At 34.3% G+C, this 72089-nt stretch overlaps 7 protein-coding genes and 2 pseudogenes across 7 annotated transcripts; 2 read left to right on the top strand and 7 right to left on the bottom strand.

Annotated features, from left to right (window-relative positions):
• Positions 1-5831: 5831 nt before the first annotated feature.
• On the bottom strand, positions 5832-8038 carry LOC118035882 (monolignol oxidoreductase AtBBE-like 15). The gene has a single exon (XM_073412396.1). It carries the CDS (start codon positions 7979-7981, stop codon positions 6332-6334), a length of 1650 nt encoding a protein of 549 aa, XP_073268497.1. The 5' UTR covers positions 7982-8038; the 3' UTR covers positions 5832-6331.
• A 5561-nt stretch (positions 8039-13599) lies between these two features.
• Positions 13600-16422, bottom strand: LOC118035888 (probable polygalacturonase At1g80170). Its single transcript, XM_035041552.2, has 9 exons — positions 16136-16422; positions 15802-15930; positions 15481-15651; positions 15373-15393; positions 15075-15282; positions 14857-14938; positions 14581-14689; positions 14359-14475; positions 13600-14231 (listed from the first exon to the last, which is right to left on the bottom strand). The coding sequence occupies exons 1-9, from the start codon at positions 16373-16375 to the stop codon at positions 13899-13901; spliced, it is 1410 nt and encodes a 469-aa protein (XP_034897443.1). The 5' UTR covers positions 16376-16422; the 3' UTR covers positions 13600-13898.
• A 9587-nt stretch (positions 16423-26009) lies between these two features.
• LOC118035890 (monolignol oxidoreductase AtBBE-like 15) lies at positions 26010-27935 on the bottom strand. The gene is given in 3 exon segments (XM_035041555.2): positions 26010-27699; positions 27804-27840; positions 27843-27935. Coding segments are annotated over 3 exon segments (1650 nt in total). The 3' UTR covers positions 26010-26179.
• A 12958-nt stretch (positions 27936-40893) lies between these two features.
• Positions 40894-42724, bottom strand: LOC118035880 (tetrahydroberberine oxidase-like; annotated as a pseudogene).
• A 1030-nt stretch (positions 42725-43754) lies between these two features.
• Positions 43755-44759, top strand: LOC118035909 (uncharacterized). The gene has a single exon (XM_035041583.1). It carries the CDS (start codon positions 43755-43757, stop codon positions 44757-44759), a length of 1005 nt encoding a protein of 334 aa, XP_034897474.1.
• Positions 44760-47943: 3184 nt separating this feature from the next.
• LOC118035878 (berberine bridge enzyme-like 1) lies at positions 47944-50740 on the bottom strand. Its single transcript, XM_073407101.1, has one exon. It carries the CDS (start codon positions 50619-50621, stop codon positions 49011-49013), a length of 1611 nt encoding a protein of 536 aa, XP_073263202.1. The 5' UTR covers positions 50622-50740; the 3' UTR covers positions 47944-49010.
• A 13505-nt stretch (positions 50741-64245) lies between these two features.
• Positions 64246-65902, bottom strand: LOC118035879 (tetrahydroberberine oxidase-like; annotated as a pseudogene).
• Positions 65903-66676: 774 nt separating this feature from the next.
• LOC118035908 (F-box protein At5g49610) lies at positions 66677-67681 on the top strand. Its single transcript, XM_035041582.2, has one exon. It carries the CDS (start codon positions 66677-66679, stop codon positions 67679-67681), a length of 1005 nt encoding a protein of 334 aa, XP_034897473.2.
• A 927-nt stretch (positions 67682-68608) lies between these two features.
• LOC118035877 (berberine bridge enzyme-like 1) lies at positions 68609-71674 on the bottom strand. The gene is made up of 2 exons (XM_035041539.2): positions 70001-71674; positions 68609-68843 (listed from the first exon to the last, which is right to left on the bottom strand). The coding sequence occupies exons 1-2, from the start codon at positions 71598-71600 to the stop codon at positions 68740-68742; spliced, it is 1704 nt and encodes a 567-aa protein (XP_034897430.2). The 5' UTR covers positions 71601-71674; the 3' UTR covers positions 68609-68739.
• Between the last annotated feature and the right edge of the window lie 415 nt (positions 71675-72089).

Genomic DNA, 72089 nt, shown 5'->3' with positions numbered 1-72089 from the left:
TGTTAAACGAGGAAATTGAAGTGGAAAATTTATATTGGTCATGTCAAATAATCAGAACAAGCTTTAATACCACTTGTTGGAAGAAAATTAGTGTAGTAGAAGCTTATGGACAATAATGGAAAATAGCAAAGCTAAAGAATAAAAAGAAAATTTGAGAGGAATAAATGTTTCATTAAGTGTTTTCTCTTCTATACACCTTTTCTCTCTTTTATACTTTTTCTCTATTACTCTAATTACAAGTCTATTTATTGGCCTCAAGTCCTAGATAATTAAGGACTTATACTAAGCAAAGAAAATCATATTTTGAACAAGAAAAGTAATTATATCAATCTAATCGGTCGACCGGTTCATTTAATTGAACCGATTGACTAGTTCCTTAGGTTTGTAGAAAAACCAAAAACAATGTTTACCTTCATCACTCCAAACACACAAGCACTTGTGCTTGCAAGAAGGAACCAAAAATGAAAAATAAAATGACATGGACATTTTTTTTATTTTTTGGATAGCTCAAAACAGCAAACATCTCGCAAGTGAAAATCAATCCAAGACAGGAAGAACCCTAGGAATGGAGAAAGAAAAGAAAATATAAATACACATAGACAAGGTAGGTCCTTCTATATTTGCAGACCAAACGGATCCAAAGCAGCAAGGCAGCAACCATGGGAAAATAGAGACAATTGACTTGGAAATACTAGGCGCAAGAGAGCGTCTACTAGACAACAAAGTTCAAATGGCAGCAGCATCTTGATAAGGCAAGCTTGAGCACTCAATAAAATCACCCATGATAGGCATGAGCCTCGCCCAATATCTCTCATGTAGGGAATTCCGACCAGTGATGTACTGATATTTGCTCTCGGGAGGGCAAGCACACTGACACAAAATTTAACGTGGTTCGGCAAACCGCCTACATCCACGGGAGAAGTCATTTGATTATATAGGGAGAGAACAAAATTTACAACAATAGAGGAGGAGGAATCATCTCCTCTTTGGCAACTCTCAACCTCACTCTATTTCTCTCTACTCAGTGCTGCAATGGCAGCTACTGCTGGCTGCCTTGGCAGCCCACTCTCTCCTACATTTCTCACATCTTTCTTTCTCTCAACTCTCTCATTTTGCTCTCTACACTTAGTGCCTATTTATAGCAGGAATGGTGGCTTCTCTTCTTCATTTTCCAGCAGCTGCAGCTGCAGTCAATGGTGGCTGCCATCTTCTTCAACAAAGGCTGCTGGTCAATGGTAATGTTAGGCACATTAAATGGCAACACACCTAACAAACCTAACAATCACCCCCTTTGACATTTATATGGGCAATTGTCCTCTTGCTTCTTCAGCACAATCTTGCATCCTGCAGCTCTTCCAAACTTACCATTCCGAGAGCGTCTGCAGCCAAGTTTACAGGTACTCGCCAAACCTTTCAATCACCAGAGTCAACCAAACACCCCTTTGCTCATTCCAAAGGATCACTTCAACCAGATGGTTTGTCACATCTCATCTGAAGAGTGTTTAACGTTTGTCTCTGGAACAACATTCCCCTTCAAGCATATCAACCATGCTTGGCCCGGAATGATTTATCAAGCCTTACATCAAGGCTTACAACACCCCCTCAAACTGATATTCCCAAGTGCGACAGTCATTGAGTATTTTAATGTGATCACGAGCTCCCCACTCTTCCAAGAGTCTACTCATCCAGGAGTTGCGTCTGCCCTCTGTTCCACCTTAGGAACCACGCCTTACTTCTCCATGAGTCACTCTTAGTCTCAAGAGTTCGGGTAGCTATCCACCTTTACTTATGGGGGCAGCCCATTACAGGTTGATCCATATCAATCTTCATACTCTGAGTATTACAATGTCATCTCCGAGCTCACCACCTTGACAAGAGTCAACTTGTTCCCGGAACCTGCGCATGCCCTCTGCTCATTCATAGCAGTCGCGTCTTAATGCTCCACAAGTCACCCACTTATTGTTCAAGGCAAATGTCTTCTAGCTCATTGATCTTTAGCATGGGGGCAATATCCATGAAAGTCAATCCTGCATTTGTCTTCATACTCATCATAGTCACTTCATTGGCTATACACTTGTCCACTCATATCTAGCCATCACATCGGCTTTGGGGCGTTCTGAATTAGGGCTTCTATCCAGGCCCTCACACCTTCTCCTCAGGTGTCTCCACTCGTCGTCATGTGGCGGTCTAAATCTAGGGCTTCTATTATGGCCCACACACCTTCTTCTGAGGTGTCTCCGCTCGTCGTCATGCGACGGTTTGAATCTGGGCTCACATCGTGGCCCACACCTTCCTCTGAGGTGTCTCCGCCCGTTGTCATGCGACAACCTGATCTTGGACTCATATCATGGTCCTCACACCTTCTGTCTAAGGTGTCTTCGCATGTCGTCATGAGACGGTCTGAACATGGACTCATATCATGGTCCTCACACCTTCTGTCTGAGGTGTCTCCGCCTGTCGTCATGAGACGGTCTGATCTTGGACTCATACCATGGTCCTCACACCTTCCATCCGAGGTGTTTCTGCTCGTCATGAGACAGCCTGAACATGGACTCATATCAAGGTCCTTACACCTTTCATCTGAGGTGTCTCCGCCTGTCATCATGAGACAACCTGATCTTGGACTCATATCATGGTCCTCACACCTTCTGTCTAAGGTGTCTTCGCCTGTCATCATGAGACGGTCTGATCTTGGACTCATACCATGGTCCTCACACCTTCTATCTGAGGTGTCTCTGCCTGTCGTCATGTGACAGTCTGAACCAAGTCTCTAATCTTAGCCCACACACCTTCCATCTGAGGTGTCTATACTCGTCATCATGAGACGGCCACATCCTCCTTCATAGGGGATGTTTCTAGTGGCTCCAAGATTCTCTACCACCATGTGGACTTGGGAGAGATCACTACCACTGATCACATAGAAAGAGAAAGTTGCGGTGCACTCTTCACAGTTTTCCATCTCATTTTCTATGTTTGGAGCTTCTATCCCTTTCTGCTTGACAGCTCCACCCACACCAACTCTCTTTGGTGTCTTCGCCTTTCATCATAGGCGTTCGCACCCCCTCAATTAGATGCTTCTGCAACAGCTCATCTTTCCATCCTTGCATGCACTGGAAAGGTCCTCGCTTGTTGCCTTCATCAAGAGCACAAAAGACTTCTTGTTGTACAACTTTTTCACATAGTCTCTGCTCTGAGCTTCATCTGGGAACTCTTCTTCTCCTTGCACCTATTGTCTCATAACAGTACCTCGTTGGATCCTCCGGGTACTCCTGCACAATCTCCGTGTGCTCTCGTGCAATTTCGGTTCTCCAGATTTCTCCCTATTCTTTGCTTTTATGTTTGACAGCAGCTCATCCTGTCACAACATTTATCCAAGTCAAAATAGGGTGCCAATCTTTATCCCTTGCTGTATTTCTCTTCCATTATCAGGGTCTTCATCAATTCTCCCTTCGAGAAATCACAGTCACTGAATCTAACTTCTTTTGGAGAAATCACCACTCCATCAGATCCTTGATCATACGGAACCCAATTGTTCCTTTGTGCCATCATCCTGCTAGTCTTCAACAGTTTCATTACAAACTGTTACATATACAAAAATAGTACTGTGTGGATGATCCTTCAACTAAGCAAGTTCCCAGGAAAGATTTGGAGGGGTCACAACGGTCCCGCTTAAAACCCAATCTCCTAGACAGAACTTCTTAGAACGTATCTATCCACCGTACTGCCTTTTTGTATATACAACCATTTGCTAGCTTTGTTGCGGCTTTCCTTTACAAGTGATCTGGGGTATCCCGGTTTTATACCTGACTTCTCAACATCTGGCGAGACTACCAGTGCTTAGATTCGACAAGATTGGTCTTCATCAGTTTTCACTCTACACCTCAAATCGTCCACATCTTGGGTGTCCTGAGTGTCCCAATTTTGCCTTCCATCAAGGCATTAAAATTTTCCCATTTAACAGTTCAGCACATGTAATTGGGTAAACATGTGCACCTTCTTCTTCTTCATCTCCATCGACCACCAGGATGACCTTCAGATGCCTCCTGATCGGGCAATCTCTCTTCAATAATTCACCACTGCCATTTTCGGTCTCGAATCTCAACGATCGGACCATACCATTGCATCCGGAATGATCAAATTAGCTGGAAACATGTCTTGAATCGTCCAAATCGCACTTCAGACGGCTAAGTTTTGATCAAAACAATTCTGGCCTGATCAACGGCTCAGATTCAATTTCAGATCCGGTTGCACGTAGGATCAGCTCCACTGGATCCTATCCCTCGGCTCGCGGCTCGGCTCAGCTCCAATTAGGCTCGGCTCACTCGGCTCGTCGTGGCTCGGCTCGCGGCTGATGACGTGGCAGGTGGGTCCCCCTATGCTGACATGGATGTTGACTAGTCAATTCCTTGCTGACTGTGTACTCTGATGTCATCCTTGTATCATGCTGATGTCATCCTTTGCATAGTACTGTTCATGGCACTGTCACTGTTCATGTCTTCTGTTCACATGGGTCGGGTCAACTGGTATTCGGGTCGGGTCAACTCATCCGGGTGAAGAAGACACGTGGGGCGCGTCTGCGCGCGTGGCCCGCCACCTCACCGGAGAGTGATGGAGAGTGCGGCCATGTCCGACGTTCGATTTTGACGCCGTTTTCACCAGTGGCTTCGTCTCGGCCTCCTCTACACAGTGGGATGGTCAAAACAACATTTTGACAACTTTCATTTTTGAGCAAAAAATCAAACACCACTTAAACCATATGCTCTGATACCAATTGTAGGGAATTCCGACCGGTGATGTACTGATATTTGCTCTCGGGAGGGCAAGCACACTGACACAAAATTTAACGTGGTTCGGCAAACCGCCTACATCCACGGGAGAAGTCATTTGATTATATAGGGAGAGAACAAAATTTACAACAATAGAGGAGGAGGAATCATCTCCTCTTTGGCAACTCTCAACCTCACTCTATTTCTCTCTACTCAGTGCTGCAATGGCAGCTACTGCTGGCTGCCTTGGCAGCTACTGCTGGCTGCCTTGGCAGCCCACTCTCTCCTACATTTCTCACATCTTTCTTTCTCTCAACTCTCTCATTTTGCTCTCTACACTTAGTGCCTATTTATAGCAGGAATGGTGGCTTCTCTTCTTCATTTTCCAGCAGCTGCAGCTGCAGTCAATGGTGGCTGCCATCTTCTTCAACAAAGGCTGCTGGTCAATGGTAATGTTAAGCACATTAAATGGCAACACACCTAACAAACCTAACATCTCACTCGTTTTAAATATAGAAAGGGACCTTCCATCCATAAAAATTTAATGAATAATAATTTTATGGTCAACCACTATTACCTCCATTATTACCCCAATAATGTGGTAGTATCTGAATTATTATGCTCATGGGCAATAAATATATTGAGATACCACAATCAATCAAGAAATATATAATTGTTTAATTTAAAGGGGTCATTATATAAAAGATTATTAAACATTAGAGATCCATTGTTAAAAATAAACTACTTGCACCTTTAGTTAGTGTTTAATTACAATTTTAAAATACAAGAAACAAAGACAACAGAGATAAAAAGAAAGAAAGAAATATAAGTTTTTTTTTTTATCTAATGTTTTGAAATAGTGAAAAATATTCACTTTAAAATTGTTCTAAAATTATATTTATTTTATATTTTTATTTTCATATCCTTAACTAAACATATTTATATCATTTTTATCCTTGGATATCAACCGAACACAACCCTAATTGATGTAGATTTTAAAAGAAAGGATTATACAAAAACATTAATTCATAATTTTATTACTAAATATTTTTTTTCAAGTAATTTAGTTTTTTGAAAAGATTTGCCATCCTTAAATAAATCTAAAAATCAACCTAAAAACCTAAAAATAAAAAAATAATAATAAAAATCAAAAAATAAAATTATTAAGTATGTTATATAATTTTTTAAAGTTTAGAAAAAATAAAAATAATATTTCTTAAAAACCTCCTCCATCACTGATTCTGCGTTGATTATTTCCTATGTGAGTAATTGGAATAGAAAGGGAGGATCAGTCTTTTGGAATACTCTGTTCATGTCTGAAGAAGTTATCAGACAGCCTTTGGAACAATGGAAAAATCTGCATTATTTCTGCTTATCAGTTACCAGAAGAGCAGTGGAGTGATCATGACAGCCTTTGGAATCTGATATAGAAACGGCAGAAGTGTGATTAATTTGCTGAAAACCTGTTGAATCATGGAAAAAGCGTAGGGGTGTTGTTTGCTATGTTATAATTCTGCATCATTATATCTTATTCAGTCACAATGGAGTCTCACATTTTTCGTTTATTATGTCTTCCATAAGCTTAAACACCATGAAACACACTTCAATCTCTCTTTCTCTGAGATGTGGCAAGGAGGAATACTCTGTTCATGTCTGAAGAAGTTATCAGGATCTACTCTGGTCTTCACTTGTACCAATCTGTAGAAGTTATCCTTGAAGTACTTGGTACCCCAAACACTTGCTTCTTCACAACTTGTGTTAGTCTTCTCGTTCATGCCCAGATCAAGATCCCTGTAATTTCCATACGCTTCCCTAGGATTCATGGAGACATAAGGTGCCATGTACTCATAAATCTTCCTAACCCAATCAATATTCTTTGCAGCATTCTCAGAAGGATCTTTCCAGCTGGTTGAGTAGTCGATCATGAACAGGTTGCCCTTTCTATGAGGGTAAGGAATCTGATATTCTGAGATTTTATTCATCATTCCACCATAAGGAATCAATACCATGGTAGGGTTCTCTTCTTCAAATAACCTTTCCCATAGCCCTTCAAGTGCGGTTTCAGGTATTGGTTCTTTGACAAAGTCTGACTTGCCTTTCAAGTAGCGTTTGAACAAATTATTCCGTTGAAGTAAAATTTCAGGAGTTGTATTGTTGGGAAAGAAAGACATATATAGCACTGAATTGATCCAGCTTGTTTCAATGCAATCCTGCTGTTGCAAGCCCAATTCAGGAAAGCTTTCTTGCATTACCTGTAGGAGTCTCTTGGTATCACCAAGAAACAACGCATCATAGGAAGTTGAAATAGTTTTTTTACATTTCTTACAAGCATTTTCCAATTGTACACTGACAGAGAGGAAGAGGTCATCGTCAAGTTTATCAGCCACTTGTTGCCATCTGTAGAGGAGGTTAGTCGCACCTTGTTCCAAAGTCTTGGCAACCCTAAAAACTGTCACAGTTGATGGAACAGGAACCAGTTTAACTTTCCAGGCAGAAATGATTCCAAAGCTGCCGCCTCCACCTCCTCTTATTGCCCAAAAAAGATCTTCTCCCATGACTTTCCGGTCAAACACTCTTCCCTGTGCGTCTATTATACGAGCATCGATGACATTATCCGCAGCAAGGCCATATTTTCTAAACATGGAGCCATATCCACCTCCTGTAATGTGTCCACCAACACCAACACTAGGACAAACACCAGCTGGGAAGCCATGTTTTTCACTTTTCTCTGAAATTCTATAGTAAAGCTCACCAATTGTAGCACCTGCCTGCACCCAAGCGCTATTACCATCAATGTCAATGCTGATAGAACGTAGCATGTCCAGGTCTACAACAATGAAAGGTGTGTCAATTTCAGAGACATAAGAGAGCCCCTCACGGTCATGGCCTCCACTGCGAACTCTGAGGTGAATTCCGAGCTGTTTTGAGCAAATAACAGCAGCTTGGATATGGGATTCCTCCACAGGTTTGAAAAGAAGTTCTGGTTTCGGAGTCAAAGGCAGCGTGAACCTGAGATTTTGTGCTGAAGATTGTAAAATAGAAGTGAATGAAGAATTGACTGGAGAGTACAGCAAAGTGGAGAATGGAAAGGATATGTCAGAATTTTTTTGGAGACATTGTAGAAAGCTATCCCGAATCGGAAGTGAAATTATCAGAGAAGGAGATAGAAGCAGGACTCCAAATATCCATAGAGATGCATAGCTTGAAAGAATCATTCTGCCAGTTACTTAGCACAGCCGGGATCGTTTGGCAAGGAAGATTTTGTATCCTTGGATTAATTTTTAACTGTTGCCGACACACAACCCCACCTTAAACGTCTACACTAAAGTTTGATGCACTGTGGTAATAAATAAATTCTGGATAATCTTTTTGGTTTTCACAAATCTGAATTCGTATCTTGACCTGTCTGCATATATCAAAGTCATATTCATAAGCAAATATTTTATTTTGGATTAAAACACGTTTCCACTAATATAGACGTTATGCATTAAACAAATATTTCGGGATCGTTTGGCAAGGAAGATTTTGTATCCTTGGATTTTTAACTGCTGCCGACACACAACCCCACCTTAAACGTGTATATATATTTATACACGAAAGTTTGATGCATTGTTGTAATAAGACAAATATTTCTTCTACTTTATTTTTTATTTTATTTTTCTTTTAGAGTACTCATGAAGATTATAATTAAATATAGTGGAAAAATTGTAAAGAACTCAATTCCTCGAAAAATCACTTTGTCCCTCAATTCATTTTGACAATAAGAACCTGAGATTTTGTGCTGAGTACAGAATAGTAGTGACTGAAGAATTGATTAGAGAGTACAACAAATTGGAAAACTAGTAGATCAATTGGTAATAGTTACTAAAGAGTTAACTAGAGAGAAAGAACATTTATGATTTGAATTCTATCACTTTTATTTACTATCCCACATGTATGAGTATCATCACTAGATACCTCGAGTTTACAGGCTCTCCCATATAGTTCGGCTCTTGGAAGTTGTCACCTAACTACATTAGAATCGTCATATATATAAACATGAGAAGAAGAAAGAAAATTCAGAATTTTCCAAGATGAAATTTAGAAAACTAAAAAAAAAAAAAAAAGAAGGAGAAACGAGACTAGAAAATCAAAAGAAAGAATCATTTTGCATGTTTTAGCTTCTTTACCGACCTTGATTTATTGGTTAGCGTTAGATTAGTGTCCTAAAATAAAAGAGATGAAGATAATAAAAATAAAATAGAAAAGACAAAGATAAAATTATATCTGATAATGATAAATAAGACAAAGTTAAAAAATAAAATATAAAAAATTATATTTTACTCTTAATATGATATAATATGATATGTTGGCTAGGATCACGGACTTGCATCTTGACTAGTATAATGGGATCGTTGCTCCTATAATCATGTCTAATCTATGTGCTACAAGTATGCATTATGATGTTCTTGTAATTATGTTTTCCTTTCTTGTAAAGCTCCCTCATTTTCTATATAAATATCTGTAAGGACTTGTAGAATAAACACAATAATATATAAGAAGTCTCTTTTGTTTTCTCTTTAGCATACATACTTTTCTTTTATAAACTATCTCGAGCATGATCAACACGGCATGTTTGATGTCTCTGTATTTTCTAGACACATTTTTTATTGTGAAATTATCCTGCATATTGAAAACACCTTGTTTGATTGCTCTATATTTCTAAGACACTGCTGCATATATTGGCGGGAAACCTATTAAATTTTTAATAAGAGTCATCATAACTCAAAAATTAAAGTTGTTAGATGAAATTTTGATAATTATTGACTACTTAATCATTAAAATATAATATCATGTTAAAGAACTATCTTAACTTAAACTTTAAATTATGAAGTGAAATTTCAAGTTAAAATCTATTAAGAAAAAAAACTCAAATGTATAGGGAAAACATCGTTCACCCATACCCATAAACATTGTGGCTTACTATAGTAATACACTTTTTATTTTTGTATTTTTGCTTCAATTATTGAATTTTCTTTCTTTTTAAATTACTTCTTAGATTGTCTGTTTATTGAGATTTGGAGTTGATAATTTATTTTATGTTAAAAAATATCTCAAAGCTAATGCTCAATTTTTTTTAAAAAAAGAGAATTTAATATTATTGTTTTATGTAAGTTAAGACCAAGAAAGCAAAATTGAAAACAAGACAAAAGAGTAGCCCTTTGTTGTTTTAAATAGATGTGATTTGACTTCTATTTTTTTTTCCTTTAGTCATCAAAATGTCTTTATTTTAATTTTGACCATTGATTTGTGTTGAATAGCATTTTTTTTATTAATAATTTATTTTGATATACTTTTTTATTTGTGCGCTCTACTGTATAAAATAATTATCTCAATATTGGATTGATGATTGATTTTGCAAGAAATTTTTTGGATTCTTCATTTTTTAAAAGATCAAGAGTAATTGAACTAAAATTGAACAATAGAAAAACATTGAAGCCCGGAGGGAAGAATGACATAAGCTACTCACTAAATCCGAGGAAAAAAGAGAGCAAATAGGATCGAAAGAGAAACGAAAGAAGAATGGGTTGCTATATTAGGTTAGTTAGGGATGAGGCCAAACAAATATCTCGATATTGGGTTAGTGCTCGATTTTTCAATCATATTTTTTTATTATCATATAGTTAAATAAACAATAGCTTTGAAGGGAAAAAAAAAAAAAAACCAAGTTATCAATCCTAGTGGGGTCCATAACCTAGTCAATGAGTTTAGTAACTTGATCCGGTTTGTGAGTTTAACGGGTTTATCAACCAAACCCTATATGGCTTTTTTTTCCTTTAATTTTTTAATTGATTTTTTTTTCAATCATGTATTTTTTTTTCTTTTGATTTGCTTTTTGTAGAATTACTATGGAATCCAAAAAACATCTCAGTATTGAGTTGGTTTTCAATTTTGATATCATATATTTTTTATTATATAATTAAATAAAAATAGTTTAAATTGTTAAACTTGAGAGAGTTCATGACTAGGGACATACATGAGTTGACTGAGGTTGATCCAATATTTTTTTTGTCATAACATTTTCTTTTTAAAAAAATTTCATCTTAATAAAAATATTTTAAAAAAAAAGTTGAGGCATGTTTTTACCTATCATCCAGGTTTTCTTTGGACCCTTGAAGTTGATATATTCATGTTCGGACAACTCCTACATGGTTTATTTTGAAACTCAAACTAGGTAAAGAACCAGATCTAGAGGTTTCAAGATTGACATGCTTCGTTAGATTTAATGACATTGCCAAAAAATTCTCTACAATTTTGACATTTGTTTTTTACATTTTAAAAAAAAATTGGTCTGACCTGCAATGGAGTGTGTGTTAATAAACTTGTTATAAGTAACTTTAAAATATGTGGGGTAACATAGTCTTTTCTTAGAAACACATCGGTTATTATCTAATTCTAACATTGTTTTGGAACAAGGTAATGCCTAAAATAATCTTAAGAGCAAAAAAAAAAAGAAATGGTGTCTAGGGGCTTTATTGATATTTCTGTTTTTTTTTTTTAAGTTTAACACAAGCTGTTTTTTGTGTTTTTTAGGTCTTTTTACAAAACTGATTCATTTTCAATTTCACTCTTCAATATTTGATTTTAAAAAAAATAGCCTTTATGTTTTTTTTTTTCTCTTTTCATAATATTGGGTTATCACAATTCTCTATACATGTTCACGAGGTTAGTAAAGTTACCTAGATTGGCTCAGATTTTTTTTTATTACTTTTTTTAAGATTGATTTTTTAAAAAGTTTTATTATTGAGCATTATTTTGTTGAGAGTTTTGTTTTGATTTTTTTTTTTTTTTTTGCTTTATATATCATTACTCACAGCCTCATGACCACAATTACTAGTTTTAAAGGTTAACATGTGTTGACTTTAGTTTTTTTTTTTTTTAGGTTCTTTTAAAAAAAAAATTTAATTTCATTCTTTAATATTTATTTTTTTACGAATTGATTTTCTTGCCCTTTGTTTTCACTTTTCTTTTTAAAAGGTTATCTCAATCTTGTATCCATGTCACGAGATTAACAGGTAATCCTACTTAACCCTAATCAATTTTTTGTTGCTTTTTTTTTTTATAAAAAAAAATTCATTTAACATTGAATTGTTAAATGGTTGTCAGTTATAGATTTATTTAGTTCATCCTTAAAGTTTTTATGGTTGAGAATTTTTTTTATATTAAAAAATACTTTGAAAAATCCAATGTATTAATTTTTTTTCAAGGGAAAAACAATTATCCATCCTAGGGGTGTTCAAAAAAACCGAGTAAACCGATAAAACCGACAAAAAATTAACCGAAAAAAAACCGAACTGAAAAATAAAAACCGATTAAACCGATTAGATTATGTAGAAAAAACCCCGGTTCGGTTCGATTTTCGGTTTTGTAGTGCAGAAACCGGGTTAACCGGACCGGACCGGTTCAAAAAAATGGTCCCTAAGCTAGGCTAGTATAAATAGAAAAAGTTGCACCAGCACATCCCTCTCTTCTCTCCAGTTTACTCTCCCCCACATACTTTCTAAACCCTAGCCGCCACCCATGTTTCACCATCTTCATCTCAGCACAACCCCCCATCTTCATCTCTCATCTCTCAACCTTTCTCACATCTCTCAACCGTTCTCACAGCCTCCCATCTTTATCTTCATCTCTCAACCTTTCTCACAGCCCCCCCTCCCCAGCCAACATCTTCATCTCTCGTCTCTCTCAACTTTTTAAGGCTTTAAGCACAACCCCCCCTCCTCCCACAAAGTAGATCTAGTGAACGAACCATCCTTATCTCTCATCTCTCTATTTTTTTGTTCTTTTCTTTAAGCATAGTCGACTAAGCTCATGGATTAACAACCAAACAGCAGCCCCCCTCTCTTCAATCTTTATCTTTTAATTTTTTTGTTTCTTTTTACTTTTTTTTTTAATTTCTGTAGATCTATTATGTATTCATTTCCTATATTTATTTACAAGGTTGTTGATTTGCTATAGTATGCTCATGTTGCGATTACTGTAATGGATGTTGTGAGAATTATTATTTACAATTTCTCTTTGGTTTTATCTATTTTTGGTGGGGTATTCTTCAGTGGCTGGCAATTTATGCACGATGTAATGCTTAACTGGAAGGCAGTTGGAATGGATCCTATACCCAGGTTTGAAAAAAATATCCATCTACGAGCAAGACTCCCTGTTAAGTGCTTCTAATGATATTCTTGAAACCTACAATTGTGTTGCTAATCTGTAATAGTTTTGTAATTCTCAAGTTGGCACGGCATTTTTTCATCATATATGAGCTTCTTCATTATATTAAGTTATGGCAAAAATCTGTAAATTCAAAGCTGTAAAAGCTCAATTTAATGTAAGCTTTAAAAAAATCCAAAAAAAATGGAATTAGGTTTCCCGGTTTTTTGCCAAAAAAACCGGATTTAACCGAACCGGGCCGGTTCGGTTTGAACCGGTTTTCGGTCCGGTTCGGTTAATATGTTACAAAATTACTATAATTCGGTTCGGTTGGTTTTTTGAGTCTAAACCGAACCGAACCGAACCGTGAACACCCCTAATCCATCCTATGATGAAGTGCTACTCAAATAGCCAGTATTCTATAACAAAATCATGGTTGTTTGTGGGATTTGGAAGGGCAATCATTTTGCTTGTCGGCGATTCTCTTCAGTATGTGCAGAGCTCTGAAGAGGGGATTGACATACGGTACAGGCTTTTGATTTGAAACCAACATGATCAATTTACAGTATTCAATCAATTCTTTATCCCTGTAAGAACTTGCTCAAGAGAAGACTGCACTGTAATACCAGTTTCTTTAAGCTATGAGAAATCACTAGAATTGTTCCACCTTCAAATTATGAAAAACATCCAAATAATACAGACACGTGTGATAAACAAAATATTTACAGAAGTACTATAATTTTAAAAATTTCCAACTGCATAATTGCTTTCTACTGCTGTTGGTCTGTAACTATGTATGGAATATCAGTAAATTCCCAAAATATTTAACAGGGGCACCTCAAACCTCCTCCAAGAAATCTCTACTTGTATACTATACTCTCCATTTACCCAGTTTAGTATATTACTTTAATTAATGAGGATATTTTAATTTCATTAGGGGGCAGGTCAAAGTTCAGTATGAACAATGTGGTCGCTGTTGGAATCTGCAAGCTCATCAATTTCTGTCTCCTCGTTGAGAATGTAGTTTTGGGAAAGTTCTGTCTCTTTGTCATGAGAAGTTAAGCAGTCGGCTGAAGGGTGAACGATGCCATATCCAAAACCTTCCGCCGAATTGCAGTAGGTCTCTACCGTGCTATCCTCCATCTCTAAGTCGACGTTACTCAGGACTATGTTGCTGCAAGGAACTGAGTCACTGCACGCAAATGTCATTGCTTTTTCACTCTTTGTAGTCCCACTAATATTGCGATACATGATCTCGCTAATTTTTACTGCTGATGTCTAACAAAAGAAAAGAACAGAATTTGATAGTTTTTCAGAATTCTGATAACATGACTAAGATGGTTATTAAGAGTAAAGTGTCCGATGTATCTAGTAAAAATAATGGAAATAAGCTTGGAATATGTACCTGGTTTTGGCAGGATGCTGGAGAATCGCAGTAGAATTGGTCGATAATGATGGGGTTATCGACATTGTCCATCCTTACATTTTCAAAACGTACCCCGCGGACAAAACCATTACCTCCCTGCAGCATATAAAGGATGTCAGCAGGGGATTTTAGATGCATAATCCATCAAACATTCCTCAAATATTGTATGAAAACAGTTATAACCATGTCCTCGAGTATTACCTGCCATGTCTTAATCCTGACGCCATTGGTTGTCTCCCTGATAAATGCAGTATCCAGGACCACCTTAGCGACTATGGCTGTTGAGTTGTCCTTTCCAAGACTTCCAATGCTGAGTGACAGAATTAAAAAAAGAAAAGAAAGGTTAATAATGAAAATTAAGAATTTCAGTCCCATCTCTTCTGTACTCAATTGTATAGAACAATGGTAAAATCTGGCCTATAATTTCTCTTTTTGTGGGATTTGGCATGATATCTAGAGTTTCATATTGAACTCAACCTGACTCCATGTCCAGGTCCACAATATATTCTCTTCATCTTAATACCGGAGCTACCGTTAACAATTGAGATGCAATCGTCACCTGAATATTCCATAGAATCAACAAAATATAAAACCAGTCAGCATGTTTACCAATTATACTCACGTCCCTATTCTAGTTCCGATTTTCTGTACTAACAAAAAATATAAGACGAAAAAAGGGGTTGAGGTCTGAAAACCTGTTCCAATTTTGCAGTCCTGGAGAACAACATTAGTTGATTGAGTAATATGGATTCCATCAGTGTTTGGACTGTCTCCGGGAGCTGAAACACTAACTTGAGATATTCGCACGGATGCTGACTTGGAAATCACAAAATGCATCTGCTGGCTGTTCTTTATAGTAAGACCTTTTACCTTCACTGATGAGCTTGAATCAATTGTTAATGCCTGCGAAGGCCTCATTTGTTTATATACCACATAATATCTGCAGTTGTTTTTGAAGGATGCATAATATAATTAAGGGGAAAATATCCTTACCGTCGGTGCTCCTCTGCAAGGCTGTGAAGAAATAAAATAAATATTAATGAAAGTTTTGTTTAATTCAAGCATGGAAAATACTATAGACTAAGATTTTTGAATAATCACATTGGTCTTGTTCTTTTTGCAAGATGACGCCCACCATTTGCTGCCTGAACCATCAATAACTCCATTCCCTTGGAAGAGGACTCCGTTCAGCTTAGAGAACTCAAGCCATTGTCGAGCAAGATCGGGGTCCCAGTTCTTAGGCTCACCAGGTGCTACAATTGTTCCATCTATCTGTAAAATCGTAATAACAAAGACATGTTAAACGTCAGATGATGACGACGCAATTGGTCCGAGAACATAAGTACTCATCTGCCAACACAGTACCGACAACAATTTATGAAATATAAATATACAACCTTTTGAAGCAACATAGCAAGTTACCTGGATGACCAATCTATCTTCACAAGGGCCTTTAAATCTTGTTGCATTAACTAAATAATGGCGATCGGAAGGAACCAAGAAAACTGCTTCTGGTGTAGCACAAGCATTTTCCCAAGCTTTCACAAAGGCCTGGCAATATCACAACAGAACATATAATCTGGTCAGGGCAATAGACTTATGTGTCAGTGATACCTATTTAGCTCAGGCCCAGAAGACATAAAATTTGGAGAATGTATGAGATTGAAAATGTGGACATAATATGGAAAGATCAATCACTAAAGTGTGTGAAATATGGAAAAGCTTTTGAAGTTATTCTAAGAATTCAAATATGCACCTGGGTGTCATCAGAAATTCCATCTCCAACTGCACCAAAGCTATCAACATTAACAAGAACCTTGCCACCACGTTCACTTGTCCAAGACGGGATATCGAAAAGTACCACATCATTTTCTTCATCTATCTCAAAGCTTTCAAGCTCCTCAAGAAGGGCAAAGTTGTTATACACCGTGTTTTCAGCAACTCCATTAGCCAATATGAGCAAACCAAGCAAGATAATGATGAATAATTTTTCCATGATTGTCTAATCTGAATGTTTTACTTGAATGATTGATTGATATAAATTGTTCCAAACATTGGATTTTAATTTATATTTGAAGATTAGGTTTGGAAATGAAGGTTTATGGGCCATATGGCTTGGCTTAAAAGTTCACGAAGGAGCAACGTTTTTTTACGAGCACTAAACTTAAAGAAAAAGTGAAATAAGAGTTCTTTGCTTTACTTTTCAACCAATAAACTCAAGTACACTTTCTGTTTTTGGCTTGTCTTAGTTTCCAAGCAGTAGTGACTGATGACTCCAAAGCTAGCTCCTCACCTCCTCTAATGGCCCAAAACAGAAATTTGTCTGTCATGATCACCTCTTCCATGAACATGATCACTTATATGAGCCTCGATGACATTTTTGCAGCAAGGCATTTATGCACCTTCAGTCCTATATATGTTAAAGTTCACTGATAATGGCCCCTGCCTTGGCTCCCATCATGCACCGCTTGGATCCCTTGGCTGAGAAGAGTCTGAGCAGATCTATGCTTGGATCCCATCATTAACAATTAGTCTGAGCAGTTCTCTTATACTGAAGCTATGATCTGTTGATGACCCTCTATTGAACTATGTTGAAATATTATGATTCTTTCCTCTTCCTTATGATTATTTCCCTTTCGGCAGGTTTTGTTATGCAGAATTCTTTCCTTTCTTAGTATTAATGTATATGGTAGGATAGATTAATTATAGGAACAATATTATTTCTTTTCTAATTATAGGAGTAATATTATAGGCAGAATAGATTGATTGTAGGATCTGATTTGTTGATCCAATACTATATATATTTATATGTATTCTTCATTTAACACAATAAAAATAAAAACTCTTCTTGATACTTTGAAACTTAATTTAAACTTGGTATCAGAACCTACCCGAAAGGTTATTCTTCTTCTTTCTTTTTCAAACACCACCATGAATAAACTAGATGTTGAAGCTTCTTGTAATGAACTTGATCCAATTATTATTCAATCGGAAGGATCCTTGTTTAATGGAGGGATTCTACTCAATAAAACAAACTATGATAGGTGGTCTCAAATCATTGAAATGCATATTACTGAGAAGGAGAAAGTCTCCTTCATTCGTGGTACACAGACACTTGCAGAGGAAGAAGAGGGATATGAAAAATGATACGCAGACAATTAAAAAGTCAAGAGATGGCTCTTGATATATATGTCCCTAGAAATAATGAAGAGATACCTGCGCTTACTTACTGCTCGTAATATTTGGAAAGCTCTCTCTAAAGCTTTCTATGATGGAACAGATAAGTTACAAGTCTTTGCCTTAAACAAAAAGGTGTTCTCTACCAAACAAAGGGGCAGAATGTTATTTGTGTATTATGGGGAACTGACTGCGATCTTTGGTGAATTAGATCACCATGATAAGGTGATCGTGGAGAGTGAGAAAGATGTTGAATCCTATAGAAAACTGGTCCAGTGGCAGAGGGTGCATATCTTTCTTGCTGAATTATATAATGACTTCAAACAAATCCATGGAGAAATTCTAAGAAGGGAACCAATTCATGAACTAGAAGAGTGTTAAGCATTAATCCGTCATGAATCCATTTAACATACAATGATGAAAGAAGAAACAAAACACTTTGAAACTTCAGCAATGGTAGCCCAAACCAATCTGAAAAGTATCAGCAAGAGAGAACAAGGTATAATCATCAGAAGAATGGGGCTGATAAATCTACATACAAATGCGCAAATGCTTTGAATTGGTGGGATATTCAGACTGGTGGGATCATAGCTACAATCCACGAAAGAAGAACCCAAAGATGACAACCCTTACTACAACAATTGTCGAAACTCATGGTGAAATTAATACTAATAAGAAGGTTTCATATGACAAGGATAAGTTTTTTAATGTTTTTGCACCTGTTTCTAATAGTGCATGGATAATTGATTATGGTGTATCTGATCACATGATATTTGATTCTAGTCAAGTATCATTAATAAAACCATCCTCCAAACAATTTGTCTCCACTGCCAATGGCACTTCAAATCCGGTTAAAGGGGAAGGATTAGTACCTCTCACTAATGACTTGAGTTTAGATTTTGTTTTAATTGTTCTCTCTTTAAATTATAATTTATTGTTTGTCTCCTAAATAACCACTGCCTTATTTTGTATTGTTATTTTTTAGCCTAGCTCTTGTGTGTTTAAGGACATCCGAACAATGCAGACGATTGGTTATGGTATTAAACGAGGGATGTTATACTACCTCAACTTGACGTCAAAAAGTTCAAATAAATTGCATCAAGCCTTGGCAGTAGATGGTTCTCATGGACAGAAGAAGTCATTAGACATTTGGTTATGGCACCAATGATTGGGGCATGTCTTGTTTGGTTACTTAAAAAAGCTATTTCCTAATTTATTTGCAAAATATAATACTTCGAGCTTTAAATGTGATGTTTGTGAACTTACAAAAAGCCATCGTGCTATATTTCCATTAAGTTTGAATAGAAGCTCAATTTCTTTTATGGTAATACATTCATATGTTTGGGGATCATCCAAGGTACCTACATTGAGTAGATCTTAGTGGTTTGTTGCCTTTATTGATGACTGTACAAGGGTGACTTAGGTGTGTTTGATGAAATCCAAAGGTGATGTAAATGTGTTATTTCAACAATTTCAAAAAATGAAGAGTGCTCAATCTAATGCAAAAATTCAGGTTCTTCGTAGTGACAATGGTGGAGAATACATAGGTTATGAACTTCAACAGTACTTAAGAACCCATGGAATCATTCACCAAACAACTTGTCCACATACACCACAATAGAATGGGGTAGCTGAAAGAAAAAATCATCACTTATTGGAGGTAGTTTGTGCTTCATTAATAAAAGCTCATATGCCATTATTCTATTAGGGAGAAGCTCTTACATCTGCAGCTTATTTGATCAATTGAATTCCCTTTAGCACTATTGCTTTCAAGACACCACCTGAAGCCCTCACAGAAGGTGTTATGTTTCCTGCAACCCCAAACTTACCTCCTCGTGTATTTGGATGTGCAGCATTTATCCATTTACATAATCATCAATGCAATAAGTTGCAACCTCGGGCATTGAGGTGTGTTTTTATTGGGTTTGCTACTCATTAGAAAGGTTATCGTTGTTATCATCCCCCAATTCAGAAAATATTTGTCACACTGGATGTGGTTTTTCATGAAGACTCAGTGTATTTTTCTAGGTCTGTACTTCAGGGGGAGTATTAAGATGAACTTCAGACTATAGATTATGAAGTCCATATACCTACACATGTTCTGCCTAATAACCAAGATGAGAGTAGTACAGTGGATACAAGTATGAATGTGGATCTATATAGAGATAATAATGATGAATGTTGTAATCAAGATATTGGTATCGTGGAGACTAATAGTGATGACTCACAAGTTGAGGTGATCAACTAAGAAAGGGATAAAAGTAACATACCAAACCAATTGTCTGCCGAGGTTTCTCCTATAATTGAGTCAGTTAAAACACTACCACGATGTCAAACCAGAGATATTCCTAAACCTATATATGAACCTGAACTTTCAAGTAGAGTCAAATACCCCATGAGTCATTATATGTCTAACCATCATTTAATTGAATCAAATATAACATTTATAAATCAATTATCTACTGTATTTATTCCTAACAGTGTGCAGGAAGCTTTAGTCGATCCAAGATGGAAAGCAACCATAGGAGCTGCTGAAAAATAAGACATGGGAGATGGTTGAATGTCCACTTGGAAAAAGGCTAGTTAGGTGCCGGTGGATCTTTACTATAAAGTACAAAGCAAATGATACACTCAAACCTATAGGATTGATTATACAAAGACATTTGCACTAGTAGCAAAAATCAACATAGTTCGGGTCTTATTATCCCTAGCCACGAACTTGGATTGGCCATTACAATAGTTTAATGTGAAAAACGCCTTCCTACATTGTGAGTTGTCCAAAAAAGTCTACATAGATCTTCCACTAGGATGTATGATACCAGAAATACACAGCCAAAAGATGTGCAAATTAAAGAAATCATTGCATGGATTGAAATAATGTCCAAGAGCAAGGTTTGGAAGATTCATAAAATCTATGATAGACTTTGGTTACCACCAAAGTAATTCAAATCACACATTATTCTTGAAGAGAAAGCTAGATAAGATCATGGCGCTAATTATATACGTAGATGACATGGTGGTTACAGGAAATGATCCCTAGAAGAGGAAGAATTTATAGAATTACTTGTCCAAAAAATTCAAAATGAAGGATCTTGGGCCCTTGAAATATTTCCTTGGAATCGAAGTGTCTAGATCTAGAAAGGGTATCTTCCTTTCCCAAAGGAAATATACCTTAGATTTACTACAAGAGACTAGTATATCAGTATGTCAACCAGCTAATAGACCAGTAGAAGAAGGCTTGAAATTATATGTTGATCCTAATCATATACCAAAGACTTGTAGGAAGATTGATGTACTTAGCGCATACAAGGTCAGATCTTGTATATGCACTGAGTATTAACAATCAATTTATGCATAATCCTGGAGCGCAACATATGAATGCAGTTATGCGACTTTTAAGGTATTTGAAGGTTGCTCCTGGAAAAGGAATATTATTCACAAAGAATACAGATTGTCAAAATATAGATATATATAATGATGTTGACTGGGCTGAATAAATAGATGACAAACAATCTACTTTAGGGTATTTTACCTCTATAGGTGGCAATCTTGTTACATGGAGAAGCAAAAAACAAAATGTAGTAGCATGTTCTAGCACAAAAATCTAAATACAAAGGTATGTCTCTTAGAATTTTTTAAGCATTATGGCTAAGACTTCTCTTAAGCGATTTGGGTTATCCTTCTAATTAAACAACCAATTCGATTATATTATGACAATAAAGCAGCATGTGACATTGCTCATAATCCAGTACTACATGATCGTACCAAGCATATGGAGGTAGACAGATTCTTCATCATAGAAAAGTTAAATAGGAAAATCATGGAGTTACCAAAAATTTGTATCGATGAGCAATTAGCTAATATCCTAACCAAGGCAGTTTCAAAGCAAGTATTCTCAAAGTTTCTAGACAAGTTGGGCATGTGGGATATCCATGCACCAACTTGAGGGGGAGTGTTGAAATATTATGATTCTTTCCTCTTCCTTATGATTCTTTCCTTTTCAGCAGGTTTTTTTTTTTTTTTGTCAGAATTCTTTCCTTTTTTAATATTAATGTATATGATAGGATAGATTAATTATAGGAATAGTATTATTTCTTTTCTAATTATAGGAGTAATATTATAGGTAGAATAGCTTGATTGTAAGATCTGATTTGTTGATCCAGTACTATATATATTTGCATGCATTCTTCATTCAACACAATAAAAATAAAAACTCTTCTTGATACTTTAAAACTTGATTTAAACTTGGTATCAGAGCCTACCCGAAAGGTTATTCTTCTTCTTTCTTTTTCAAACATCACCATGAATAGACCAGATGTTAAAGCTTCTTGTAATGAACTTGGTCCAATTATTATTCAATCAGAAGGATCCTCGTTTAATATAGGGATTCAACTAAATGAAACAAACAATGACATGTGGTCTCAAATCATTTAAATGCATATTGCTGAGAAGGAAAAAGTCTCTTTTATTCATGGTACACAGACACCTGCAGAGGAAGAAGAGGGATACGAAAAATGGTACGCAAACAATCAAAAAGTCAAAAGATGGCTCTTGATGTCTATATCCCCAGAAATAATAAAGAGATACCTACGCTTACCTACTACTCATAATATTTGGAAAGCTCTCTATAAAGCTTTCTATGATGGAACGGATGAGTTACAAGTCTTTGCCTTAAACAAGAAGGCATTCTCTACCAAACAAAAGGGCAGAACCTTGTCTGTGTATTATGGGGAACTGACTGGGATCTTTGGTGAATTAGATCATCATGATAAGGTGATTTTGGAGAGTGAGATAGATGTTGAATCCTATATAAAACTGGTCCAGTGGCAGAGGGTGCATATCTTTCTTGCTAGATTAGATGATGACTTCGAACAAATCCATGGAGAAATTCTAAGAAGAGAACCAATTCCTGAACTATAAGAGTATTATGCACTAATCCGCCGTGAACCCATTCAATGTACAATGATGGACAGAGAAACAAAACACTTTGAAACTTTAGCAATGGTGGCCCAAACCAATTTGAAAAGTATCAACTGGAGAGAACAAGGTATAATCATCAAAAGAATGGGGCTAATAAATCTACATACAATTGCACTCACTGTGTTCAACATGGTCATACTAAAAGCAAATGCTTTGAACTGGTGGGATATCTAGACTGTTGGGATCATAGTTGTTATCCACGAAAAAAAAAACCCAAAGATGACAACCCCTACTACAACAATTGTCAAAACACATGGTGAAATTAATATTGTTGGGAAGGCTTCATATGACAACAGTAAGTTTTTTAATGTTTTTGCACCTGTTTCTAATAGTGCATGGATAATTGATTATGGTGTATCTGACCACATGACATTTAATTATAGTCAAGTATCATTAATAAAACCATCCTCCAAACAATTTTTCTCCACTGCTAATGGCACTTCAAATCCGGTTAGAGGGAAAGGATCAGTACCTCTCACTACTGACTTGAGTTTAGATTTTGTTTTAATTGTTCCCTTTTTAAATTATAATTTAGTTTGTCTCCCAAATAACCACTGTTTTATTTTGTTTTGTCATTTTTTGAATTGGAAGTGACAGTAACAAAGAAGGAAATAGAAATAGAAGAACATAATTTGACATAAGGGAAGAACCTTAACAGACCATTTTCCTATTGCTTTAGCTTGTAAACTCTAATTATAATTGTTATTGATAAGCTTTTCTAATAACTAGGCTAGATTGGTATGGATAGTTAGTCCATCTTCAATTAGACCAAAGAAACATTTTTAATCTCAATGATGTTCAGAATCACTTAAAAAAATGAAAACAATTTTGTAATCTTTTGTTAGATTAGCTTCCGGAATGTCTTAGTCTCAAGCATTGTTTAGCCCCGGCTTGTAGCATAGGCCCAACACTTGACTCTCTAGGGTTTCTTTTTACTTAACTTCACAATATATTTTCATTTCATTAATGCATATTAATGTTCATGGTTGTGGTGTCTTGAATAGACTAAATAAAACATAACTTTAATGTTATAAAAATGAAATAACACTTTAATTTTTTTTTATTCAAGCAAATTGATAAGGTTGAATAAATTAGTGTTAGATTGTTTCGGTCTCAAGCATTATTGATTGTAGCATAGTCCCAACACTTGATCCCTTATGTTTTCTTTTACTTAACACAGGTTTGTTATCATGTATTTATACATTTTCATCTCATTAATGCATTTTTAAAGGTAATAAGATGAGGTGACCAATTTTTTAGTGGAGGATATGAATATCATTGTAGTGTTTTGAATAGGCTGAAAATAATACAACTTTAATGTTACAAAGATAAAATAACACTCTAACCTTTTTATGTAAGTGAAAAAACAATATTCATAATCGTATAAATACTTCTAAAAAACCACTAAGTAGAGGGTTCATAATTTTTCAATTCTCAAAAGAAAATTTCAATTTTACATTAAGCTATCACCTTTCTTAGTTATGAAAAATAGATCAAATAGCAAGAATACTTAATTAAATTTATTATTTAAATCATCCAAAAACCATTATTCTTAAGCATCTTGAATTTAAAATTATAATAATCATCGTATGTTTTTGGTATTGAATCAAGGTCATGATTGTGTATTCAATTTATTGATTCGATCTTATAGGAAAAAAAATATTAATTTGAAATTAATTGTTAGAATTTCTTATAAAGCAACATTTATGAATAAAAAGTTATAATTAACAAGAAAACAATTAATTTATAGGGATAAAGTCAGCATTGATACTTGATAAAGAATTTAAATTTTATGAGTATTGTCTATCATCTTTCTTGAAACATGATGATACTCTGATATTGTTTAAAAAAAAAAAAAATTCTAGTGTCCTTAACTATTCCTTGTTTTTTATTAAGAATAATTAAATATTCCTTGTGGAACACAATTCTCTTCCATAAGCTAAAAGGAAACAATAACCAAGCATGCAAAAAAAAAAAAATTACAGAACAGAAAACATTCAAATATCCCCTTGTGTTAATAATTTTATGGTTAAGAATTAATTTCTCTAAAATAAAGGATTGATTTGAGGTATGTAAACTGAAAGTGGGCTGAACCTACAAGACTAGATCACGAGGTCCAAGGTATGCAAACAGCTTCACTAGGCCTTGGATCTCAGTAGTCTGGGCTCCTTCATCAATCCAACGAGATTCTATATTAAGTATGATTGGTTTCTTTTAAAGAAAATGATCGATGTTTTGTTGGTTTCTTTTTGTGAAAAAAAAAAAAAAAATATATATATATATATATATATATATACAATAACACCATTGAATATGACATGCGTACATGTAACCTTGAGATCTTCGAGCCATCTTTTTTTTAGAGGGTGGACAAAGAGATATTTTTTTCTTCTTTTATATAAAGGTTTGATTTAAATAGTAAATGAGATGAATTAATTAAAATTAATTTCAATAATTATTTTTTAAAATTATTAAAATATATTTTTAAATAAAATAAGTTTTAACCAAGTCAATAAAATTATTAATGAAATTATCAAGTTATTTAGGTTAAACTGAGTTAACTCATATTAGATTTTAAAAAAACATTTATCAAGTTATTTAGATTTAACTAAATTAATTTTTATTTAATTATATTTTAAAATCCAACTCAACTCATATTGCTAGGTTTAATAAGATTGCTTACTCATATTAGATATTAAAAAACCAGTTATCAAGTTATTTAAATTTAACTAAATTAATTTTTATTTAATTATATTTTAAAATCCAACTCAACTCATATTGCTAGGTTTAATAAGATTGCTTTGAGAAAATGAATGAAAATGGATTAATTAAACCTCTATATAAGTTCACAAAATCCTATCACAAAGTCCCTGCTCACTACACATTGTTGGAGAGGCAGAGCTTTGAATTCTAGACAGCACACAAACTTCAGAGGTAGATTCTTCAGATTTGGATATTCAAGAGTGGCTAAAAAGTGAAAAAACAACGAAAATTTCTTTCGGAGAACAAATTTAGCCTCAAGAAATTAACCTGACCGATTTTCCAACAGTTCTAAATGTCAAGATCATGCTGAGATCATCTTCATATCACCACCATGTTATCTCTTACAGCAGCTGTTAATCTTGTGACTAATAAAGCCAAGAACAAATGGAACAATTGAAGGACATGAGACAACACGTCTAGAAATGTCCATCAATTTGTCTTGTCAACTAGTTAATCTTCTCATTACCAGTTAAAAATGTTGTCAAGTGAACTAATTATGTCTTGACATCATCAATCCTTCATTTTATTGAAATTTTAGTATCCTAATCTTGCTGGGTAAAATATCTGCTTACTTTCAGTGGTCAAGTCCATGCATCTCTAGCATGTCGCAATGAAAAGAGTGTTACAACACTATCTTGTGTTAATTTTGATTAGAAAAATGATAGAGATAGTATATGAAGATTTTGATACCATGCCAGAGATTCGACATCTTGAACACACAATAGCTAGTTTATTAGATCACTTTTTCTGTAAAACTTGCGAACAGGACATGTTTCTTTAATATTTCTGAACTCGACAAAACTAATAAAATCAAATTCAGTACAGTATTATTCTCATAAAGACACATATATGATGATGCTCCAACCAATTATGTCTCTAGCTAATGAATCCCATGATGTCCCCTTCCTTTTCTTTTTCTCGAGGAGACTGGAAGGGGTGGGATGCTCTGCTCATGCCTGAAGAAGTTGTCAGGATCAACCTTGGTCTTCACTTGTACCAGCCTGTTGAAGTTATCTTTGAAGTACTTGGCGCCCCAGGCACTGGCTTCAATAAAGCTTGTGTTGCTCTCCTTGTTAATCCCCAAATCAAGGTCCCTGTAATTGACATATGCTTGCCTTGGAAACATGGAAACATAAGGCGCCATGTAATTGTAAAGCCCCCTGATCCAATCTATATGCTTTGAAGCATCCTCTGCAGGATTTTGCCACATGGTCAAGTACTGAATTTTGAAAAGGATACCTTTTCTATGAGGGAAAGGAATTGATGACTCCGAAATTTCACTCATCATTCCACCATAAGGATTCCATATCATGAAAGGAGTCGCTTCTTCAAAATACCTCTCCCATATCCCCTCGAGTGCTGTTTCGGGTATGGGTTCTGTGACGAAATCTGACTTGGCTTTGAAGTAGTTCTTGAATGTTGACTTGCCTTGAAGCAAAACTTCAGGAGGAGTGTTGGCTGGGTAGCCTGCGATGTACAGCACAGATTTCAGCCAGGTGGTTTCGGTGCAGTCCTTCAGCGTCAAGCCCAATTCAGGGAAGCCTTGCTCCATGACATTGAGCAGTCTTTTGGCGTCACCTAGAAACAATGCATTATAGGAAGTTGTGACAGTTCTTTTCCCCTTCGTAGCACCATCAGCTGCTTGAATTATAACCCTGATGAAGAGATCCTCGTCAAGTTTATCAGCAACTTGCTGCCATCTGTAGAGAAGCTTCGTGCCTCCTTGTTCCAAGGTCTTAGTAACCGTAAAAACAGTCACAGTTGACGGAACAGGAACCAGTTTTACTTTCCAGGCAGTAATGATACCAAAGCTGGCTCCTCCACCGCCTCTAATTGCCCAAAAAAGATCCTCTCCCATGTCTCGTCTTTCAAGAACCCTGCCACTAGCATCGATTATCCGAGCATCGATAGCATTGTCAGCACCAAGGCCATACTTTCTCATCATGGAACCATAGGCACCTCCTGTAATGTGCCCACCAATGCCTAAACTGCTGCAAAGGCCACCTGGGAAGCCATGAGCTTCGCTTTTTTCTGCAATTCTGTAGTAAAGCTCACCGATCGTTGCTCCTGCCTGAACCCATGCACTGTTATCTTCAATGTCAACTTGGACAGCTCGAAGCTTGGCGAGGTCTACAACAATGAATGGTGTTTCAATTCCAGTGGCATAAGAGAGACCCTCATAGTCATGGCCTCCACTGCGGACTCTAAGGTGAATTCCAAGCTGCTTACAGCAAATAACAGATGCTTGGACATGGGCTTCATACAGAGGAGTGAAAATAAACTCAGGTTTTGGCACCGAAGGCAACAGGTACCTCAGGTTTTGAGCGGTAGATTCCAAAGCAGCATTGAATGAAGAGCTGTTGTCTGGGGTGTAGAAATCTGAGGCAGGAATGACAGATTCTGAATTTTGTGAGAGACACTGGACAAAACTATCTTTAATTGGAAGTGAAAATGTCAGTTCAGGAGATAGCAGCAGGACTACAAAGATTGAAAGAATGGAACACCTTGAAGGAACCATTTTCCCTGCTTCTGTTTTTTTTTTTGCTGTTTGGCAGCTGAACTCTAGCTAAGCCTGTGTTCCAAAACCAGGTCACAAGACTTCTCTTATAGAGGGTCTGCAGTGTTGATGACACCATGGTTGATCTAATCCTAACGTCACGTTAACGAAGCTTGCATTAGATGGTCAAGAGTCTATTAATTAAATCTAAGGTTCAACCCATTGTGTGTGGTCCCTTAAGTTTCCACAATTGATTAAATCAGTCCCTACTCTAGCTTTAGGCATGCCAACAGCCCTCAAAGTTTGAATCTATCTGGTCACAAGCAGCCCTGTCATCCTCTTGAATCCACGAATAGAAAGTGTGAAGGTTGTCTTGCTTAAAATTGAAGTATAGGGGTTATTCCAACAAATTTTCTAAACTTGAAGGACCAAGCAAATGAATTTACCTTAAGATTTAATGTGATGGAAATGAAACAGTTAATGTTCACGAGGATTTTTATGATATTGTCAAAAGTCTACCTAAATTAAAGGTGTTTGTGATATTTTCCGTTTTTGTTTTGAAACATTTATTGAGGTATAAGAAGTTAGGCAGCATGCATGTCAAAACAGATTTGACGGTATTAAGTTATATCTATCCGTACTTATATAATTGAGAGCATTTAAAAACACAATTATATCTATGTTTTTAGAAAATTTAAATTTTATTTTTATTAAAAATTAATTTTTTATATATTTTAGATCCTTTCAATATACTCATCTCAAATTAATTTTTTTAAAAAATAAAAAAATATATTTTAATATATTTCGATATAAAAAACATTTTAAAATATAATTATAATCACACTACCGAAATGTAAGCTAGGAATTTTTTTTATAAAACATGATGGTATAAATGCTGCAAATATAGTTGCTTTTCTAATTGATTGCTTAATATTAAGATTTTCTAATTGATAAATGACTAATTAAGATTACAAGATTAATGTGAATAAAATATCGTAGCCCATGTTTGATTTTAGTTTATGCTTCATCTTCTCAAAAAAGAGTCGAGTAATTTGATTAATTAGTCTTTATTTTTATTATTATATTAATTATTGGTATATTTACAAGTAGCTGTTATTTGTGAATACGTTCATAGTACAACAAATAGGCCTCCACTACTTTAGAATAACCATTTCTGATCATTTTAACCCAATTAACAAGTTAAAGTCAAAGAATTTGCTTCCAAGTCAAAGTAGAACCCCGTTAGTAAATTGTTCTTTTACCTATGCTATATTGGGTTTCATTTAGCTTCCACTATGCTTATATATATATATATATATATTGCTTCATAGTAAAAATTCAGATTCCCTCTTTTTTTATTAAACGAAATTTAAATTTTAAAAGGACAATACAGTGAAAGTAACAACAACAAAAAATCAACATATCATTTAATAAATTTTCTTGATGTAAAATTTTAAAAATGTTCTTAAGTGGAACTTTAGTGGATTGAATTAACAAAAACGTAAAAGATATAAGATTTTTACCGAAGATCAAAACACAAAATATTGTGGATTGAAATGTTTTTACTCCTCTCTGTGAAAACCAATGGTCTTGCTAATAGGGATAGTAAAAAAAAATTCACATGAATTATTTATCATTACCAAATTTAGATTTTTATTTATTTTCTCAGTACAATTAAAATTATTTCATACCCTTTAAAAGAAAAAATTAAAAATTAAATTGACGAGACCTTTTCAAGTTAATAAGGGACAATTTGGTATTTTGAAAAAAAATATGAAATATTAATTAATAAAAAAAAAGTGATTGGACATGCAACACGAGTCTACTAATTGCTTTCAGGATATTATTCGAATCATTTTAACAATCCCTCCATCCTAAAGCAACACATGTAATCAATGGATTTTTAGTTTGGCATCGAAGATTTTGTTTATCTCTTTTTTTCTTCTCCCTCTTAATCTCTACTCCTTACCCTTGCAAATTTTTAAGACAACCATTTAATTTGTTTTTTCTTTATATTTAATCATTATTCTTTTTATTATTATATGTTTTATTTGAAATAATTTGTATAATTGATTTTTTTTTATTTCATCCTCCTTCAACTTTTTTATTTATTATATTTTATCCTTATTCTTTTTTTTATTATTTTTTATATTTGAAATATTTTATAAAATTAAATTTATTTTTCAATTTCATCATCTTGTTCTTTTTATTGCTACTTTTTGATACTTATCTTGGTTTATTTTATTTATCAATTTCATCCTCATTATTTTGTTTCATTTAATTTTAATATCAAATTTAGTCAACACTTTTTTGATTGCTAATTTTTGGTTTTTTATTCTTTTCTTGATTTATTTTATTTTTCAATTTAACATCTATTTTTTTTTTGGATGTTTTGAAATCTTGCTTTGTGAATTTTTTACATGTTTTTTCTTCTATAGGTACAAACCAGTCTCATTACATAAGGATTTCTAAGATTAGCTTGATTTGACTTCAATTTTTTTAGGTTTTTTTTAAAAATTTGGCCTTTAACTTTGTGATTTTTATTCTTTACTTTCATTAGGTTATCATATTACATGTCACAAGTTAATCGAGTTAATTCGGGTATTTTAAAAAAATTAATTAAATATTTTATTTTTAAGTTTCACCTTTCATTACTTAGTTTGATTTCGAGTTGACTTTCATTGTTTTATTTAATTTTTTTTATACAAGGTTATCTTAACCTCACAACCAGGTCATAAATTGACTTGAGTCAATTTTTTTTTTTAATTTATCTTTTAATGTTCGACTTGCTGGTAATTGATTTTTTTTTTTTTATGAAGTTATTATATTCTCATTTAATATTTGTTTTGTTATCAAATATTGAAACTTTTTAAGAATATTTAGAGGGTATTTTTATATAAAGTTAGTAAGCTTTATTTTTTTTATTAGCCATTGTAGTTTTTTTATATATATATAATTCTATTATTAAATTAATAAAAATTATTGAACACATTAAATGAACTGAGTTCTATTTTTTTTTATTTTTTTTTTTCAAAACCACTATCATGGAGATATATATATATATATATTTTTTTTTTTTTTTTTTTTTTTTGTGCTAAGGAAATTGTAGCCCGACCCGTGCAGACAATTTATCAAGTTATGAACTAGGTAGAGAATGCAAAAGCAAGAAACAATATTTGTCCATGTCAAGATTTCTTCTTGAACTCCCGACCATCAATCATAATTAATTAATTAGGATCAATCAATCACAATCAATCATCAACTAGAATTCACCATGATTGATCGACTATGATTATCATGTGCAAGCTACTTGAATTATATTTTCATGTTCCTAGTTAAATTAGAATTTTATAGTAGAGTTAATAGAGTTTTAGTTTGATTTTTCATAATTAGAAGTCATAATTTTATTTGATTTAGATTTTTTCTGTTTATATTTATTTTATTAAAAAGAGTCAGTTTAAACTCCTATATAAGTATTATTTTATAAATAAAGAATAAAATAAATATGATTAACTTCAGAATTCATAATTTTTTTAATAAATATGTTTGAAGCTTGAAAAATTCTAGATCTATCTTTTAAATCTATCTTTTTAATTACACTATTTATTTTCCATCAACAAGTCTCAATCATTCATATTCTATACGTGTTATACCATGTTAAAGAGAAACATCACATGTGAGGAAATATCACACACGTCTTTTTAATGATGTGTATATCATCCATTCGTTAGGAAAAAAAAAATATATATTATAAAAAAATAAAACTATTATTACAATTCACAACAAAAAAAATCTTTTAATTTATAATAATTTTCCCATAACATTTAACTTTTATTATATTTACCTAGTTCAAATTAAGATCAGGTTCTTTGCTAATTGATCGTTGAGTAATTATATTTTCTATATTTTCTTGCACATTTCAACTAGTTAGTGCTTCAAGTTGTTTGAAACACGTTTTGTCTTTGAAGTACTAGAAGCAACTCATCCTGTTGTTGCTGTCAATCTTAAATATACGTGGCTTCAAGCAATGAGTTTTTTAATCCATACTCTTAATATTTGTGGTGGTCAAGAAATAGTGGAGTGAAGTGAGCTTCTTGTGTTAAATATAGAGTACTACAATATCTAATTAATTAAATAGTGGTCTAGAACTGAAAATTGTGTTAAATTCAATAAATTATACCCAAAAATTGCTTAAAAATCATTGATTTCTATTCTTTCATTACAACACTAGTAGTCCTAGAGAGAAAATCAAAGTTGAAATCTCAAAAAATCCAATATTTCCAAGTTGATTTTTTAAAAAAATTTCTCTTAATTCTAAAGTAAAATCGAGAAAACTCATTTTAAACATGCTAAAATCAACTCATTTTAATTTTCTTCAATAGTTTTAAGTCATATAGGAAATAAAATTGAGAAAACTCATTTTAAACCCTGCTAATTCTCAATATACAGATTATAATATATTTTTTCTTCCAATCAAAAGATCAAAGGAAAACTTTTTTTTTTTTTTTTTTTAAGATTGAATTGTTAATCATTTTACTTGGGTCATGAGACCTTTTTTTGTTGTGTGATTCAACTAATTTTTAAAATATTTTTCAAATTAATTTTGACTTTTAAAAATATTAAATTAATTTTTTTAGATGTTTTTTTAATTATTTTGATATACTAATGTTAAAAACAAATAAATAATATAAAAATATTATTTTAATATATTTTTAATTAAAAATACTTTTATAAATGTATTTTGCAGTGCATTGTTAAACATGTTAAAAAAAATAAAAAATTATTAAAAAAAATACGCAGAGTTGAAAAGAAAAAAAAATAGAAATATCATCGAAAAAGCAAGAAAGAGAAAAAAAGATGTTAATTAGTAAAGCTAACCATCACAGAAAAATGAAGTGGGGGCTAGCTGAACCCTGTGGGTCTGGTCCTATGATTGCATATTTATATATAATAAGAATATTTGATCTATAATAATTTCTTAGATTTTCGATAAGAGAAACTTTAATGAAAGTTACAGTTCTATACAATAATCAAAGCAAACAAAAATGAAAATTATACATGTTAAATTAGAGAAAAAACATAGATTAGAATTATAAATATTGGTAAGGTTTAAAATATATTTTTATTTTATATTTCTTTTATTAGTTTCTGGAAACAAAACTCTGCCACTAACGGGGCTCCATTATGTCCCACTAGTCTCGAAAACAAATGCCCATTTTCAAATAATTAAAGTGGATAAGACCATGATTCACGTGAATTTATTTTGGATGGGTTATAGTTTTTTTTAAAATGTTTTTTTATTTAAAAATATATTAAAATAATATTTTTTTATTTTTAAAAATTATTTTTGATATCAATATATTAAAATGATTTTAAAAAATAAAAAAATATTAATTTGAAGTAAAAAAATTGAATTTTTTTTAAAATATTTTTAAAATGCAAAAAAAATAATGCTAAAGAATGAATAAGCACATCACGGTACCTCTACTTTACATATTTAGTCAACTTCAAGCCTTTTTTTTTATCTTTTTAAAATCCATCCCTATAATTTCAATTAACGACTTCAGCCCTTGATCTAACTTTGTTAAAAGCATGTATTTTATTATTTTCGTGAGGTGCGCTGCGCTTAAATAAACATAAACATACATTTAATGGTGATACATATCTATAATTATAATTGAGATTTGAATTCCTTCTTCGTTATAAAGATGCCTAATAAATTAGGGATTAAATTGCATGGTTACAATACTTTTTTAAAGCATTGATTTGATTAATAATTAGATAATTACTTTTGTTAGTGTTGCATCTTGAAGACTTGAACTCTGGAAAAGATGGGTGAGAATAAATTTTAGAAAATTCCCCTTCTCCACCTTCAAAAGATATGATATAAAATTTTTATAGTGAGTTTGCCCATGCTAGGCATCACGTCAACCTTACGTAGTAAATAAAATTTTCTTTTTATTTTCTTTCATTTTTTTTATAGTAATATCATGATATAATCAAGTGGACTTAACAAGTAATTATCATCAGCTAGGTAATTTAATAATAAGAATTTGAAATTAAAGAATCTACTTTCCATGTGATTTTAAGTTTAAACCATGTAGTTATTAATATGGTGGCCACTAGAAACTTATATGTTTATTAATTTTAGAGTTTGTGAGATTAATCGAGGTATATACAAGCTAGTCCAGATATCTACATTAATAAATAATAATAATAATAATAATAATATATCATCGGCCTTTTCAGGAAAAAGTAGATATTATGCCTTTTCCCCCTGCAATTAATGTTAATATAACGCTGTAGGGTCAGAATAGGGGAGTAATTCCATGTCCATGACCCTTATTTAATGTATATGTAATCATAATTGAGTAACAAGCTTTTTGAGAATTGACTTGATAAAGTTATTGACTCGTAGTTAATTGTTTAATAGTAAGTACTGGTAAAGTTATTAAATTCAGCTTGATTTATAAATTGATATAAAACGTGTATTAGATTAAGCAGCTTAACTTGAATTGATATAAATAAACTCAAAATAATTTTATTTTAAGATTTTTTAAAGTAAAATTAATATTATTTTGATTTTTTTTATAATTTAAATAAAGTTTTATCCCAGTTGGTCAGGGTATAACCTAAGTTTAATAATCATTTAAATTACTAAATATTTTTTTTCTATATTCTAGTAAATTAAAAAAAAAAAAAAACCTACCTTCTAATATCTTATTTTATTACTTGAAAATATATCAAAATAATATATTTTTTTTTAATTATTTTTTATATTAGCATATCGAAATGATCTAAACAAATAAAATAAAATAAATTTTAAACAAAACAAATTTCAAAATTTATCCAATTTTACTTAGAACTCAATATCAAACTGGTGCTGAGCCCTTAAGTTGAATCGATTTCATTTTTCACATTTATGCACTTTAATTCATTAGTTTCTAGTCAACTGTGGGTCTGAATGTTCAAGCCACAATATGATGCCGTGGTGTGTGATCCATGTATTCCATTAATTCAGTGCCTCTAGTCAAGCGAAACATGTAAGATCACTTAATTTAAAAAATCTCGAATTTGAAACATTCAAGAGGGAAGGTCGAGGCTAAAAAATCAAACGGACCTTGATGTTTTATTCTGCTTTCAAACTTTTTGAATGATCGATTTTTCTTTGATAGAAAAGTCATTTTAAATGTTTTTTCTTTTAAATTTGAATTGTAATTTCCACCGTGGCTTGTACAAACCAGTTTTAAAGTATAGTAATTGTTGAGGTTTGAAGTATTTTTTGATCGAAAATATATCAAATAATATTTATTTTATTTTAAAAAAAGTTAATTTTAAATAAAGTTTTTTAAAAATATAATTTTACCTACATTTCTAAACACTTTGTTCTCCTTGTCATGTGAACAAGTAAACACAAAAGAGCAAAATGCTTTTTTGGGGTATTGAAGATTAGCTTGAAGAACAAGTTAATTAGAAATGGAAGCATCAATCAAGATGATAAAGACTTTACTCGAAAGTCGAAACCCTAGAGAATTGAAGCAAAGTCTAAAGTAGCAAAGATGTTCCACGTTCAAAGGAACGGGATCCTTAATTTGCCATCATCATCGTTAATTTGTTCAAATTTTTAACAACTTTCTCTTACTATAAAATTGTTAGCGCATGCATTCAAGAGAGCATTTTCGCCGCTTCATGCGCCAAGTTAATTTCCAGACCTTCTTCAACGTTCCCCTTCTGTGCTCAATCAATGCCATAACTTCGAGTTTTTTTTTTTCTCTTTTTCTTTTAGTAAAGTACAATGTATTTACTTTTCAATAACTATAAGTTTAAATTTTTTTAATATTATTAAATACTTACATGATCATTAACAAAAACTAATGATCCTCGTCAGACACATGCGGTCATAGAAGATGGATTTCCAAAACAAGAAAAATAAAATTGATCATTATTTAACTTTATGGAGTCGCCAAGCTTGGACTAATGGGTGTCAAATACCTCAAATCACATCACCTACCAGAAAGCATTATATTTGGTGAAAATGGTATGCATATAATGGCCCAATTCTACGTTTCACAATGCCCATGCGTACCACTTTCCTCTGTATTTAGTGGCCAATCTTCAAAATCCCTTTTACATTTTACACTAAAAAAGGTCTAGCATCTTGGTATATGCATTCATTCAACCACTGCCATTATTAATCTTGCGAGCACGTACGAATCAGATTTTTCCAAGGTCTCTTTAAACCATGGCCATTAGTTCGGACAACACAGGAGAAGTTGGATGGAGTGGTGGTGGTCGTGGATTATGAATTTTAGCTTAATTTTTTTTAAAATCTAAGTATTTAACACAATTTGATAAAAGATAAATAACTTTTAAAATTATAATTAGACTAAAAACATCTTTACTCACACCGTACTGCATTATAATATTAAATGAAACTAAGATCTTATTTATTTTTACATTTTAAAAAATGCTTTTAAAAAAAATTAATTATTTTTTTTATTTTTTCTTTACTTTAAATTAATATTCTTTGTGTTTTCAGATTATTTTGATATACTGATTTCAAAAAATTAATTTTTAAAAAATTAAAAAAATATATTATTTTAATACATTTTTAAATATAAATATTTTAAAAAAGCAATCATAATTATATTTTCACACAGCTCTATACAAGCATTGATAATTCAACTAGTATTTCTTAGTACTAAAAGATTCTATCCCATTAAGAAATCAAGTTTATACATCAATGTTTTCCTAGTAAGATGACACTGTCAAAGTATAGATAATGGTGCACTCAAAGGAGTTTTTCTCTTGGATTACGCTGGTTTTCATGGCTTCTAACCAAAAAAGAAACATTATGATAAGCAAGCATGGATGCTAATGACTTGCTGTCTGGACATTAATTTGATTCCCTTACATACAGATGCTGACAAGAAATTTGTTGATATAACTTGGAATCTTATTCACTGATCACCAAATAAATTATTACAGCTCCCACTATGAGATCATATGTAAATAATTAATTAACAATGTTGTCCTTGAGAGGTTGTGGCAGTTAAAAAATGATTTGGATAAACATAAAATAGTACAAAAGAAGTCTTCCATACATACTGGATAACGAAATTAATTGCTCAAAAAATATTTTATTATCTGAAGATGTGAGAATAACTTTTTATATCCGTTATTCTCTTCTGTATTATTAAAAAAAGATTTTAAATAAAACTGTAAATTAAATAGAAAAAAAATCTAAATTAAATAGGAAAACATGACCAATCCTAAATAGTAACTTCTAGATTTAATTTTAACGTCTTACTTAACTCTATTGGTTATAAAACTTAACCCCATATTTTTTTTTTGGTGCTAACAAACCTTAACCTCATATGTATTTGGATTTTCTAAAATCTCGTAGTAAAATTTTAGTTTGATATAATTTAACTTATGCGTTTAGAAGTCTCGTGCTCTGCTAACTATTAAATACTTTTGACACTAAAAGGAGGGTGCTCGGTTCAGCGGTAGCTGGTGGGTTTTTTTTTCAAACTCAATAATTTGCTATCGTTTGGTTATAAATAGCGGTTGCGGTTTGACTCATAAGACCCATTAAAAATGAGGTGTTTAATCATAAGTTTTTTTGATGAAGTAATTTTTTCAAGTTTCTCATCTTGTTGCGTTGTTTTTCAATGGAGAGTTGAACTCTACTGTTCATGTGAACAGTGGAGTCACTCTCTACTCTTCTGACTAGATCTGGTCTGGTATAAAGTTTGATAACGTATTATTTACAAAATTTGATTGTAATTTCAATTTTATTCTTGTCGGGTCCGATTCTAATTAAAAAAAATCAATTTTTATTTTTATTTTTAATTGTATTTTATTCAAAAAATTAGAAAGAGATCGATTGATGACATATCATTTGCAGAATTTGATCGCAATTCCAATTTTGTTCTTGTCGGGTCCGACCCCTGTTACAAAAAATTTATTTTTATTTTTATTTTTATTTTTATTTTTATTTTTAATTGTGTTTTATTCAAAAAATTATAAAGAAGATCACATGATGACGTAGCATTTGCAGAATTTGATCAAACAATAAAAAATATTTGATATCAATATTATTTATTTCATGATGTAATAGCAGTAGTTAAATCTACATTATTTAAATTAAAAACCATCAATATATATTCATTATTTTATAACTTCAATTTGAAAAGTATTTTTTAACCAAAAACATTAAATTATTTTTTGTTTAACTACAATTTCAATCACAGTTTTAATCAAACATATATTTTTTCAAACCAACCTCAACTAAAAATATTTTTTATAAAATAATTTTTTTCAAACCACAACCATAACAGCTACCACAAACCAATTTATAAACTGCAAAGTAACTAACCATTTATTATAAAATATGGAGAGAAAATTGGTTTGTTCCATGCGTGATCCTTTTGCCGTCAAATTTAAGAAACGGCCGTGAGTGAAAATGGAAGAAGCCGACTTTTCAAGACCTAGCTTGGAGCAATGAATGTCCTAGCATGAGAGTTAGGTCGTAGTTCAAAATACTTCAAACATCATTAGAACAAACAAGATTTATCACTATAAAATTAAGGAATAGTTTCAGTAACCGAACCAGTTCCCATGCCATGTCTGCAACTACAATGTCTAAGGAATTTAAGGATTTAATAAAGCACATAGCAGAGCTGTCTCTCACTATAGAGAATAGGAGCTAGCCCATACATTGTTAAAGATATTTACTTTGTAGCTTTTCTGGTTCGTTCATTCAAGCTGGCATCCTTTTTCCTTTTCAACTTTGAAATATAGTCTTAGGTGATGTCGGCTGAATTCTTGGAAAAGGAAGAAGCCTTGTATGGATGATTTTTCACCAATAATATCTTCCTTGTTTCTTCATATCTTTTTCCCCCTCGCAATTTCTTTGAAAATACTACTCTTATATTTCAAATCAATTAAGACATAGGGAAAATATTGTTAAGTCACTGTTCACATCACTTTAAATTACCCTAGTGATTTGTCTTCTTTTTTTCCCTAGTTTTTTTTTATTACACTTTTATAAGCCAAAATTAATGGCCAAATAAAACACATTTATTAAAAAAAAAAAGATTCAAAGATAGAGGACTAAGATGAAAAGAACAATAAAAATAGAAGTGTTTTCTAAACTTGGGACTAAACGTACATTTTGGTATTCCAACCTTTTCAATTATAAACTTTCAGTTCCTAATCATTTATAAAATTCATTTTTTATCCCAAACTTTATTTTTTTATTTTTTGGTTCTTGGTTAAAAGATAAGTGAGAAAGTGGTCACATTCTAATAGTAGATAGAAAAAGTCTTGGTTAAAACCGATTCAAGGTTATAAAAATTGATGGTTTGGTGTCAATAAGTTTTTTTTAACAAAAAAAGTTTATACATGATTTTTATTTTTTTTTGAACTTATTTGAAATTATAGATCTTAACCTTAAAAGAATTTTTATTTTGAATTGATTGTAAGTTTTTAAGCTAATTCTTGGATTGTTAGAGGTTATCAATATACTTTAGAAGATGTTTAAAGTTTTTTTTTTTTTTTTTTTTTCGGATCGAAATATGATTGAAAGTGGGTTTCTTTTGGTCTGAAGCATACCAACCTGATTTTCTTACGACTAGAGATCGACAGGATCTAAGTAATGAGCTACTCTAGGTTCAAGTGTGCCTAAGCCTTTTTTGGAGAACTAGGAACTCTAAGCTTCCTAGTATGAGAGAATGGATTTTTTTTGCTTTTTTTTTTTTTAATTTTTTTTAATTAAAGTTATTATTATTTTTTAATTTCATCATATTTGGTTGATTATTAATTAAGCAATTGTAATTTTATTTAATTGTGAATTTTTTTTCCAATCACTTAGATATTTTGTTGGTTCTTGATTTTATAGGTATCTATTTTTGATAAAAAAATTATATATAAAAAAAATTATTAAGTCCAATTAAGTTCATAACCCTGAGTCACAAGTTTGCTTGATTAATTTTAGCTATGTAGGGATTGGGCTTGATATTATGTTTTTATTGCATAAATAATTCTTGATTTTTTTAATTAGATATATACATGAACTTTTTGAATTCCTGCTTTGAATATATATATATATATATATATATATATATATATATATACAACATAAAAACCTACATATACATTTTAGATGATGATGATATTTTTGCATAAACCTTATGTCATGGTACCAAGTAATGGTCCGTGACTTGATGCAATCAATAATGGAATATGGAGCTTTCAGATGGTGATTGAGAAGTGAAGTTGAATAATAGACAAATAAAGCAATCACATGGTTTATTTCTGAATTTCAAAGTTTTGTCTGTCAGGTAGATGAGGAATTTCAGAATGGTTAGAAAATATGAGCAAACAGCTTGAGACGACAGACATTTTCAAACAGATTTTAGTTGACTCTGCTGCATTTGGTTAATAATTTAATTGGCTAAGAATTATTTTTTTAGTTTGTTTAGTCCTATGAATGTGTGACAAGGAAAACACCGAAAGATTGCAGATTTATGTGATCTTCTGCCAAGAACTCATGTTCAAGTAACTCAGAACAAAGGAATATATATAGGCTTTGTCCAATTCATGGCTGTGGATCTCTGTAAGTCATACAGGAAGAGGCCCAATTGTGCACAAGGACTTCGAGACTTTTGAGCCTAACCCAAAATTGGGAAGTCCATGCACAACTCTTGCAGGTAAATCATACACGAGAGGCTAAAAGCTAGGCATGAAAATTAAAATTTGTTAAAAAATAATATAAATTATATTTAATAATTTAAGTTTTTAAATTAAGATGATTCGAAGTTTAAATTTTATTATTTTTATTTATTTGATAAAAAAATTTAAATACAAGATAGTATAGATTCATACAAATTTAAAGTTTAAATATTTTTCCTTAAAAAAATATGTTAGAATACATTATAAATTATATATTAACTTAATCTTAAATTTTTTAGATTGAAATAGTTTTTTCAAGCTGAAATTGCTATGATTCTTTCACTAAAAGGGAAAAACTACAACAATCGGAAGCAAACAATAAATTGAGATTTAGCAATTCTGAGGCTTTTGACTTTAACTTAAAATAGTTTATTAATATCTATCCTGTTGCTACCAATATGTTGTACAATATCTTGGGCTTAAGTTTATTTGAGGTTCCTTTTTCTTTGCAGCACAGGAATGCTTTGTTCATTCCTGAAGAAATTGGAAGGATCTGTTGCAGTCTTAACCCGCGCTAGTCTCTTGAAGTTGTTCTTGAAATACTTCAAGCCCCAAACACTTGCCTTTGCAAAGCTTGTATTTCCATGATTATTCCTGCCCAAATCAAGATCTCTGTAGTTGAGATAGGCAGCTCTTGGTGAGTTTGAAACGTAAGGGGCCATGTAGGCATACAGTTTTCTCATCCATTTTAGGTTCTTCTCTGTTTCCTCTTCCACATCCCAGGTTATAATGTACTGGATTTCGAAAATATTCCCGTTTCTGTGTGGGAAAGGTGTTTCCGAGTCCGAAATCTCACTCATTCTCCCTCCGTAAGGTGTCAAGATCAACATCGAGGTCTCCTCTTCGAGTAGCCTTTTATACAGCCCTTCCAGGCCAGTTTCTGGAATAGGTTCCTTGACGTAATCCGATTTCCCTTTGAAGAATCCCTTGAACTGAGCAGTCCTGCTGAGTAGAACATCTAAGGAGTCACTCGGTGAGAAGCCACCATAATAGAGGACAGATTGGATCCAACTCATTTCACTGCAGTTTTCGCGCGTTAAGCCCAACTCGGGGAAGCTATCTTGCATCACAGGGAGAAGCTCCTCCGCCCTGCCAAGAAACAATGACGCAAACGAAACTTGAATAGTTTTATTGCCATTGGAGCTAGAGGTAGCAACTGCTATAGTAGCATGGAGGAAAAGGTCTTCATGAAGCTTGTCTCCGAACTTATGAAGAAGATTGGATTAAAGAGAATATTACACCTGCAGAGAGCAAAAATGCAATCTGCTGATCAGCCTTGGAAGGATTAATTTTCCCTTTGTAATACATTGATTGGACTTACCTTACAGATTTTCAGTCTACCCCTGATATATACTTTGCATGCAACTAATTCACGTTGTGAAGCAATAATTCTCAAACTCCCATTGATAGGATGCACCTTGCTGTAAGGTCTTTTCGATATTAAAAACAGTTACAGTTGGAGGAACCGAAACCAATCTAACTTTCCATGAGAAAACGACTCCAAAGCTAGCCCCTCCCCCTCCTCGAATGGCCCAAAAAAGATCTTCTCCCATTGATTCTCTATCAAGAATTCTTCCATTAGCATCAACTATCCTAGCATCAATAACATTATCAGCTGCTAAGCCATACTTCCTGAATATGGTCCCAAGTCCACCTCCACTGAAGTGTCCCCCAACTCCCACCGTAGGACAGCTACCTGCCGGGAAGCCATGGACCTTGCTTTTCTCCGCAATTCTGTAATATAACTCTCCTATGCTTGCGCCTGCCCCGATCCATGCCGTCTCACTCTCGATGTCAACACTGATGGAACTAAGTTCAGCAAGATCAATAAGTACAAATTCTTGATAAGACAGGAAAGACAGGCCCTCGTAGTCGTGGCCCTCCACTTCGAACTCTTATTTGCATATCATATTTCTTGGCACAAACAATGGCTGCTTGGATTTTAAACTCATTAAATGGAGTGATTATAAATTGAGGTTTCAGAGTTGAAGTGTTCAAGAATCTGAAATTTCGAATGGATGACTGCAGAACCGATGAGTAAGCAGAGCTATTTTTAGTAAGGATGACTTCTGAATATGATCTGGAATGCTGCATATGAGATGAAAAGCATTGCAAGAACATCTCATGAGCTGAACTTGAATTTGCAGACTGAGCTAATGAGACTAAAAGTAAAAGAAGTAAACGACGCATCCTGAAGTTTGATCTTTCCATTTTTTTTCCTTCAGATTGTGATGCATCTTTATAGCCACTTGCCAATTTATGCTGATCACAATTTTGTATTTTCAAAGTCCAAAATGATGAACTTTGAAAGTTATTACAAGACTTTTCTATTTTCTTGAATGCATCTGCCATTAAATCAGCGTGACAGATTCCATACTGACCGGTTTAGAGGTGTTAATGAATTAGGCATAATAGGCTGGAAGATTGGTGAAAGAGATGGTCCAGCCATGTTACTTGATCGATTACACCCACTAGATTAATAACATCAATTTCAAATTAATTTTTCTACACCCAGCCTCAGCCAGATGTAGATTAGCTAAGTTCCAGGTCAAATCTATAAGACCCACTAAATTAATAACATTAACTTTGAGTTAATTTTTTTAATAAAAGTCAAATTTCAAAATATAGACATTAAAAACTCTCTTTTCTGTTTTTTAATGCATAATTTGAGTTTACAAAACATAGCTCAGGATCCTCAAGCAGTTAATATCATTAAAAAAATATACTCTTAACAAGTATCCCGTGAACACACATAGATAAACCTCAAAACCAAAAAGAAAATAACATAAATTATTATTATTATTATTATTATTATCAAGAACAAACATCAATGGGTTCTCCATTGACCCAGCAAAACTTCAGCCCAGGAGTCCTGAGCCCAAATCAGCCTTAGCAAAAGCCATCGCATAAGACTCACCCAGTTCAGAACTATCCTACCCAAACCATCAAATCCTGCTGGAAATAGGAAACAGAAAGCTTTCGATTTCCAACGTTCCTTGTCCTCGTAGGAAACGGAAAGGAATTTTATTAGGTTTCCTACTTAATGATGAATCCTTATATTACACTGAATAGCTACCATACACGTTACTTTCTTCTTCCATATAAATCCATGAACCGCTACCACAACTTGTTTACCTCCTTCTGCTATATCTCAATATTTCCTCTGAAATCTCCCCTACTAATTTTTTTACGTCTTTTAAGCTTAACACCAACTACGTTAATGGGTTCTACTCAGAATCTTGATTCGGATACAGATGAATCAACTTCAAAGAATGTCCATTGCCAGATAACCGAAAGCATATCTGGCTTTGTCATGCAAAGAATAATAAGGTCAGGATTTTCTTCCATCTTTTTGTCTCCTGACAATACAGCTTCGCGTCCTGCACTATCCCTCAATTTCTTACCTTGTTCTGTAAAGATTGAGGCTTCGACAAACCAAGGTCTCTTGCTTTGCACGCATTTGCCGCCAACATATCGAAACATTCCGAAGGTTTATGTGTGCAAGCCCACTACAAAACAATGGAAACAAATTCCGAATCCAAAGACTCGATATAGGAATAAAGCAATTGGTATGATTGTGTTAAGTTCAAGACCTTTGCATTACAAGATTGTGAGATTTTCTCAGCCTAAGTTTCGTACGGATAGAGATTCCTATCGATTTAACAATCTTCGATGCGAGGTTTTTGATTCAAAGATCCACGCATGGAAGCAACTGAAGGAAGTGATTTTGAACGAGTCATTCCTTGGTTTTAATCCTGCTGTATCTGTTTGTGGTTCACTTCATTGGCTTACGTTTGGAAGTAAAATTTTTGCCTTCCATGTGAAGGAAGAGATATATAGCATGATTTCGCTACCCGAACCGGTTCGTAAGAATTATCATCAAAAGCTCATGATGCTCGGTGAGTTTGAGGGAAATCTTGCCCTAATATGTAAAGAGGAAGGAGAACGTTTCATGGAGCTATGGATCATCGAGAACTATGATAGAAAAATATGGAAGAAGAAGCAGATAGTGAACTTTGAAGCTTTAACAAAAGAGTTACCATATATTATCCTTACTGGCGTCTGCAAAGCTAATGTTGCATTAAGGGATGGAATTGATAAGTTGACATTTTTCAACTTAAAAGATGGAAGAACTAAACCTTTGAGGCTGGAGATGGGCTTTGATGTCGTGGAGACGTTTTCATTTGAGTCAGATTTTGAGCCTTATGTGGATGAATCTGTGTAGGAGGATTCAAGAGGAAATCAAGAACAAGAGAATTGAAACCAAGAAAGTTTTTCATGATTAAGTTGGTTTAATTCTTTAGATTTTTAGTGTCTAACACTACTCTCAATCTATTTAGGAGTCGTTCGTTCATTGTTTTTATGGCAAAGAATTTTATTGATCTCAATGTTCTGTTGTTGGACCGTTGGTTTATGATTGCTATCCCTATGGTATTCAATTTTTCTGCCAATATATGAGATTGTTTAATTGTAAGACAACATACAATCAAATAAAAATTTAGTCCCTTTGAAAAATTACCTATGATTGATAGTTTAAATTTGTTTCTCTAGCTACTGTTAATTTCTTTTTTAGAAGATTTTGATAGTGATTTACAAAAAAAAAAAAACAAAATATGATTATACATTTAGCTTAGCTAATATGATGGGCTAATGCCTCTTTATCTTGTTTTAGATTATGAGCCTCATTTTTTTTCTGCGTAGAAGCAGCCTGCCTTTTCTGATTAAAGAAGAAGGGCTCCATAGATGTTTGTGGCCTTTGGGCTAGCCCGTAATTCACATCCAGTTTTAGCCACATATCTTCACTGCCTAAATTCAGGACCACCAAACCATCTGTTATCAGGTCGTTGTCACTGAGCCGTGACCATCTTATGGCAAATTATAGTCCTTTCATAAATAGGATCAAACAAGGGAACACCATACAAAGAAGTAGAAATATCCTTCAAGGATTCCATTTTTTTTTCCCTCTCCAAATGGAATTGAAAAAGCCTCAATTATATACAAACAGGCCAGCCTATGAGTTTCCCACTTGGAATGCCAAACAAGAGAAAAGAGAAATCCAAGAATAGCTACGAACACATCATCATCCTCTGATCCTTAAAGACAAGCAAAGTAATCAAGATTTCTATTTGAATCAACATGGATGATATAGACCTTGAAGTAGAGCCTCCAGCAGTCAACCCTGATCCATGTTCTACATCTGCAATAACAGAACAACGTCAGTTACCAGGAAGCAAGAAACTGAGTCTGAGCAGGACATAAGACATAGAAGAAAAAGCATGTGTACACGCCTTCATCATTTGATTCAAGTTGAGTCTATTAGAATTAAATTGAGTGTCGACATCATACGAGCCACATGTGATGCATAGCTGTTAAAGCCAAAAGGACCTAAATTCATCTGTGAGGATAATTGATGCAACTGGGGCACAAAAGATTGATGAGAAACGACACTCGTCATGTTGTGTCAATCATAAAGCACACATATATTACCTAGAATATGAGTTCATCTTCATCATCAACATGATTTTTTTTTTAAAAAAGAAGATGATTTGGTTCATGAGATGTGTCATAACCCAATTTTTGACCATTTTATTTTTATTATTTTTATTTACTGAAAAGGATAAAAAATTGATGAAAAAAATAATAATAATGATGATGAAAAAACAACTAAAATGAAATAAATGAAGAATGAATTAAAATTTGGGTTAAGGGCAACATGATTGGAAGTTTTTAAGGTTTAATTAAACTTTAGAATTAATCTAATTAAGCTTGGAATTAATTTAATTAATTCAATCAAGAGTTTAATTGGAGAATTAATAAGTTTTGAGACTTAATTAAGCTTGGAATCAATTGATTTAATCCAATTAAGGGTTTAATTGGAGAATTGATAAGTTTTGAGACTTAATTAAGCTTGGAATTAATTTAATTAATCCAACTAAGGGTTTAATTGGAGAATTGATAAATTTTGAGACTTAATTGAACTTGGATTTAATTGAATTAATGAAATCAGGGACTTAATTGAAGAAATATTAACGTTTGGGGTCCAAATTGTGAAATTAAAATCCAAGGATTGCATTGAAAATGGCGCGCAAATGCAGGGGCCAATTACAGTTTAAACCAAGGGCTTAATTATAAAATGTTCGAAACTTCACGGGTCAAAGTAAAAATAGCCACTGTCATCTCCAAACGGCGTCGTTTTGAAGGCTTTGTTCATCTTCTTCTTCTTTAAGCCAGCGACCGTTTTCCATAGTAAAGGCAGAGAGGCATTGCAGCAGTAATCGTTCGTTGGCTTCAGTTATGGGCGCTTTAATGGTGTTCGACCCTCAACCTGCCACCCGTTACCAACTCGCCGGGCTCTATATAAACTGAGGGAACTCGAAGAACAGGGCTGGTTGGAGAGTTGGAGAGAGGAGAGGACCGAAAAAGCCACTGGTGATCACAGAACCGGGGAGATTAGAAAAAAGACTTTCGTTCCTCTGTTTCTTCTCAAAGAAACAGAGGAGGCTAAAGAAGAAAGCCACGAGCAGAGGAAAAAAACCAGCGAAGAAAGGGGAGAGACATAGCGGGACAGAGGAGAAAAACCCAGCAAAAAACCGAGAGAAAGAAAATACACAGCCAAAAACAAAACAGAGAAAACGCAAGCATAGAAACCCAGAAAACCCAACATTAACATCACAATCTCCTCAATTCCCCCTGCAAATCAGAAAAGAAAAAAAACCAAGCAACAAGCCGTGACCTTCATCATCACCGAAACAAGAGGAAAACAAAAGGGGACAGTCATACACAGTCAAGAGCGAAATCACTCTACTGCCAGCCTCCTCACGATCTCCAGAAGCAGGTAAGCCATTCTCATTCTCTCTTCATTCTTATTTGAATTTTGCAAATGCAAGAACTGTGCGAAGGTAATTTAATTACCTTCGCACAGTTGCTGCACACGTGAAATTGCTTCACGCGTGCAGTGTAATTAAACAAGCCAGGCCACTGGCTTGGGCCAGTGGCCGGGCTGGCTGGGCCCAGTCCAGCCCCTTTTGGGCTGAACTGGGCTAGGCCAAAAAAAAATATAGATAATAAAAAAAAAAGTGTAGACAAAAATTTTGCATGTCTTAATTTTTTTTTAGAGCCACGAATATTTACCAACACCAGAGTTGGATTTATTCGTGGTCGAATTTTTAATTGAAATTATTTGTGGTGGAATATTTATCAACGCCAGAGTTGGATTTATTCGTGGTCGAATTTTTAATTTGGAATTATTTGTGGTGGAATATTTACCGACGCCAGAGTTGGATTTATTCGTGGTTGAATTTTTAATTGAAATTATTTGTGGTGGAATTTTTACCAACGCCAGAGTTGGAATTATTCGAACTCGAATATTCACTGGCGCCAGAGTCAGGAATATTATAAACAAATTATCATAGCATAAATTAATAAATATTTGGCAATTTAAGACAAAACCAACAATGCAGTCTGCCTTAGGCAGAACGTTTAAGGGGTGATAATATCTTCCCTTTTACGTAACCAATCCCGAGCCATAGAATCTCTGTTGACCAGTTAGGGTTCCTAGTAACCATAATACTAGGTGGCGACTCCTCAAACAAGACTTTTCCCCTATAAGAACCGGATGCCAAAAATATGTTCTTTTTCCATAATCAAGAGAATTATTTTGCAGGGCCGCCGCGATGTCGAGTGCGACAAGATGTAAGCTAGTTGTTGGTGGTGGGATTTTGCTGCTGGAACAAGTTGTCGGACTGCTATCTGTTAAGAGATGTGTGAAGAATCTAAGCTAGTTGGACAAAAGCAATTGTTTTCAAGCCTCAACATTGTCAGCCATGTGGAGGCATATCGTGTGTGGATGACCCAGGAGACTACAAGCACATATGTAAGCCTTTTGTACGGATTTGGACTTAAGAGCATATGTTCCTTCCTCGAAAACATGGCAAAAATCATGGGATGTAAGCAATCAACAGCTTTTTAATCAGAACCAAAATGGAAAGAACCTTGAAACTTTCATATATGATTGGCACTGTAATATTGCGGTTGTTGGGCGTTATTTTTTATATTTCTTCCCTCAATCACAATTTTGAAACCCGACATATCACCTGAAGATACGGAGGCTTAATGCACCTTTCCTTGTCCTATATATTTTGTGATTTGTGACTGTAGATAAAGCTGCTCTATGGCAAAACAAGTAACCATTCATTCACGAAAGATCAAATGAAGAAAAAGCATACACTTGGAAAGGTGAAGAAGGCAGGTATGATAAATAGAGGGGATAAGATCTGCTATTGTCAAGATCACAGATTTGCATTACCCTAAAGTAAGGTTTATTTTATAAATTAAAGAAAAGGGAAAAGATCGACGATGATGGAAGGGCAAGATTCCACCAAAAAGCAATCATGTAGCTTTCCAATTGAAAATAAAGCAACTACAGATTATTATTTCTATTACAAACCATTTGGTTAAAATCACTTCCAAAAATCTTCTATGCCTTACTTGGTAAAGTAGGGATGCTCTGCTCATTCCTGAAGAAATTTTCTGGATCAACAGCAGTCTTTACTTTCACCAACCTATCAAAATTGTCATTGAAATACTTGTAGCCATAAACACTACCCTGTTCGAAACTATCTTTACCAGCCTCCATAACACCAATGTCAAGATCCCTGTAGTTCAGATATGAACTCCTTGGATTCTTGGAAACAAATGGGGTCATGTAACTGTGAAGCCTCCTTATTTGAGTCATGAAATTCTTGTCTGCCTCGCTTCCAGCTTCTTCCCAATTCACTGAATACTGCACCTTGAACAAATTGCCTGCCCTGTGAGGGAATGGAGTTTCTGAGGCAGGGATTTCATTCATTCTACCACCATAAGGATTGAAAACCAATCCAGTCTTGCCTACTTCGATCATCTTTTTCCACAACCATTCCAACCCATCTTTTGATATTGGATTCTGAACATAATCTGATTTCCTCTTCAAGAAATTGGCATCATTAGGATTCCTATCAAGAAGAACATCAGGTGACTTTCCAAGATTTTGAGACTCATCCCACCACATCACAGACTGAATCCAACTTGTCTCATTACAATCCTCCTTCTTCAATCCCAATTCAGGGAATTCTTTTCCCAATAAAGCCACAAGACTATCAGAATTCCCTAAATACAATGCCACAATTGACGCTCTAATAGTCTGATTACCGTTCCTTGTCACAGGCTGCAAGAGCATCCTCATGAAAAGATCATTACTTGTTTGAGGAGCAACTAATTGCCACTTGTAAACAACATCAGTAGCATTCTGTTCAAGTGTTCTCTCTGCTCTGAAAACAGTAACTGTCTCAGGAACAGAAACAAGCTTGATCTTGTAAGAAATTATAACCCCAAAACTCCCACCACCACCTCCACGAATTGCCCAAAAAAGATCCTCCCCCATTGCTTTCCTATCAAGAAGTTTCCCATTAACATCAACAATTTCTGCATCCACTACATGATCAACCGACAACCCATATTTCCTTACCATATTGCCATAACCCGCACCACTTAAATGCCCACCAACACCAACCGTGGGACAGATCCCCGCAGGAAAACCATGAACTTTGCTGCTCTCCCAGATTTTATAATAAAGTTCACCAAGAGTAGCCCCTGCTTGAACAGTAGCAGACTCATCGTTGACATTAACTTCAATAGATCTTAGATTAAACATGTCAAGAACGAAAAAGGGCATGTCGGAAACGTAGGAAATCCCATCATAATCATGCCCACCACTTCTGATTTTGAGCTGGTAACCAACCTTTTTTGTGCAAATAACCGTGGCCTGAACATGGGATATTTGAGATGGAGTTACAATGACAACTGGCTTCGGAGTTGCTGAGGTATTGTAACGTGCGTTTCTTATGTAAGCTCTTAAAACTGTAGTGTAAGATGCGCTAGATTGTGAGTAAACAAGTTTTGAGATTTCGTCTTGTGGGTTTGTGTTGCTTTCTAGGCATTGAAGGAAAGATTCATAAACTGAATCATCACCATCAGCCGTGGCAGAGAAAGAAGAAGAAGTTATATTGAAGATAAGAATTACAAGGAAGGCTAAAAGGGCTGGTTTTGCCATTTTATTTAGTGTAAGAGAGAATGATTGCCTTTGTGTGGATTTTAGTTAAGCGAGGAGAAAGTGTTTATATGGAAAATAAATGTCTTTTTATTTAATGGTTGAAAATGATTACCGTGTTTTTAGGAGAAAATTCAAATATGGAAGCTTTTCTTTGACGATCAAGAAGCGGAAATTGGGATATGACGTTCGCCAAGTGAGCATTGATCTTGAAATCATAATTATCACCCGATCTAATATCTGAAGTAATGAGCCGGCCTAAATCTATTTTAAAATCATTTTTTTTCTTTTTCTTTTAAAAAAAAACATCACATCAAATAAAGTTATTTTATATGAAAAAAATTAGGTTGCCGAATCGATTCATAGGGCAACAAGTTGATACCTATCCTTGAGATTTTTTAATTTAATGTAGAAATTAAAGGTTAGTGTGAAATCATTGATACCAATGTTTTGTAAATTGTTCTTTTTGTACATGTTTTTGACTTGGCTAAGATGTCATTGACTTTCCAGAAAAAAGGTCTGAGCAATCAGCGGCACAACCTCAGGACATGGATTCCACGGTAAAATCGGATGATTTGATAGTTAATCCGCACGTGATTTGGTAGTTAATTAACAAGTCTAATTCGATTGTAACAAATCCGATTTGGCATTAATAGACATAAATCTTACGTTGCAGCTGGTAATTTCGAAGTGGTCATACATGGGTTCGATTTAAGAGAAACGTACTCTTCAGTATGTCTGTATTTGTAATATCCAATCTCATAATATGATGGAACTCTTATTTTTATATTAAATTCTATGTTTTTATAAGAGAAAAGAAAACAATTTTCCATAAATATACTTTAAATGATTGTGTTTTAAATTAATCACCATCACAATCTTTAGATTTACCAACGGAATTTTCCGTTGGTATTTATACTATCATTCCGTTGGTAATTAATTTACCTACAGAATCACTGATGGAAATGCTCCGTCGGTAAGTCTTTCGTTGGTAATTTTTTGTCCGTCGGTAATAAAAAAATATTATTACCGATGGATTTACTGACGGAAAAGGAGCGCAAAAAAAAAATTATCCTCTTCATTCCGTCTGTATTTTCCTTGGAAAAATACCATATGTAATTCCATCAGTAATTATTTTAAAAATTTTATTTTACAAAACTATAAAATAATTAAATTAATATAAATTAACAGTCTATAATATTTAAAAGAAGAAGAAAATCATATGAAAAACAAACTCTACAACAATATTCATACAATTATTAAGAGCAAAAACAATTAAAAATAAAATAAAATAAACAAATATAGTGAAAAAAACATGAAAAAAAAAGAAAAAAGAAAAAAGAAAAATCTTACCTTAATGTGGTTGCAAGTGAAGTTAAGAAGAGATAAAAAAAACAAATTTGTAAAGTATATTAATTAAAAAAAACTGAGAAAAAAAGAAGAAGAAAGGAGAACAATACATATATGAGCATGAAGGAGAAAAGAAGGAGTTGAGGAGAAAAGAGAAGGGAAAGAAATAGATATTGAGGACAATGTCTCGTTTTGGTTGGAGGGAGAGCGTGGTAGTTAAAAAAAAAAAAACTAACTTACTAACTATTTTTGCTATTATTAAAACTATTTGACAAAATTATTATTAGAATGGCAGAGTAAGGAGGAAAATTTATTGACTCTAGAGACGCATCTTAGTAAGTATCATTACCAAGGTCTATTATAATACTTCTTGAAATATTCACGTTTACAAACTCTCGCATTGTTATCACTTGATTCTGCTCATATACTCATTTAACAAGTATTCTTAAACCTTCATTTTCACACACACACTTTAACATATGATTGTGGGTTGCACGTTGGATTATTAACATTAATTATGTTCTTTTGTTAAAGGTAACAACTAAGGGAAGGGGATAGTATATAATTTGCAAAAAAAAAAAAATGATAATATTGATGATAATAAAAACGTAGATAAGTTTGGTTTCGTAGCCTCCCTAACCTAAGCAATTAAGCCCGAAGGGGTGTTTTAACACCTAATACCCTAAAGTCAACTGACTTAGGAGCTATTGGCCCAAAGCTTGTTACATGGGTTATGGAGAAAAGCTTAAGGGAATCAAACATTGCACTATTTACGTATCAGTATCTGCAACCTGAGTTGCTAAGCTCGTAGGGGTGTCTCAACACCTAATGCCCTAAGACCAACTGGTCTGGGAGTCATTAGCCTAAAACTCGTTACACGGGTTAAAGATACATTGTGTTTTAAGTTGTATGTGTATATATGCAAAAAGAAAAAGAAAGAAAAAAAAAAATAATAATCCCAACCCAAGGAAGTTAACCTTAAACATTCGAACATAATATTGTTTTCTTCCAACAAAAGCCCCATCATCTATGTTTTCATACATTGAGCACATAAAAAGAAGGTTTATTAATATCTTGTTTAAGAAGTATGAAGCAGAAATACAAATTTAATGAGAGTTTGTTTATCTGGATAAATTAATGGAAGTTGAATGATGAATGCCTTGCTTTGTGGAACTTGCAAATTATTTTTTTTATTTTAACGCTTTGATTACTAGGGACTAGTAATAAGCTGGTTGGGGGGTGTGATTAGTACTTAAAAGTGCATGTTTATTAAGGTTTTATATCATCATTTTGCACTTAAAGTATCAATAACTCCTTAACTAAAGCATGTTTTATAATAACAAGTGTTGTTACTTATTTTTTTGAGCCATACGTGCTAATGGAGATGGTGTATATCGCTTTTAAATTGAAGGCAGGAGTTTAGTTCAAGGTTGTTGGGAGATTGACAAAAACAAAGGAGAAGGAAATGTTTTACGGACCATGTTTCAGCTGGCATCTGCTCTCCTGATCCTTCCCCTTTTGCTGTCAAAATTGTCAGGACTCTTAGGCTAATTAGGAGTCTTTTCAATGATAAATTCGTTCCTTTGCTATCTGGTTTCTAAGGTTGGATAAATCCCTCAGAAGCTACACTAAAAAATTGGCTCTACCGTTGTCGTAATTTTTTGTTCCAACTTAGGCTTTGATTCTGATCTAGTTCCATACAATATCCGACCATCCCAGCTATATTTTGTCACTCATGACATGTTGAAAAATTGACCTACACTTTTATTGGGTCCTAGGGCTCGCTATTTTTATGGCCGACTCTTAATCAAAGTAGGATGCTTAGCATTGTCAGTTTTCTGATTTAGATAAGGGGATTCTTTTTTACCAACCAGGTTGCAGCCAATTTCTGTACTTCAACATGAATTTTTCTCATTTCTTAATCCTTCATGAAAGTTGTAGTCCTATACACGTAGATGAATTTTGGTTTTTGAATCACCTGATTTTGATATCAGAAGCTCAAGATATCCCCGTTTCAATATCTCAAAGTGAAAGTAGAGAACTCTACCGCAATCAGGATTCTGACCCAAATTTCACACTAAAGGCTTTGCTTCCATCATGATTGTTCTGGTCTTTATTCTTAGGTTATACTCTCAGTCATATCGGGATGCTCGGCATTTGTCAGTTTTTTAATCGGATAAGGAGACCCCTTTTTACCAACCAGATTGCTGCCAGTTTCTGTTCTTTAAAACAATTTTTATCTCACTTTGAATCCCCATCAAAGTAGTAGTCCTGAACGCATAGATGAATTTGAGCTTTTGAATCGCTTGATTTTGATATCAGGAGCTAAAGATATTCTTGGTTTAATATCTGACGTGAAAGTAGAGAATTCTGCCGCGAGCAGGATTCTGACCCGAGTTGCACTAAAAACTCTGCTTCCATCATGATTTTTCTGGTTGTTATTCTTAGGTTATACTCCCAGTCATATTAGGATGCTCGGCATTCGTCAGTTTTTGAATCAGATTAGGAAACTATTTTTTTTACGAACCAGATTGCAACCCGATTCTGTTCTATAAAATGATTTTATCTCACCTTGAAATCCTTCATGAAAGTTGTAGTCCTATATGTGTAGATGAATTTGAATTTTTGAATTGCTTGATTTCGATATCAGAAGCTCAAGATATTCACGTTTGAATATCTAATGAGGAAGTCAAAATTCTGCCGCAAAACTTTTCTGCCGCATGAAGGATTTTGCCCCCCAAGTTTGCAAGACTAAATTGAAAAAAGACTAAAATAAGGGAGTTAATTGCCTATATAAATTGGAAGAAACTTGGCTGAGTTTTAAAGAAATAGAAAAAGGGATAGGATCAGCAAATCTGCCACCATGAATTACGTGGCTGCTGCTCTATTATTATTTTTTTTAAAAAAAAAACGACACCTCATTGTTTTTACTTTCTTCAGCTGAGAAAAGAGGCGACGCCGTTTTAAAACAACCCCATTATGGTACTGTTTATTTGTTTCAGAACAGTACCTTCCCCTCTGCAACTCTTTCCCTCCTCTGCAGATGTTCCTGCTGGCCTTTTATTCTCACGTCCTTGCGCCCGATTTTCGGCTGCACATCTTAGTTTTAGCTTCAGTCCAAAGGAGACGGTTTTTGCACCTCACTGTGCCAGCTGTGAAAGAAGACGCAAAGAGGAGCCTCACCACCATCTAGTGGCTGGGATTTTCTCCCTAAAAGAGACGGCTGGGATGAGAGGGTTGGAGAGTGGTCTTCAAGCTTGGTTTGGGTATATAAACCAGTGGGCGGTACAACAGAAAAAAAAGAAAGAAGGGAGAGTGCAGAGCGGAAAAAAAAAACAGAGAGAAGAGACCAAAAACAGAGGGAGGAGAAAGCAGAGAGAGACGCAAAGAAAGAGTGAAGAAAAAACCGAGAGAACTCGCATAAGGCTGAGGTGAGATACACAGAAAAACGGTGAGAACGAGAGGCTTTATTTGGTTTTCAGAGGCCGAAAGGCAAAGGCTTTTCCATCTATCTGAACTTCATCTTCTGCATTCAGACAAGTAAGATCTGCAGGTTAGTGTTCCAGTTTTTTTTCTTTCTTCCTTGCTATATTCAAACTTGGCATCTGTTGTTTTTTTCTGTCCAAACCTGTTCCTTCCTTTTGCTCTGGATATTCGTTTCTGAAAAAAGAGCTAGCTGGCCGTTGGTTTGTGTTTGTAGTTCTGTATTTGCTTCAGTATAAATGTGTTGCTCAAGTCGTTTCCGTTTTGCACGAGACTAACGAGTGTGGCAGTATTAAAGATCGGAAAAAGGATGGGTGTTGAGTCATGGTTACTGTTATAGGTTTTGGTTTTCAGAATTGTGGTCTTCTAGTGCATACAGACTTGTTATTTTTTTTAGTTGTAGGATTTGGGTTTAAATGGACGGACTGAATCTTGTGTGAGTAAAGTTTGGCTTTGGGAAATTTATTTTATATATATATATATATATATCAGTGTTTTGGGCCTTTTGCAAATTTTGGAATGGATGTGTATGGCTTGCTTTTTTTTTTTTTTTTTCCCTTTTTTGTGATGCTTGTGTTTTGATAAAAAAAAAATATAAAAAAATATTTCTGCGTGTTGCATACGGCCAATATCCTAACATGTTTTTTTTATGTTTTTTTTTTTAAAAAAATATTTGAACTTTCAAAAGTGTGTTTTCGCATGAATTTCTTAAACACAAAAAAAAAAATTATTATTTCCTTGCATCTTGGATTTTACAACATGTTTGTAAATTCTAAAGGGTGTTGGCCAATATTGCAAAAATATAAAAATCTTATTTTTGGGAATTCATGTTTATTCACTATTAATATTTGGATAAAGAAATCTCAAAAGGGGTAAATATCCAAAATATTCTTATGAATAATTTGTTATTATTCATTATTAATGTTTGGATAAAGAAACCCCAAATGAGCTAATATCTAAAATATTATTAGGAATAATTCGTTATTATTCACCACGGATGTTTGGATAAAGAAACCCCAAAAAGGGTTAATATTCAAAATATTTTTTGGAATAATTCGTCATTGTTCACTATTAATATTTAGATAAAGAAACCACAGGTGGTAAATATCAAAATATTCTTTAGGAACAACAGAGTCATTATCCCTTAATAATACAAGGGAAAATAAACCTATGAAAGGTAAATGTTCAAAATATTGTTAATAGGAATACAACTTGTTTATTTTTAACGGAAGGATCGATTTATGCCTAAATTTTATTTAGAACAATTTAATTGCGTACCCTTGAAAGAAGTCTCAATTATAATTGGGGACATTTCAAATTTTAATTCCACAATTTAAGAGTCATGAAAATTTGAAATACTAAGGCAAAAAATGGGCTTTTAAAGCACCTTAAACTTCCTTAGATTTCTATTTTTTTTTCCTTTCTTTCTCTTGCGATTTACGAGTCGCGAACTCTTGAAATACTAAGGGAAAAATGAGCTCTTAAGCATATTGAATCTCCTTAGATTTCTATCTTAGCTGTCTCTAAATTCATAAATTCCGAATTTATTTCAATCAAACATAGACTTCAAGAGATCTGCACCGTTTCCCTTTGGCACTCTACAGACATATCTAAAGGTATGATCCGTATTGGCCAAGGGTTCTTTTCCTTAGACTTTGAACCCAAGTTCGTTCATCATAGCAGACTTATCCTAAGAAACTGATGGGATTAGAGAACATCAACACCATAGAAATTATAAGGCAAACCAAACACCAAGCAGCTTACCTTAGGTAGGGTGTACTAGGGGTGTTAAAACCTTCCCTCTACGCAACCAGTCACTTGCCTTAGAATTTCTAAAAGACCAGTTAGGTTTTCTAGTGACCATAATACTAGGTGGCGACTCCCTTTTTCACAAAACAAAGAACCCAACATCAATCCCTGCTACCAGGAAGGGTCGCCTCGATGTCAAGCTCTCGAGAGGGTACGACAGGATGGCGACTCCACTGGGGACCCTTGGACTAGGCTCGGTAGTTTGTTTGTTTATGCTATGTATTGTTGGTTTTTGCATTCTTTTTGCTATGAATGGTTAAATACTCTAGCATGCATCTTTGCATCCTGTCATGCATGGTATATTGGATATGGATATAGATTTTATTGCATCTTGTCATGCATCACTTTTTATTATTATTATCTTTTTGAGAGCACACATATTAAACTTTAAGTTAGGTGGGGGACTAGCAGCTTGCCTTATGACTTTAGTCAAGGTTTAAGTTGTGTAAACCCCAACTCTTTGATTAGTGCTTAGACTGGTAGTGATTGGTATACGTGCCATCCCACTATCTACTGAGCCCCCATATTGCCTTTATGAGGGTGATTACTGGGATAGCAAGAGACCCTCTTTTAGAGACCAAGTAGTAAACTTACCCTATGTCTCACATATATGAACTAGAACCTATCTTTAGGGTGTATGCTCCATAATATCTTTTGCATCAAAACAAGTCTAACCCCAAGACATCTTAAACTGCAAGACTTGTGAATGAAATGACCACCACTACTAAATTTTCCATCATGAAATATGGAAAAATTCGGAACTGTCACTATTGACTGAAGGAGACTGCCTTAAAAGCGATATTAAGAAGCTATCACCAATCAAGAACCTAAATTGCACTGTGAACAAGTTAATGGCTCACTTCCAAAATGTGGATGAGGTTGTATTTTTTAGGAAATATTGCACTTATCAAACATTAATGAGAAGGGCGTTGGCCCATCTTTTGTGCAAAATCTATCTTTTGGTGAATATGCTTCAAGCAAACAACTCGAAAGGCAATAGTCCTAACAAAGCAATGTGACAAGAGAACCTATGTTTATGAGGTGGTGGCTATTAATCGTTCACGAGAAGGCTGCATCCATCCCCAATATACAAAGCATTCTTATCACAATCATGCATTATATCATGCATTTTCTTATACATCTATGCACGCATTAGCAAACCTAAAAACATAGGTCCCCCTTCTAGAATCCACAACACTTAACTAAGGAAAAGGGATGGAAAGTGAAGAAAGGTCACACCAGAAGCTCAGTACCAAAAAAAAGAAGAAGCTTGAAGGAGTTTGAAATGATATTGCGCACCTAATCGGTTTGTTTGAGACAACTTTTTTCTTTTAATGAGATCATGCATTATCAAAAGTTAATCTTGATGTTTTTACACAACACCTGAAAATGAATCCTCCAAAACAACACCTGCACTTTACACTGAGAATGAATGGCCAAACTTTAAAGAATACATGGTAGTTGTAGAAGAGGAAGAATGCGATGAAAATAATTTTAGGGAATTCATAAAATTAATTGAGCAGCATAAACAAGCTTGGAAACCCGTTAAAGAGGAACTTGAAACCATAGATGTGGGTAATGAAGAAATTAAGAGAGAGCTAAAGATAAGGATTGTGATCACTCATAGAGAAAGAGAAGAGTTAATTGCATTACCTTGAGATTATGTAAATGTTTGTGCTTGGTCCTACGACGATGTGCCTGGTTTCGATGTGGATATCATAGTACATAGGGTACCGCTGGTAGAAGGATGCAAGCTGATTAAGCAATAACTGAGGAGAACTCATCTAGATGTCTTAATCAAAGTAAAAGAAAAATTTGAAAAGTAATGGAATGCTGGTTTTTAGAAGTAGTTAAGCATCCACAATAATTGTCCAACATAGTGGTCGTACCAAAAAAGAAAGGTAAAATCAGAGTTTGTGTGGACTTTAGGGACTTAAACCGGACTAGCCCTAAAGACAATTTTCCTCTACCACACCTAGATATGTTGGTTGGCAATACAACATGTAGCTCCATATATTGATTGATTTTTGGGCTACAATTAGATAAAAATGATGAAAGAAGATATGGAAAAGACAACATTTGTAACATCATAGAGGACCTTGTTACAAGGTTATGCCATTTGGGTTAAAGAATGTTGGGGCCACCTATCAAATGTTCATGGTGACTCTATTTTATGACATGATGCACAAAGAGATTGAAGTATACGTGGATGGCATGATTGCTAAATCTAAAGAGGGAGAGAATCATGTCCAAATATTGAAGGAATTATTTGAAAGACTAAGGAAGTATAAGTTGAGGCTTAACCGAGCAAAGTGTTCATTCGGGGTGAAATTTGGGGAAGTTGTTGGGATTTGTGGTGAGTGACAAAGGGATAGAATTGAATCCTGACAAAGTAAAGGCTATTTAAGCTATGCAAACTCCTAAGACTGGGAAAGAAGTAAGAGGGTTCCTAGGAAGATTAAATTACATTGCCCAGTTTTATATTATAATTAACCACAACTTACGAACCAATTTTTTGTTTGTTAAGGAAGAAGAATCCTGGAATTTGGAATGAAGAGTGCGAAGAAGCTTTTGAGAAAATCAAGCAGTACCTGCTGAATTCGTCACTGCCTGTTCCTCATGTACAAGGAAGGTTGTTGATCATGTACTTAACAATGACTGAAACATCAATGGGATGTGTGCTTAGACAACATGATGAAATCTAAAGGAAGGAAAGGGTCATTTATTACCTAAGCAAGAAGTTCACAGAATGAGTCGAGGTATACTGTGGTTAAGAAGTCGTGTTGTGCATTAGCATAGGTTGCAAAGAGATTATGTCAATATATGTTGTATTATACTATGTGGTTAATTTCCAAAATTAGACTCGTTAAGATACATATGTGAAAAGCTATATCTATCAAGTCGAATTGCAAGATGGCAAGTTCTGTTGGCCGAGTACGACATAGTATGTATGACAAGGAAAGTTGTGAAAGGAAGTGTTATTGCTGATCACCTAGCTGACAATGCTAGTGAAGATTTGCCAAGTGAAAGGGGAATGTCAAACCAAGGAAGAGAAGTTGAGGCCTTACCTAGAATACTTGTCTAAACTAGACGGGGAATTTGAGGAAATAGAGTTTACCATCTAGGAAGGGAAATAAACCAGTTTGTTGACGCTTTGGCCACACTAACTTCTATGGCTAGAATAGACTTTGGGCACAAGGTGCAACCGATACACATTGATATCAGGAATAACCCAGCTCATTGTTGCTCAGTCAAAATCGATGGAAACCCTTGGTACTACGATATCAAGAACTTTGTACAAAACCAGGCATATCCCACGGGGGCATCCAAAATAGATAAGAAGACCTTAAGAAGGTTGGCAATGGATTTTTATCTTGATATAGAGATTTTGTATAAGAAATCATCCGATGAGACTTTGTTGAGATGTCTGGATGAAGCTGAGGCCAATGACGCATTACGGGAACTCCATGAAGGGATTGGCTTAACCCATGCTAGTGGACACATGATGGTTAGGAAAATACAAAGGGCTGGTTACTTTTGGATGACATTAGAAAAGGACTGCATCGATTATGTTCGAGAATGCCATAAGTGTTAAGTGTATTATAGTGATAAAATCACCGCCCCTCCAGTTCCTCTGTTTAACTTGAGAACTCCATGGCCCTTCGCAGTGTGGGGGATTGATGTGATTGGGCTTGTCAACCCAAAATCCAACAATGGTCATAGGTTTATTCTCGTGGCTATCGACTACTTTATAAAATGGGTAGAAGCTGGTTCATTCGCTCATGTGACGCAAAAAATGGTGAAGAATTTATTAAAAGAGATTTGATCTGTCGATATGTCCACCAAAAAAGATTATAACCGATAATGCTTAGAACTTCAATGGCAAGATGATAATAGAACTCTATGCTAAATGGAAAATTAAGCATTCTAATTCCTCGCCATGTAGGCCAAAGATGCCTAGTGCGGTAGAAGCTACTAACAAAAATGTCAAGAAGATTATTAAGAAAATAGTAGTCACCTACAAGGATTGGCATGAGATGTTGTCATTTGCCCTTCGTGCGTACTGCACTGCAGTCTAAACCTCAATAGGATCCACCTCGTACACGTTGGTATACGGAATAGAGACAATGATACCTTTAGAAGTGGAAATCCCCTCATTGAGAGTATTGATAGAACTCTAAGCTAGAAGAGGTAGAATGGATAAAAGTTAGATATGAACAACTGAACCTGATAAGTGAGAAAAGGATAGTTGCAATCTATCATCATCAACTCTATCAAAGAAGGATGACCAAATCATATGACAAGAAGCTTCGACCTCAAGGATTCCAAGAAGGAGACCTCGTACTAAAGAAAATATTGCCTTTACCAGGAGAAGATCAGAGTAAATAGGTGCCAAACTATGATGGCCTTTACGTGGTGAAGAAAGCTTTCTCAATAAGAGCTTTATTGTTATCTAGAATGGATGGAGAAGAGCTAGTTAGACCTGTGAATGCTGACTCTAGAAACAAAATACTATGGTTGATGTATTTCGTAATTTCCCAATCAATAAAATAAAGTTTGGCCATGAATTCTCTCTATAAAGAACCTTTTCTTCATAAAGCGCATGATCTCATAGCATTTGAAATCATTTACTTAAAAGAACTAATTTTACGCATGACTCCAAGAAAGAAATCATAATATGTTCAAAATGACTTAAGCAATCCCCAAATGGGAGGGAACAAAACCAAATTCAAACCTGACATGTATTGCACGCCACACTAGGGGCAAAACATGCACATAGGGGTCCATAGTGAACCAAAATCCAAAGGGGTATCATCATAAAAACCTTTGAAACACCTTTATAGGAATTTCTTGAGACATAAATGATACATATATGAAAAGTGTTAGTTTTAATGAACAAAACCAGATCTTTCGAGTATTCTTAAAATAATTAAGGACAATATTCAATGGAGCAAGGAAAAGCCCTATAAGAAACTAGAAATATCTTCCCCAAGCATGAAAAGGATAAGAAATGTAGCATGTGGAGTGAATTCTAGTTTAAGAGGATAGGTCAGGCAAACAAATGGAAATAAGAGCTCAAATAAGGCCACAATGGAAAGGGGGACCTATGTTTCCAAGATAGGTAACAAAAACATACATGTTGTGTGGTCATCACACTAACCTAATAGGAAAAGTGCGACGAAAGCTAGAATAGTTTCAAGTTGCAGAGAACCGTTGAGATACAGGATCTCAAGACAACTGAACTAGAAAGGATGGAGATATCAAGTCAACGGAACTATGGAGAAGAACAAGAATTGTTAATCAACATTGCTACCGATTCCAACCATAAAAATGGGTGGTTTGGTGTTTTATTTTTCCTTGAACTTGTTTGAAATTGTAGATCTGAACCCGAAAAGAATTTTTGTTCTAAGTTGATTGTGAGTTTTTGAGCCAATTCTTGGATTGTTAGAGGTTATCTATATACTTTAAAAGGTGTTTAGAGGTTTTTTTTTTTTTTTTCCAGATCAAAATATGATTGAAAGTGAACTTCTCCTGGTCTGAAGCATACCAACCTGATTTTCCTGCGACTAGAGGTTACCAAAATCTAGGTAGTGAGCTACTTTAGGTCCAAGTGTGCTTGTGCCTTTTCTGGAGGCTTACGAACTCTAGGCCTTCATAGTCTTGAGAGACTATGTTTTTTTTGTTTTTTTTTTTTGTCCAATTATATCTATTACAATTGCATTTTTTTTTAATTTCATCATATTTGGTTGATTATTAATTGAGCAATGTAATTTATTTAAGTGTGATTTTTTTTTTCCAATCACTTAGATATTTTGATGGTTATTGATTTTATAGGTATTTATTTTAGATACAAAATTATATATATAAAAATTGTTGAGCTCAATTGAGTCCATAACCCGAGTCACATATTTGACTAATTAGCTTTGGCTATATAGGCTTGATAAATTTTTTTTATTGCATAAATAGTTCTTGATTTATTTAATTAGATGTATGTATGAACTTTTTTGAATTTTGTTTTGGATTTTTTTATATACAAAAATAAAAATTTACATATACATTTTAGATGATGATGATATTTTTGCATAAACCTTATGTCATGGTACCAAGTAATGGTCCGTGACTTGATGCAATCAATAATGGAATATGGAGCTTTCAGATGGTGATTGAGAAGTGAAGTTGAATAATAGACAAATAAAGCAATCACATGGTTTATTTCTGAATTACAAAGTTTTGTCTGTCAGGTAGATGAGGAATTTCAGAATGGTTAGAAAATATGAGCAAACAGCTTGAGACGACAGACATTTTCAAACAGATTTTAGTTGACTCTGCTGCATTTGGTTAATAATTTAATTGGCTAAGAATTATTTTTTTAGTTTCTTTAGTCCTATGAATGTGTTTGACAAGGCAAACACCGAAAGATTGCAGATTTATGTGATCTTCTGCCAAGAACTCTTGTTCAAGCAACTCAGAACAAAGGAATATATATGGGCTTTCCGGAGGCCTTGTCCAATTCATGGCTGTGGATCCTCTGTAAGTCATACAGGAAGAGGCCCAATTGTGCACAAGGACTTCTAGACTTTTGAGCCTAACCCAGAATTTGGGAAGTCCATGCACAACTCTCGCAGGTAAATCATAGACAAGAGGCTAAAAGCTAGGCATGAAGAATTAAAACGTTTGTTAAAAAATAATATAAATTTATATTTAATAATTTAAATTTTTAAATTAAAATAATTCGAGTTTGAATTTTATTATTTTTATTTATTTGATAAAAAAATTTAAATATAAGATAATATAGATTTATACAAGTTTAAAGTTTAAATATTTTTTCCATGAAAAAACATGTTAGAATACATTATAAATTATATATTAATAACTTAAATTGAAATAGTTTTTCCAAGCTGAAATTGCGATGATTCTTTCACGTTGAAAGGGCAAAACTACAATCGGAAGCAAACAATAAATTGAGATTTAGCAATTCTGAGGCTTTTGACTTTAACTTAAAATAGTTTATTAATATCTGTCCTGTTGCTACCAATATGTTGTACAATATCTTGGGTTTAAGTTTATTTGAGGTTCCTTTTTCTTTGCAGCACAGGAATGCTTTGTTCATTCCTGAAGAAATTGGAAGGATCTGTTGCAGTCTTAACCCGCGCTAGTCTCTTGAAGTTGTTCTTGAAATACTTGAAGCCCCAAACACTTGCCCAAATCAAGATCTCTGTAGTTCAGATAGGCAGCTCTTGGTGAGTTTGAAACGTAAGGGGCCATTTTAGGTTCTTCTCTGTTTCCTCTTCCACATCCCACGTTATAATGTGGGAAAATATTTCGAAAATATTTTAGGTTCTTCTCTGGATTTCGAAAATATTCCCGTTTCTATGTGGGAAAGGTGTTTCCGAGTCCGAAATCTCACTCATTCTCCCTCCGTAAGGTGTCAAGATCAACATCGATGTCTCCTCTTCAAGGAGCCTTTTATACAGCCCTTCCAGGCCAGTTTCTGAAATAGGTTCCTTGACGTAATCCGATTTCCCTTTGAAGAATCCCTTGAACTGAGCAGTCCTGCTGAGCAGAACATCTAAGGAGTCACTCGGTGAGAAGCCACCATAATAGAGGACAGATTGGATCCAACTCATTTCACTGCAGTTTTCGCGCATTAAGCCCAACTCAGGGAAGCTATCTTGCATCATAGGGAGAAGCTCCTCCGCCCTGCCAAGAAACAATGACGCAAACGAAACTTGAATAGTTTTATTGCCATAGGGGATAGAGGTAGCAACTGCTACAGTAGCATGGAGGAAAAGGTCTTCATGAAGCTTGTCTCCGATCCTTTGCCACTTATGAAGAAGATTGGATGCACCTTGCTGTATGGTCTTTTCGATACTAAAAACAGTTACAGTTGGAGGAACCGAAACCAATCTAACTTTCCATGAGAAAACGACTCCAAAGCTAGCCCCTCCCCCTCCTTGAATGGCCCAAAAAAGATCTTCTCCCGTTGATTCTCTATCAAGAATTCTTCCATTAGCATCAACTATCCTAGCATCAATAACATTATCAGCTGCTAAGCCATACTTCCTGAATATGGTCCCAAGTCCACCTCCACTGAAGTGTCCCCCAACTCCCACCGTAGGACAGCTACCTGCCGGGAAGCCATGGACCTTGCTCTTCTCCGCAATTCTGTAATATAACTCTCCTATGCTTGCACCTGCCCCGATCCATGCCGTCTCACTCTTGATGTCAACACTGATGGAACTAAGTTCAGCAAGATCAATAAGTACAAATTCTTGATAAGACAGGAAGGACAGGCCCTCGTAGTCGTGGCCTCCACTTCGAACTCTTATTTGCATATCATATTTCTTGGCACAAACAATGGCTGCTTGGATTTCAAACTCATTAAATGGAGTGATTATAAATTGAGGTTTCAGAGTTGAAGTGTTCAAGAATCTGAAATTTCGAATGGATGACTGCAGAACCGATGAGTAAGCAGAGCTATTTTTAGTAAGGATAACTTCTGAATATGATTTGGAATGCTGCATATGAGATGAAAAGCATTGCAAGAACATCTCACGAGCTGAACTTGAATTTGTAGACCGAGCTAATGAGACTAAAAGTAAAAGAAGTAAAAGACGCATCCTGAAGTTTGATCTTTCCATTTTTTTTAGTCCTGCAGATTGTGATGCAACAACACAAGGTAAGTTGCATCTTTATAAAAGTCCAAAATGAAGAACTTTAAAAATTATTACAAGACTTTTCTATTTTCTTGAATGCATCAGCCATTAAATCAGCGTGACAGATTCCATGTTACTTGATCGATTACACCCACTAGATTAATACCATCAATTTCAAATTAATTTTTCTACACCCAGCCTCAGCCAGATGTAGATTGGCTAAGTTCCAAGTCAAATCTATAAGACCCACTAAATTAATAACATTAACTTTGAATTAATTTTTTTAATAAAAGTCAAATTTCAAAATATAGACATATTAAAAACTCTCTTTTTCTGTTTTTTTAATGCATAGTTTGAGTTTACAAAACATAGCTCAGGACCCTCAACAAGTTAATATCATTAAAAAAATATACTCTTAACAAGTATCCCATGAACACACATAGATAAACCTAAAAACCAAGAAGAAAATAACATAAATTAAACCTAAAATCCTGCTGGAAATAGGAAACAGAATGCTTTCGATTTCCAACGTTCCTTGTCCTCGTAGGAAACGGAAAATAATTCTATTAGGTTTCCTACTTAATGATGAATCCTTATATTACACTGACTAGCTACCATACACGTTACTTTCTTCTTCCATATAAATCCATGAGCTGCTAGCACAACTTGTTTACCTCCTTCTGCTATCTCTCAATATTTCCTCTGAAATCTCCCCTGCTAATTTTTTTACGTCTTTTAAGCTTAACACCAACTACGTTAATGGGTTCTACTCAGAATCTTGATTCGGATACTGATGAATCAACTTCAAAGAATGTCCATTGCCAGAGAACCGAAAGCATATCTGGCTTTGTCATGCAAAGAATAATAAGGTCGGGATTTTCTTCCATCTTTTTGTCTCCTGACAATACAGCTTCGCGTCCTGCACTATCCCTCGATTTCTTACCTTGTTCTGTAAAGATTGAGGCTTCGACAAACCAAGGTCTCTTGCTTTGCACGCATTTCCCGCCAACATATCGAAACATTCCGAAGGTTTATGTGTGCAAGCCCACTACAAAACAATGGAAACAAATTCCGAATCCAAAGACTCGATATAGGAATAAAGCAATTGGTATGATTGTGTTAAGTTCAAGACCTTTGCATTACAAGATTGTGAGATTTTCTCAGCCTAAGTTTCGTACGGGTAGAGATACCTATCGATTTAACAATCTTCGATGCGAGGTTTTTGATTCAAAGATCCATGCATGGAAGCAACTGAAGGACGTGATTTTGAACGAGTCATTCCTTGGTTTTAATCCTGCTGTATCTGTTAGTGGTTCACTTCATTGGCTTACGTTTGGATGTAAAATTTTTGCCTTCCATGTGAAGGAAGAGATATATAGCATGATTTCGCTACCCGAACCGGTTCGTAAGAATTATCATCAAAAGCTCATGATGCTCGGTGAGTTTGAGGGAAATCTTGCCCTAATATGTAAAGAGGAAGGAGAACGTTTCATGGAGCTATGGATCATCGAGAACTATGATAGAAAAATATGGAAGAAGAAGCAGATAGTGAACTTTGAAGCTTTAACAAAAGAGTTACCATATATTATCCTTACTGGCGTCTGCAATGCTAATGTTGCACTAAGGGATGGAATTGATAAGTTGACATTCTTCAACTTAAAAGATGGAAGAACTAAACCTTTGAGGCTGGAGATGGGCTTTGATGTCGTGGAGACCTTTTCATTCGAGTCAGATTTTGAGCCTTATGTGGATGAATCTGTGTAGGAGGATTCAAGTGGAAATCAAGAACAAGAGAATTGAAACCAAGAAAGTTTTTCATGATTAAGTTGGTTTAATTCTTTAGATTTTTAGTGTCTAAAACTACTCTCAATCTACTTAGGAGTCGTTCGTTCATTGTTTTTATGGCAAAGAATTTTATTGATCTCAATGTTCTGTTGTTGGACCGTTGGTTTATGATTTCTCTATCCCTATGGTATTCAATTTTTCTGCCAATATATGAGATTGTTTAATTGTAAGACAATATACAATCAAATAAAAATTTAGTCCCTTTGGAAAATTACCTATGATTGTTAGTTTAAATTTGTTTCTCTAGCTAGTGTTGATATCTTCTTTTTTAGAAGATCTTGATATTGATTTTCAAAAAAAAAAAAAAAAAAAAAAAAAAAAAAAAAAAAACCTCAATCATAAAATATGTTCGATAGAGCGGTTGTGATAACTTTTTACACAGAGCCCAATAAAAAATACAACACAAACATGAAAAACATATTTATATTGTTTATGTTTTTTATACTATTAAAAATTATACTCAACCCAGCCTATGAATGAACACAGGAAGAAATTCATAAAAACGAAATCTTTTTGTAGATCCTAAACTTTGAGCTTAGCTAATATGATGGGCTAATGCCTCTTTTTCTTGTTTTAGATTATGAGCTTCATTTTTCTTCTGCATAGAAGCAGCCTGCCTTTTCTGATTAAAGAAGAAGGGCTCCATAGATGTTTGTGGCCTTTGGGCTAGCCCCTAATTCACATCCAGTTTTAGCCATATCTTCACTGCCTAAACTCAGGACCACCAAACCATCTGATATCAGGTCGTTGTCACTGAGCCGTGACCATTCTATGGCAAATTATAGTCCTTTCATAAATAGGATCAAACAAGGGAACACCATACAAAGAAGTAGAAATATCCTTCAAGCTCCAAATGGAATTGAAAAATCCTCAATTATATACAAACAGGCCGGCCTATGAGTTTCCCACTTGGAATGCCAAACAAGAGAAAAGAGAAATCCAAGAATAGCTACGAACACATCATCATCCTCTGATCCTCAAACAAAAGCAAAGTATGTCAAGATTACTATTAGAATCAACATGGATGATATAGACCTTGAAGTAGAGCCTCCAGCAGTCACCCCTGAGTCATGTTCTACATCTGCAATAACAGAACAACGTCAGTTACCAGGAAGCAAGAAACTGAGTCTGAGCAGGACATAAAACATGGAAGAAAAATCATGTGTACACGCCTTCATCATTTGATTCAAGTTGAGTCTATTAGAATTAAATTGAGTGTCGGCATCAATACGAGCCACATGTGATGTATAGCTGTTAAAGCCAATAGGACCTATATTCATCTGTGAGGATAATTGATGCAACTGGGACACAAAAGATTGATGAGAAACGACACTCGTCATGTTGTGTCAATCATAAAGCACCTATATATTACCTAGAATATGAGTTCATCTTCATCATCAACATGATTTTTGTTTTAAAAAAGAAGATGATTTGGTTCATGAGATGTAAGCTGGTTGTTGGTGGTGGATTTTGCTGCTGGAACAAGTTGTCGGACTGCTATCTGTTAAGAGATGTGTGAAGAATCTAAACTAGTTGGACAAAAGCAATTGTTTTCAAGCCTCAACAATGTCAGCCATGTGGAGGCTTATCGTGTGTGGATGACCCAGGAGACTACAAGCACATATGTAAGCCTTTTGTACGGATTTGGACTTGAGAGCATATGTTCCTTCCTCGAAAACATGGCAAAAATCATGGGATGTAAGCAATCAACAGCTTTTTAATCAGAACCAAAATGGAAAGAACCTTGAAACTTTCATATATGATTGACACGGTAATATTGCGGTTGTTGGGCGTTATTTTTTCACTCAATCACAATTTTGAAACCCGACATATCACCTAAAGATACGGAGGCTTAATGCACCTTTCCTTGTCCTATATATTTTGTGATTTGTGACTGTAGATAAAGCTGCTCTATGGCAAAACAAGTAACCATTCATTCACGAAAGATCAAATGAAGAAAAAGCATACACTTGGCATCAAGGTCTTTATCACTTTTCAGCCTTGATAAATAGAGGGGATAAGATCTGCTATTGTCAAGATCACAGATTTGCATTACCGTAAAGTAAGATTTATTTTATAAATTAAAGAAAAGGGAAAAGATCGACGATGATGGAAGGACAAGATTCCACCAAAAAGCAATCATGTAGCTTTCCAATTGAAAATAAAGCAACTATAGATTATTATTTCTATTACAAACCATTTGGTTAAAATCACTAGTAAAAATCTTCTATGCCTTACTTGGTAAAGTAGGGATGCTCTGCTCATTCCTGAAGAAATTTTCTGGATCAACAGCAGTCTTTACTTTCACCAACCTATCAAAATTGTCATTGAAATACTTGTAGCCATAGACACTACCCTGTTCGAAACTATCTTTACCAGCCTCCATAACACCAATGTCAAGATCCCTATAGTTCAGATATGTACTCCTTGGATTCTTGGAAACAAATGGGGTCATGTAACTGTAAAGCCTCCTTATTTGAGTCATGAAATTCTTGTCTGCCTCGCTTCCAGCTTCTTCCCAATTCACTGAATACTGCACCTTGAACAAATTGCCTGCCCTGTGAGGGAATGGAGTTTCTGAGGCAGGAATTTCATTCATTCTACCACCATAAGGATTGAAAACCAATCCAGTCTTGCCTACTTCAATCATCTTTTTCCACAACCATTCCAACCCATCTTTTGATATTGGATTCTGAACATAATCTGATTTCCTCTTCAAGAAATTGGCATCATTAGGATTCCTATCAAGAAGAACATCAGGTGACTTTCCAAGATTTTGAGACTCATCCCACCACATCACAGACTGAATCCAACTTGTCTCATTACAATCCTCCTTCTTCAATCCCAATTCAGGGAATTCTTTTCCCAATAAAGCCACAAGACTATCAGAATTCCCTAAATACAATGCCACAATTGACGCTCTAATAGTCTGATTACCGTTCCTTGTCACAGGCTGCAAGAGCATCCTCATGAAAAGATCATTACTTGTTTGAGGAGCAACTAATTGCCACTTGTAAACAACATCAGTAGCATTCTGTTCAAGTGTTCTTTCTGCTCTGAAAACAGTAACTGTCTCAGGAACAGAAACAAGCTTGATCTTGTAAGAAATTATAACCCCAAAACTCCCACCACCACCTCCACGAATTGCCCAAAAAAGATCCTCCCCCATTGCCTTCCTATCAAGAAGTTTCCCATTAACATCAACAATTTCTGCATCCACTACATGATCAACCGACAACCCATATTTCCTTAACATATTGCCATAACCCGCACCACTTAAATGCCCACCAACACCAACCGTGGGACAGATCCCCGCAGGAAAACCATGAACTTTGCTGCTCTCCCAGATTTTATAATAAAGTTCACCAAGAGTAGCCCCTGCTTGAACAGTAGCAGACTCATCGTTGACATTAACTTCAATAGATCTTAGATTAAACATGTCAAGAACGAAAAAGGGCATGTCGGAAACGTAGGAAATCCCATCATAATCATGCCCACCACTTCTGATTTTGAGCTGGTAACCAACCTTTTTTGTGCAAATAACCGTGGCCTGAACATGAGATATTTGAGTTGGAGTTACAATGACAACTGGCTTCGGAGTTGCTGACGTATTGTAACGTGCGTTTCTTATGTAAGCTCTTAAAACTGAAGTGTAAGATGTGCTAGATTGTGAGTAAACAAGTTTTGAGATTTCTTCTTGTGGGTTTGTGTTGCTTTCTAGGCATTGAAGGAAAGATTCATAAACTGAATCATCACCAGCAGCCGTGGCAGAGAAAGAAGAAGAAGTTATATTGAAGATAAGAATTAAAAGGAAGGCTAAAAGGGTTGGTTTTGCCATTTGATTTTTAGTGTAAGAGAGAATGATTGCCTTTGTGTGGATTTTAGTTAAGCGAAGAGAGAGTGTTTATAGAGAAAATAAATGCCGTTTATTTAATGGTTGAAAATGATTACCGTGTTTTTAGGAGAAAATTCAAATATGGAAGCTTTTCTTTGGCGATCAAGAAGCGGAAATTGGGATATTACGTTTGCCAAGTGAGCATTGATCTAGGAATCATAATTCTCACGCGATCGCTATATTTATTTTCTGAAAATTAATTTTTAAAAATTATTTTTTTAAAATTATTTTTTTATGTTTATTTATTATTAAAAAATTGATCAAATAAAAAATATTTTTCGATCAAAGAAAAAATTTGGTTTAGTTTCTATAAAACTGTTTTCCTGAAAAATTTGGGTGGAAAACACTTTTTAAAAGTTGTGAAAAATTTAAAATGCCATATTATTTGCTGATTATATCAAATTTAATCCTTAAACTTTTGATTTCTATATA

The sequence above is a fragment of the Populus alba genome, chromosome 1, assembly GCF_005239225.2.
Source record: "Populus alba chromosome 1, ASM523922v2, whole genome shotgun sequence".
Taxonomy (NCBI): domain Eukaryota; kingdom Viridiplantae; phylum Streptophyta; class Magnoliopsida; order Malpighiales; family Salicaceae; genus Populus; species Populus alba.
The sequence above is the reverse complement of the archived record's forward strand: the minus strand, read 5'-3'. Positions and strand labels throughout refer to the sequence as shown.

Bases quoted from the DNA above. Each gene is read 5' to 3' on its own strand.
- LOC118035878 (XM_073407101.1), bottom strand. From the start codon at position 50,621: ATGGCAAAACCAGCCCTTTTAGCCTTCCTTGTAATTCTTATCTTCAAT.
- LOC118035909 (XM_035041583.1), top strand. From the start codon at position 43,755: ATGGGTTCTACTCAGAATCTTGATTCGGATACAGATGAATCAACTTCA.
- LOC118035877 (XM_035041539.2), bottom strand. From the start codon at position 71,600: ATGGCAAAACCAACCCTTTTAGCCTTCCTTTTAATTCTTATCTTCAAT. The intron at 68,844-70,000 runs GTAAGGCATAGA...CTGTTATTGCAG, and splicing joins GAGCATCCCTACTTTACCAA to ATGTAGAACATGACTCAGGG.
- LOC118035908 (XM_035041582.2), top strand. From the start codon at position 66,677: ATGGGTTCTACTCAGAATCTTGATTCGGATACTGATGAATCAACTTCA.
- LOC118035888 (XM_035041552.2), bottom strand. From the start codon at position 16,375: ATGGAAAAATTATTCATCATTATCTTGCTTGGTTTGCTCATATTGGCT. The intron at 15,283-15,372 runs GTAAGGATATTT...AGGCCTTCGCAG, and splicing joins CTTGCAGAGGAGCACCGACG to GCATTAACAATTGATTCAAG. The intron at 14,690-14,856 runs GTTGAGTTCAAT...TCTGTCACTCAG, and splicing joins GGACCTGGACATGGAGTCAG to CATTGGAAGTCTTGGAAAGG.
- LOC118035882 (XM_073412396.1), bottom strand. From the start codon at position 7,981: ATGATTCTTTCAAGCTATGCATCTCTATGGATATTTGGAGTCCTGCTT.